The sequence below is a fragment of the Fusarium falciforme genome, chromosome 14 (genome assembly GCF_026873545.1).
Source record: "Fusarium falciforme chromosome 14, complete sequence".
NCBI lineage: Eukaryota > Fungi > Ascomycota > Sordariomycetes > Hypocreales > Nectriaceae > Fusarium > Fusarium falciforme.
This window is the reverse complement of record NC_070557.1, coordinates 1100432-1162792: the sequence shown is the minus strand read 5'-3', so window position 1 is coordinate 1162792 and position 62361 is coordinate 1100432. Positions and strand designations below refer to the sequence as shown.

At 42.0% G+C, this 62361-nt stretch overlaps 8 protein-coding genes and 1 pseudogene across 9 annotated transcripts, besides 1 other annotated feature; 5 read left to right on the top strand and 4 right to left on the bottom strand.

Moving 5' to 3' along the window:
• Positions 1–2067: 2067 nt before the first annotated feature.
• NCS54_01513700 (Hypothetical protein) lies at positions 2068–6579 on the bottom strand (the record flags this gene model as incomplete). Its single annotated transcript, XM_053160242.1, has 1 exon — positions 2068–6579. The coding sequence occupies one exon, from the start codon at positions 6577–6579 to the stop codon at positions 2068–2070; it is 4512 nt and encodes a 1503-aa protein (XP_053016217.1).
• A 7496-nt stretch (positions 6580–14075) lies between these two features.
• NCS54_01513600 (AB hydrolase-1 domain-containing protein) lies at positions 14076–14906 on the bottom strand (the record flags this gene model as incomplete). Its single annotated transcript, XM_053160241.1, has 1 exon — positions 14076–14906. The coding sequence occupies one exon, from the start codon at positions 14904–14906 to the stop codon at positions 14076–14078; it is 831 nt and encodes a 276-aa protein (XP_053016216.1).
• An 8611-nt stretch (positions 14907–23517) lies between these two features.
• Positions 23518–24480, bottom strand: NCS54_01513500 (Hypothetical protein; the record flags this gene model as incomplete). The annotated part of the gene is made up of 1 exon (XM_053160240.1): positions 23518–24480. The coding sequence occupies one exon, from the start codon at positions 24478–24480 to the stop codon at positions 23518–23520; it is 963 nt and encodes a 320-aa protein (XP_053016215.1).
• Positions 24481–25233: 753 nt separating this feature from the next.
• Positions 25234–29417, top strand: NCS54_01513400 (Hypothetical protein; the record flags this gene model as incomplete). Its single annotated transcript, XM_053160239.1, has 3 exons — positions 25234–26015; positions 26067–28884; positions 28968–29417. The coding sequence occupies 3 exons, from the start codon at positions 25234–25236 to the stop codon at positions 29415–29417; spliced, it is 4050 nt and encodes a 1349-aa protein (XP_053016214.1).
• Positions 29418–29591: 174 nt separating this feature from the next.
• On the bottom strand, positions 29592–30221 carry NCS54_01513300 (LysM domain-containing protein; the record flags this gene model as incomplete). Its single annotated transcript, XM_053160238.1, has 3 exons — positions 29592–29784; positions 29832–29949; positions 30005–30221. The coding sequence occupies 3 exons, from the start codon at positions 30219–30221 to the stop codon at positions 29592–29594; spliced, it is 528 nt and encodes a 175-aa protein (XP_053016213.1).
• A 2666-nt stretch (positions 30222–32887) lies between these two features.
• NCS54_01513200 (EST1-DNA-bind domain-containing protein) lies at positions 32888–34361 on the top strand (the record flags this gene model as incomplete). The annotated part of the gene is made up of 2 exons (XM_053160237.1): positions 32888–34128; positions 34178–34361. The coding sequence occupies exons 1-2, from the start codon at positions 33182–33184 to the stop codon at positions 34359–34361; spliced, it is 1131 nt and encodes a 376-aa protein (XP_053016212.1). The 5' UTR covers positions 32888–33181.
• Positions 34362–36683: 2322 nt separating this feature from the next.
• On the top strand, positions 36684–37772 carry NCS54_01513100 (Zn(2)-C6 fungal-type domain-containing protein; the record flags this gene model as incomplete). Its single annotated transcript, XM_053160236.1, has 2 exons — positions 36684–37538; positions 37602–37772. The coding sequence occupies 2 exons, from the start codon at positions 36684–36686 to the stop codon at positions 37770–37772; spliced, it is 1026 nt and encodes a 341-aa protein (XP_053016211.1).
• A 420-nt stretch (positions 37773–38192) lies between these two features.
• On the top strand, positions 38193–39380 carry NCS54_01513000 (annotated as a pseudogene). Its single transcript has 4 exons — positions 38193–38303; positions 38374–38658; positions 38741–39067; positions 39117–39380.
• Positions 38193–39380: a sequence feature.
• Positions 39381–45908: 6528 nt separating this feature from the next.
• Positions 45909–49295, top strand: NCS54_01512900 (Hypothetical protein; the record flags this gene model as incomplete). Its single annotated transcript, XM_053160235.1, has 2 exons — positions 45909–46932; positions 46987–49295. The coding sequence occupies 2 exons, from the start codon at positions 45909–45911 to the stop codon at positions 49293–49295; spliced, it is 3333 nt and encodes a 1110-aa protein (XP_053016210.1).
• Between the last annotated feature and the right edge of the window lie 13066 nt (positions 49296–62361).

Below are 62361 nucleotides of genomic sequence, written 5' to 3'. Positions count from 1 at the left end.
ACCCTAACCCTAACCCTAACCCTAACCCTAACCCTAACCCTAACCCTAACCCTAACCCTAACCCTAACCCTAACCCTAACCCTAACCCTAACCCTAACCCTAACCCTAACCCTAACCCTAACCCTAACCCTAACCCTAGCGACGCCGCCAGCGCTTGACCCCGTCAGCGTTTACCTCCAGCCCTGCTCAGCGTTTAACCCCGTCAGCGTTTAGCCCCGTCAGCGCTTACCTCCCGCACTGTTTAGCCCCTGACCCCAGTAGCGCTTGCTCTTGTCTTTCTTTCTTACTTACTTAACTAACCACTTACACTAGCGGTTCGCCTCCGCCTGCCTTACACCAACCCTTACGTCAGTGGTTAGCCCCTTCCTTCCCTCTCCCACAGCACTTTTGTCTTCACTCCTTATTTTGTCTTCACTCCTTAACTCCTCTCTTACCCCAGATCTTACCTTACTTCTCTCCCCGCCCACTGGCGGTTACTTTTACCTTCCTAACCCTCGCCTCACACCCTCTGTCCTTTTCTCTCCTTACCTACTTAACTAGAACTTACTAGCACTTAGCTTTACCTCTCTAACTCTTCTCTCCTGGACAGTAGCGGTTACCTTCACCTTCCCAACTCTCCTCTCCTAGACAGCAGCGGTTAGTTTTTACTTTCCAACTCTTCCCCCCCGGACAGCAGCGGTTAGTCTTGCTTCTTTAACTCCTTTACCTCGTACCTTCTCACACCCTCTCTTTGTTTCTTTTCCTACTTGTGCTAGACGTCAGGGCCTTTACAACACTAACCTCCTTACCCGTTCTAACCCTAACTCTCCTTTTCCCCCTAACCCTAGCCCGACATTGGGGTAGGGTTAGGGTTAGGGTTAGACTTAGGGTTAAGGCTAGGGCCAAGCTTGGGGTAACGGCTAAGCAGTCCTTGTCTCTCTTTGGTCTAACCCTCTGAAACACCCGCTAGGCTCTTACCTTCCCCGATTAAATGAAAATTTAACGTTTTGCTTTAGGGTTAGGGTTAGGGTTAGGGCTAAATACCCCCTCTAGTCTCTTTCAGCCAATACTTCCTAGGGGCTACCCTAGGGTTAGGCCTAAGTTGGGGGTTTTTTTTTTTTTTTTCTTTCTTAACTAACCCCTTAAAGCCAACTTTTCTAATTACTTCCTAGCTTAAAGCAAAACTAAGGGTTAGGGTTATATACTTTTCCTTAATTTCTCTCATTTTTAACCCTAGGGTTAGGGTTATATACTCTTCCTTATTTTTCTTTTCTTTTTATTCTCCGGCTAGGCCTATATACTTCCCCTTTTTTTTCTTACCTTAAGGTTAGGGTTATATATATATATATCTTCTATTATCCTAGGGTTATCCTAAGAAGATTTCTTTTTTATTATTAAGACTTTTTATCTTTTTTTTCCTTTCTTTTATTTAAATATCTAATACTATTTTACTAATAATAACTAACCTCTTTTTATATTACCCTCCCTTTATCTTATTCTCCCCTCGGTAGTTGCCATTATGGCTGCCTGCTGTGCCGCGTTGACCTGGTCACCTTGCCGTCGTCTTCGTGATACCCTCATGTGCCAGCCCCATCTCGACCTTAGTAACTTTGAGAGCGAAAAGGCGCTTCAGCTTAGTGGTCAGAGCGATCCCTCTGACTAAGGGACAGACCCGGGTTCGAGTCTCGGAAGCGTCTAGCCAGCCTCAAAGAGCTTTTTTTGCTGATTAGAATGATATTATTTTTGCCTACCCTGGACTACTATATCTTTCTCTTTTTCGTCTTTCTTCTACTTCTTTTATTTTTACCTCCTCTTATATTATTTATACCATCTCCTATAAGCATTCTAATTATATAGTTAAAGCCAGCTATTATCACCAAGTCCTATTCGTATGTATAGTTACCGTTAAGTATTATGTGGGTAGTATACCTACTGTGGGAGCCCCCCTTCTCTCTCTCTCTCTCTCTCTCATATACTCCTTTGTTTTTTTATTTTTATTTTCCCTTCCTATTATTGCCTATCACATCACATTATATATCATTATATATAACTAGTCAAACGTATTACACTATGCGTAAAACATAGTAATTAACTAAGCTCTTGAGTTTGTCTCCACTTGAGCACTAGATCAAAGACGGCCATAGCATTGGTCATCTCTCGCCCGCATACCAACTTGCTATGCTTACGGCCCAGCCAGTCAGCATAGTCATCCCGACCTTTGAAGTCTCGACCGGCAGCCTCCTGGACTTGCGACCATATATCTGCCTCCGTCACGGCGGCCAACGCCATAGGGACTACAGCATGCTTCCACCGACATGATGCTCCTTTGGTCTCGTAACCGTCCCGACAGAGCTCCTGCGATACGTGACAGTAGAAGCAGCTCAAGAAACGTGCCTGTGGATCCTTCTTGTAGTTGACCAGACCCTGAAAGATCATGCAGCTGGAGAAGGACAGATCCTTCTCTGCTGTGGCACCACAGGTACCCCACTGGTGCCCGGCCTCCTTGACGCCATCGAACATCCAGCAGATGCGGCAGCCCATCTTGCCAAGCTCCTCTATCTCCTCCAAGGCGGCCTCGAAACGTTCTAGAGCGAGGGCATCGCGCCTGCCGCGGGCATGTGATGCTATGATACCCTGCGAGGATAGCTCACTCTTCCACAACAGCTCATCGCGGCGGCAATTATCGCATCGGACGGCATCGAGATCTCCACAGTCCCGTAGGTCACCGTCCAAGCATTGGCCAAGGAGGCGGCGACGGCAACCTTGTGTCCGGATCAGACTGCGTACCTCGCGCGTGCTCAAGTCTAGGTAGCTGTCGCGGATATGGTCCTCAACCGGCCAGTCCTTCTCCTCGACGACTATCTCTGCGGTGACGGGCTCCCCAGCTCGCCCGCCCCGCCCCGCCTCCTGGGCGTAGTCGATGATGCTGAATGGGGCCTCGAGATGGATGACATGGACGATGCCTGCAACATCAAGGCCCGTGCCTAGAGCCGCGGTAGCCACGATGTAGGGTGTTTCGCCGTTGACCCATGCCTGGAAGCCCTGCTCGCGCTGGGCAAGGAACTGCGCATCGCTATCATCGCGCTGAGCGTGATAGTAATGGCAACCAAGCTGCCGGGCAAGCGCTCTACACTTCGCGTGGCTGGTGCAGTATATGACCCCCTTCTCCCCCGGTGCTAGACGTGGGAGCCGGGCGTCCACCAGCCTCTTCACCTCCATGACGCCCCGTCCGTTACGGACGCGAAGGACGGAGTACCGCACGTTCAGCCGATGGCTCGAAGCCCGTATGTAGAGCGGAGCCTGGAGCTGCATGGCTTCTTCGAAGTCGCGTTGACGGAGCGGCGGCAGGGTCCCAGTGAGGAATACGAAGGGACACCCCAAGCTCCGCAGGAGAACGAGGCACCGGAGCTTCGCGCGGTAGGTTTCGGCGGCAGTGAATGACAGATGGCACTCGTCAATGACCACTCGGTCCAGCCTTCCCCTGACACTCAGATCAGCGGCCCACTGCAGGAAGTCATCGGTGACAGCCGCCTCGGCCGAGACCAGCGTAACCCTGGGCCAAGATTCACGCGCCTCGGGCCAGGACTTGCAGTCTAGGCCGGCATCGACGCAGCGTGTGACTAGCTGCCTCTTCAACTCGGCGAACGGAGCCACCACGATGGTCACGCCTGCACCTGCCAGCATAGCCGGGACCATGAAGACCAAGCTCTTCCCGCCGCCCGTTGGCAGCACGGCAACCAGCGGGCTCTGCTTCGCCGCGGCCAACCTGACGGCCTCTTCTTGCTGGGGTGACCGAAACTGGGCAGCGTCATCACGCAGGACAGCCCGGAGTGCCCGCAGGATCATGTCGTCCTTCTTCTTGTCCCCCACTGCTGCTGTCATACCTGCCCTTAGCTTCTCGAGCGAGGCGATCTTGGCCCGCTTCCGGGGAGGGTGGCACTTCTTCTCCTCGCCGCCAGACTCGGCCGCACCCTTGCGCTTCGAGGACGAAGTTGACGGCGGCGGCTCCAAGGCCGATTGCTGCTGCGCGTCGCAGCCGAGGAACTTGTGCCAACGACGGCTCACCTGCCCGAATATGTCCAGAGACTCGGCCGTCAAGCGCTTCAGCACATCGATCGTGACACCGTAGTTGGCGGCTGTCTGGCCGGTGTGACAGGCAGCCAGATCGTCCGGCGCCTCGTACTGCTCCGACTCGTCATCGTCGTCGCCGTCCTCAAAGTCTGCCCGAGCGGCCCCCCGGTCGCGAGCGTGCTTCTTGCTGATGGCGATGGCGATGTGGCGCCAGTCTTGGAGCGTGATCCTGCGGCCGATATAGTGGGAGGTCCACTTCCCCATGGCCCCAGACATACGACTGCTCTCCCATGGCCCCGTCTCGTTATGCCAGATGAAGTCGCTCGGCGGTGCCATCTTGCCATATAGCTCCCATCTGTCCGCCTCCCAGCGATCCGTCAGCGGTCGGATGTAGACCATGTACATCACGAGCAGCTGCCCGATCCTCTCCGGCAGGAAGCGGGGGATCACCTTCGGCGAGTCGAAGTGGGCCAGAGACTTGTGGTACTGGGTGACGAGCACAACATCGCCGTCGATGACAAAGACGTTGCGGTCCCTGTTGATGCCGTTGACCAGGCGCAGGCCCGTGATCTCTTCCCCTCGGCTGGGCTGGCCGCCGGTGATGTGGGAGAGGAGCAGCAGAAACTCCTCGAACTTCTTCACCAGCTTCAGGTACTTCCTGATGCCCGCCCACTTCCACTCGCCCGCTCGATCTAGGAACTCTGTCTTCCGCGAGCCCATGACGAGGTCCTCGAGCATCTCGACCTCCTTGCCAGCGAGGTCGTTGGTATGGATGAAGGACCGGCCTCGTCTTGTATGGGTGAGGTCATCCTCAATGCCGGCCAGAGGAAGGATGAAACGCTCGTCGTCGCCCTCCTTGAACATCAACTGACCCCACAGCAGGTCCTCGGCGTCTTTCGTCATCCTAGCCACCATGTGACGAATCTTCTCCATCAGGATCGGCTTGCCCATGAAGTACATCATCTCGCCGTCCTTGCTCCAGGACACCATCAGCCGGCTACCAGTCTCCTGCGCGATCTTCCTTCCGTATAACAGCAAGCTGAGCGTATAGCCCATGGGAGAGTATGTCGCCTTGCAAAGCCAGGCGTCTCGAACCTGGGCGAACCGTTGCGCGAGGTCCGTCATCCCGGCCCGCTCCCGGGTGGGTATAGCCCACTCTCCCAGCAGCGCCCGCCCCGTGAAGACGAGTCCCGCAAGCACGTAGGTGAATAGGTGGGCAGGTCGGAGCTGCCCCGTCTCGCCGTCGATTCCCAGCACCCCGACGAAGTGCCACAGCGGGCTCGCAAAAGGGTCCCCGTCGAGCCGCTGCATCCAGAAGTCCGCCAGAATCTGCAATATCTCTTCCTGCAGCCCCTCGCCCGACTGTTCCTCGTCCTGCAGATGCGCCCAGAGCAGCTCGAGGCTGGCCCTCTGTGCAGGCGTGAAGCGAAAGCCGTGTTCGGCAAACAGCGCATCCTCCTCCAGCGACAGCACGTTGAGGCAATAGCATAAGAACCGCTTCACATATACCAGGTAGCGATCCATGCTGGTCTTCTCCTGCAGCGGCCCAAACGGTCGGCTGTGGGCATCGTGAGGGTGGGGGCTGGCCAGGAGCAGGCGGGTCATCAGGGGCATGCTCTTTAACCCGCCGATGCAGCGGTCGAAGAATAGACGATCTAGAGCCGTGGCCATCCGTCGCAGCTCGTCGTCGTCACAGCCGGGCATCCTGCTGCAGGCTTGGATATCCACCAGATTCCTCCCGGCGAAGTGGGCTGACCAGCCGGTCCTCTTCAGCCAGTTCGTCGTCTCGTGCCTCAGGATCCCCTCCTCCATGACCTTCTGCATCTTCTCCTGCTCCTCCTGCTGCAGTGACCACCCTTGGGTGATGTCGGCGATCATCGTCTGATCTTCCGGGTGCGTCTGCTGCCTGTCTGCCATCGTCGCTCTTCTCCCCCTGCCGACCGGCGTCGGAGGATCTCCTGCTGCCGAGACAGCATCATCGTTACCGCTGGTCGAGATTCTTACGCAGAAGTAGTAAATCGCCCTCTTTGGACCTGTAAAGAAGGTTTGCAGATAGACGCCGGTCCAGAGGCCCGCCTGCGCCTTGGCTCCCTTTATGTTGTGCTCGCCGTTGAGGTGAACCCGCAGGCACTTCCAGCTCGGCGTGAGGTGCCTGCAACCCGGCCAGGTGCAAGCGAAGCCCCGGTGAACGACGAGACCCTTGACGGCCCGGGTCGGGTTTGACGCACCGTGCTGGACGAGCTGCTCCAATGCCGGCCCTTGCAGCTGTAGACCCTTATGGCGGTGGATGATATCGCTGCGGGCCCGATGGTCGATGTCTGGGTGACGGTCCCTCAAGTGACCCTCGAGGCTGCAGACCGCATAGCCGTGAAAGGCGCAGATCAACGACCGGTATTCGCCATTATATATAAGCCACCCTTCTCCCGGTTTGGTGGCTTCTGCATGAACACAGCTGGCGGACTCTCCTGTATCTTCTTGCCGCTCCGGTTCGTTGCCGCCGGGCGAGTCTGTGGGACGCCCTCGGGCCATGGCTGCGATCTGGACTATGTCGAGCCCTTCCCTACCTCCCTCTGGTTCCTCCTCTTAGGATACTGTACGTGCAGTCCTTGTTTCCCTTCTTTCTTTCTTTTCTTGATAGTCTCTCCCTCGAATGATTGCCGCTTGCTGGGAAACTGCTCGGTCGTCCTTAGTTGCGCTCATTTTATAGACTCATGTCCATATGAAAAGGATATCCCTCGTTCACCCGGTCGGTCGCGAGAAGGCTGGCCTTGGGAGACGCGTTCTGTTGTATTTCCCTCCTTTGCTTGCTTTTTCCTTAACCCTGAAGTTGCCCTTCCCTTTATCCTGATTGGCTGCAGCATGAAATGGTAGTTTGGGACTGGTAGTTTGGCCCCCCTGCCCGCGTCTGGGACCCACCCCCGCGTGTATCCCTGCATGCCCATTCGTCCGTGCCCCTGACCCCGAAATGGTAGTTTGGCCCAAACTACCACTGGCCTCCCGGTTAGGTTCAGGGGGCTTTTTTTTTATTATTTTTTTTATTTTTATTATTTTAATACTCTCCTTTTATATACCTTACTCTTATTTTAATTTATAACCTTTACTCTTATCCCCTTACTCTCTATAGTATATTTTACTTAATTTATTTTTTTTTAAATTTATTTTTATTTTTTTATATATAATAATTAGTAATAATACTAAGTATTTCTAATATAATAATTCTATCTCTTTACTTATTAATTAACCTTACTTTCTTTCTTTTCTTTATTATATCTTTATTATTAATTTCTTTTTTTTTTTTTTTCTTATTAACCTTATTTACTATTTTTATAATTTTCTTTTTTTTCCTTTATATATATATATATTACTTATTATTATTTTTATTTTTATTTCTTAACCCTATTCCTATACTTACTATTAACCCTAACCTTATATTACTCTATACCTATTAATAATTAAAAAGCCTTATATTTACTTTAAACCCTTACCCTTACCCTTATTCCTACCCCTAACCCTCTATTTACTATTATTCTTAACCCTATATTTATTCTTACCCTTAATCTTATACTTAACCCTAACCCTAACCCTCGTGCTACTATACCCCTGCTGGGAGCTAATTCCATAGGTTTAGGGGGCATTTTATTTTTATTACCTTTCTTACTATTAATCCTAACCCTCTCTTCTTACTCTTAACCTTAACCTTTAACTATTAACCTTAACCTTCTTTTCTTACTCTTAACCTTAACCCTTAACTATTAACCCTAACCCTAACCCTTATACTACTATACCTTTACCGGGAGCTAATTCTACGGGTTTAAGGGGTATTTTATTCCTTTTATCCTTTTATTATATTATATATATTAACCCTAATTCTCTTTTTCTTTTTTCTCTTATATATCTATTACCCTAACCCTAAACTTATTTACCTCCCTTATATCTCCCCTAACCTCTCTATATCCTATCTATTATCTACTAAAACTACCTACCTATTATAATATTCTCTTATACTAATAGCATAATATAAATCCAGTATAATCCTTACCTTCTTAAATCACGCCTAATTCATATTATGCTATTTCTCTATCTACCTCGCCGTCTCTATACCTACTTAAAACTAATATTTATTACCCTTATATACCTCCTAAATGATTTCCTCCTATAATATATATATATTAGTTCCCTTTATCCCATAAAACTATTACTCTACCCTTAACTAGTAATAAAAACCCTCTAAGCTACTCATAGTAACCCCAAGCTACCTCTTTATAATATCCCTAACTTATTAACTCCACAAACATATTAGTACTACTAGTAATAGCTTATCCTTATATCCACAGCTGCCCTCCTCTTCTCATATTTCCTTATACTAATCTAATAAAAATTTATATATAAAGTAGCATAATAGCTCCTTAAACCAGATCCTCCTCCGCATAGCATTATACTCCTCGCCCGCCACTCTATCATATTAATTACTATCTCGCCTATACTACTATTTATCTAATATAATCCCTAGCTTTAATGCCTTATAATAACACTAGATATAATATACTAGATACTCGCCCGCGACTTTATCTAGCTATTAAAATAGCATCCTAATCCACATGCCCTCCTCAGTACTAAATACCTTCTAAACCTCTCGCCCCTTACCCCTATCATCCTTATAACTACTCTCTACATCCTCTTTTGCCTTACCCTTACTCTAACTTTTACCCCCGCTATTATTAATTAGTCTTAATGCTTTATATTAATTATAAAGCTCTACCCCGATTATATCCTTACACTTTTTACCTACAACCCTATCTATAAATACTATAATAATAGCCCTTTAATATCCTAGAGTTAATATAAATACCTCTATCTATCCCTAATTAATATTATCCATAAAGCTACGATATTAATCCTCCCGCTATAGCTATCTATTATATATAATAATCAACTTAACTACTTCCCCTGCCCACTGCCTTCCTTAACCTATCTACTATATAAAGTCTACTAAGCTATATAGCTATTCTATATGGACTATTATAATAATCCCTTTAATATTAATCCCTATCCCTAAACTAGTTATTGCTATAATCTACTAGCTTATCTAACCCTCGATCTATGCTATCTACGCCTCATAGCGGTCCTTTTTATCTATACTGCTATAATAAAACCCATAGCTAATCTCCTTAGCTATAGCTTTATATTACCCCTTTAACCAGCAATATATTACCCCCTTCTAACTACTAGTTATCTATTTATTAAGCTCTTATATAATATTAATAGTATACTTTTTAATAGCCCCGCGCCTAGGCTTAACTTAATTAACCTAATACTAATAATTCAACTTCATCGTCTAATCCTATATTATTACTATAGATTAAGCTAGTATCTCCCTACGGAACTACTCCTTAAGTATAACTAAAAGCATTATAATTAGCAATACTATCAGGCAGCTATACCGGTATAAGCTCTATAGCTTACCTAGCTTAGCGCAATACCCAATATCTATAATAACTATATAATACTTATTAATAAATATTTACTATAATAAGCCTATATATAATAACCCATCTATATATCCTAAAAATTTAGCACTAAAAATAATATCTATACTAACAATTACTAGCCATACTACCCGCGGTATGCCCTCTCGCCTAGTATATAATAACAACCTAAACCAGATATAATTAATACCTATAGCTATTACTCGCGTAACTAAGTTATTTATAAGCGCTATAAATAGCACTACTATAATACTTGTCCTTGCCTCCCGTATCACTGCTAATAATATAAATAATATACTCTTTCTAGCCCCTATCAGTAATATATTAATCGCTATCTAACCTATCTTTAATGATATAATCAATCATATACTCTTAGCTTACTTATTAAACCGCTAAGTCACCTCTGGTCCTAGTAGTATCTATAACCCATCGGCTATATCTTCCTCTATATCTCGTCCCGCTTTATTAGTCTTTGCCTACTTATACCTAGTTATCTAAGCCGAGCTATTAATACCTTATTACCCCTCTGCTTAATACTTACCTTTATGCTTACCTTTACGCTTTAGCCCCTTATCTTTTATACTCCCCCCCTCTAAAAACTAATACTATAGCTTACTAATCTCCTTAAATATTATAATTATTTCTAGCTATAGCTTCCCGGGGAAGCCAATATATACGGCATAATACTACCTCGCGATCTATATCCTATGCATTAACTATAAATCCTAAATAATATTCTAGCTTCCTCTATAATTAACTAGCTCGCCTATCATCAGATTAATATTAATATTATTATCCTCATCCTTATCCTCTATTTAGCTCTTAAGCTACTTCGCGACTAGCCCTTAGATTTATTATCCTATCTTAATCGCAATCAGCCAGTATTATCCTACCCTAATTCTCGCCCCCATGCCTACCTATATTACTCGCGCTAGCTATCTACTAAGCTAGTTAGTATCCTATACCTACGAGCTACTATCTCTCTATATAAATTCTAGCTACTCTCTACGCGGCTTAGTTAACTTATACTTCTGCTATAGTACCTATTTAGCTAGTATTAACTATATTATATATCTAATTATTATGCGCCTAATTAGCTCGGGGATAAACCATATTACCTTACGAGCATTATCATGGATCGCCTTTATCTTATCTTAGTTTATAATAATCATAACCTGCCTATCTATTACGAAGATATTCTATATAAACTGCCACGAGTTATAATGCTATAGCATTATTACCTCTAGACCCCGACCTAGGAGTCTGCCCTATATATGCATAAATACTATAAGCACCTTATAAAGTAATTATAAGTCTTAAAGCTACTTCTTAACTCTATATTGCTTTTAATAGTTTTATACTAAGTCCTAAATTAATAGTTCTATTAGCCTTATCGCCTTAGCCAGCCTAGGTTCTAGCTAATTATTCTTTAGGTTAATCACAAACAACTAGCCTACCCCTAGCCATACTATACTATTAATAATCCTACCTATATTAATCTTTTAGCTAACCTTCTCCTATATCCCTCTAAATAGTTAACCTAGTAACTTCTATGCTTTAATAACCTAACCACGGAGTATATAAGTAAAATCATCGACTATAATCCACTCGCCATTATAGAATAATGCCTCTCTGTTCTCGGCCTATCATATTAATAACTGCCCGCCTATTTTCTTATGCTAGCTTTTCCTATATGCTATTTACCTAATAATCATACTAATAATAATATAAGTGCCAATATATATCTATATAGTATATTAATCCCAAAATATAAGCATTACCTCTGCCCTAAGCTTATCTTAATCGCAGGGCTAGTTCTTAAATATCGCCTCTAAAAAAAATAGCTAAGCCTACCATAGCATAGCTACTAGTATGCCGGTATATAAGTACGGCTCTATGTAACTAAGCGGGCATAATTAGATGCCTAGTATTATATAAAAGCATAGCAGCGGGTTTATATATATATTACCTCTAATATAAGCTTTAATCAAAGCAACAATAAATAAATAAATAGCCCTATTAAGCGCTCTATACTACTAAGCGGTTATGCCTTTATTATTTATTACCTTATTATCATCATCGTTATTATTATTATTACTCTTATCCTCCCTATTTCTACTACTATAAAAGCCGCTATTATAACTACTAAGAAATCTATTGCCCTTAAGCTCATCTATTATATTATATAGTAAGCTCTATTAGTCATCTATAAAATAAATAGCTTACTGCTTAAATGCCTCTTTATATCTAATATAATATACTTACTAATAAAAGCTTAAATACTAATAACTAATAGACTAATACTTACTTATTAATACCTCTTTGCCTTTTTATCTAAATAGCATTTTACTTAGACTTATTGCTATTATACTAATAAGCTATTAAAGTATCTCTATTAGTATACTATTAAGTCGCTAGTAGCAGCAATCAACCTCGCGATCAAAGCTTTACCCGAGCCGCTATAATAATTATCATTCCTAGACCACTTACTTATCTTTTAGCCAGACTCGCCTAGCTATTATTGCCTTTGCCTTTATCTACTTAGCTACTTTAGAAATATTAAGTAAATCCTAGGAGTTAAAGTGCCTTACCTAGCCTAGTCTCTTCACCTATGCTAAATCCCAGTCTATATCCTCTTCTAAGTCGCCCTTTTAGAGCTATATAATATTTTTTGCTTTTAGCTTAGCCTAGCTATTAGCAATGATCTTTTCTATAGCGCTATCTCTTATTATGCCAGTACTATCTAATGTATTATTAATATTATTATAATCTTAAATAATCCAATACTATATATACTTTCTATATATCTAAGTTTATAATTAAACTTTAGTCTATTAATTCTCTATGGCCTTATGTCCTATCTCTCTTTAGTAACGGGTAATATTATCCCGTGCTATTATAAGATACCTATATGCGGCGCAGCTATAACTATATAATATATTAAGTAGTTTAATTACTGCGCTATTATTAGCTAGGAGTTAACTAAGTTTTAGATTAGCTAAATTTATAGTATTATAATAGTCCTTAATATCCTTTAGCGTCTATCCTATTATTTAATACTCGTGCTAGAAATGCGACTCGATACTAGCACTAGGCCGAACTGCTGCTCTATAATCATAGCAGATAAGCATCCGGTGCTCCTCATTAAGTTACGCAATATCATCCATAGTCTACTATATTAGCTTTAGCTAATAATCGAAGCTTTTAAATAGAATAAGTTAAAAATGCCGTCCTAGAGTCCTTCTTAACTATAAACCCCTTTCCTCTATAACCCTAACCCCAACTAGCTACTAGCTAACCCTAACCCTAGTATTAGGAAATTTTAGACCAATCAGCGACTCGATCTAACTCTAAGCGATATTACTCCAAAGCATAGACGGCAAAATACGATTTATATAGGCGATTTTACTTAAATCGCCGGAGAATAAATTGTCAGGGCCGACTTTGCAGTTACCCTAGGAAATAGCCGCTATTACTATAATATTCAAATCATAGCTATTTCAAAGGATTCTGCCAAGGAAGACCCTTATAGCACCTTGAGAGAGGCTGCTAAGGAAAAACGCAGAAAATATAGGTCTCTCGGGGCCTTCTTTCAGCCTCTTATCATCTCAGCAGGCGGCCTTATGGACCTAGAGACAGCTAAGACCTATTAGAAGCTCTAGGACCTTATTGGCCCCTTTGCGGCTCACCAGCTAGACTCCTCTATAAGCCTTGCCCTTATGAGGACTAGGGCGACCTCAGCGGCTTCTATAGCCCGAGATACCCCTAGTAACCTAGCTAGGTCAATCTGGAATACTTCTAGGGCTTCTTAAGGCTATTTTTGCCTTTATTTCTTATCTCTTATCTCTTATCTCTTATCTCTTATCTCTTATTTCTTATCTCTTATCTCTTACCTCTTATCTCTTATTTTTCCCTTTTCTAATTATATTCCTCTCTCTTAGCTATATCTCTTCTTCCTAGCTATACCTTTCTTTCTTAGCTATACCTCTTTACCCTTATACCTCTTTTATCTCTCTTTTAAGAAAATCTCCCCTCTTATCTTATATACTATATCTTAGATAGAAGAAAACCCTAGAGCAAAATAGCTTAGATAGTAAATACTAACCCCAACCATAACCCTAAGGGTCGAGAAACTATGTCATCTATGGCGCTTGGACACAGGGCCCCTAGCTTATATTAAATAAGGACCTAGTCGCAAAGCTTCTTTTCTTGCTATAGCGTAAGTTTTTGCTGGCCTTTGTGAACCTCTTTTCGTGATATATTATATTGAAGCTGGTCCTTAAAGGTTAAACGCGGGATCCTAAGGGCACCGGTAGCCTTATTAGCAGAGGCGCCGTCTACGTATATCTACAATATATCATATATATTCTATTCGGTCTATTTAGGTATAATAAATATAATGCAGAAATTGGCTTGGTGATAGCTTTAATATTGCACGAGAAAACGCGGTCTCAATATGTGGCGTGATAGTGGTGGAAGGTGGAAAAAAGTGGCCGGTTGGGGTGGGTCTGGAGTTATGACCCTATTCAGAATTACGGCTTAGATAATATCCGACATGAAACCATTTAGGATCACAGCGATTCTCTCTGGTGCCTCTAGTAGAGCTAAATGACCAACTTCTTCCACGACGACCGATTTTGCGTCAGAAATATTCGCAACAACCTCCGCCTTCACCCGTGAAACTGATTCGATAGCATCTTTTTCCCCGGCAATGACGAGCGTAGGTACTTCGATGCCCTCCGCAAGCGACACAATATCGTCTCTCATCGCGTAGCGCGGCCACGCAGCTTTGGCATATTTGTTGCCCTTGAGCATGGTCTTCACCGCGCTTTGTACTAGTTCGTCGGACAAAGTCTTCGAAGTGAGAACATTGCGCGTGACAAACTCCGCGTTCTCTGCATTATTATAGGCGTTGATCTGCTGGTCGCGCATCTCGTCAGGAAGCACTAAAGGCGTGGGAGGTGCAGGGCAGACGAGAATTAGGCCAGCGAGCCCATCATGGACCTTTCGGCCGGCGACTGCCTGGGCTATTTTGGCGCCCATGGAATGACCGACAAGGATGTATCTCGGCAGATTCAAGTGTTGTAAGACACCTTCAACATCTTCCGCGAGTTGGATAGTTGAGTATGCCGTCTCATCTTCGGGACCGGTCGAATTGCCCCATCCACGGAAATCGATGCGGACGGTTGGGAAGGTCTCTGCAATCAGGGAATTTACAGGCGACCAAGTTGCTGACGAACCCCCCCAGAAGTGGAGGAATATGACAGTGGCTGAGGGTGTAGCTTTCTCAGGCCTAGGAAAGGACCATATGACATGTAGCTTGACATCGGCCTGAAGCTCGATGATTTCTGTGGTGGATGTAAAAGCCATGACATTGACCGTAGGTGCAAAAAATATTATGTGTTGACTTATGCGTTATCGTTAATCACCTAGGCTGGCAGTGAGCCCATCTTATATATTTCCAAGTAACGGAGAGATAATGCCCGTGTTTTGTCATCAAGACACGATACATCCGGTCCCGCTCGGATATATCGTCGGCAAGCTTTGGTATAAACCCACTCGAAAAAATTCGGAACACTTTTGACGGTAGGATCACACCATTCCTGGCGCTAAGATATCACCCGGCAACACCGATTAAGCTGTCTGCGTTCCAGCTCACGTTCCCGGACCAATCTCAGGTGGTCGGTCTTGAACCCGCCGGCCCCTAATCGGTCAAAGTCGTTTCCGTCGCGCTCAGCGATCCCGTATTCCCGGCCTGGGCCGCGCACTTATGTCTACAGGAACACGTAGTGTAAAAGAGCATCGATATCTTTGTGGCCTCGTGTCTCGCCAAAATAGGGACAATAAACGCGCATCGATGGGTAGAAAAAGTGCCGTTTCATTGACTGAAGGCTGATAGTGTGGAAATCGCACCGGGCGCAAGCGAAACCACCAGGGGTTCGTAGACACTTGTGCTTGGCAGATCTGTCTTCTCGGGGAAGAATATCATCCGGATTTCGCAGACCAGGTATGGACTTGAGAAGCTTTGTCAAACTCATTCTCGCATCTTCTGGCACGTGGTGTTTATCGCGAAGATGGGTCGTAACGCGTGAACCAGCGATAGACAGGGCGGCAGATGAGGGTATGCGCGTCGTACTTGGTGGTGTCACGGCCTGACAAAGCACTCGTCACGTGACCAATGGAGGACCCACTGTTACCTACCAATCAAGACGCGATCACCCCTGGGAGCCAAATGATCACCTATGATCACTTACACGATCACTCTGATCAACATCTTGGGAACAAGTGATCAGGGCAAAAACCCCAAATATATAGAACACATTCATCGCACTTTCTTATGTAGTAGCTACCTCAGCTATCAATACAACTTGGTTACACTTAATACCTTTGAGCACATTACCAGACGTGACACCCCCATTGTTCAAGCACAGCGCGACTAGTCTTATCTGCCAACATAAACCCAGCACGACCGGTTTATCCCTTGGGAATACACACGATCGTCACAGGTGGGACCTCAAAACCGACCATCCCCGTCAGTCGTTCCGCCTGATATACGCCCAGTCACATGCTAACTCCTTACCCCACTTTTCACACTAATAACCTACAAGTGTGTTCTTAAGTCGTTTACGCTTGTAATCGTGAGGCTCACGGTTGAGCAAGTGACTGATATTGTGATAGAACAGAAGAAAAAGATATAGGGACTTTTCTTTCACGTAACGTAAGGTCTATTGGGTCATAACATATTACATAGCATAAATTCGTCCAAAGAGGGAAAAAAGTAGAATACCTCGCTTATTAGGGGCTTCAATTAGGGTAGTCAAGGTCAGGAAGCTCAAGGAAGCCGTTGGCGCCGGTTAGTCATATTACAAGGAGACGTCAATTAATCTGGGCAGTGTAATGTAGCAATTTGTAACTCGAGAGATTACTGGGAATTCTACTATAAGCTAAAATAGGTGGGGGATTAGGTACCTTTGAGCCAATACATTTTAATTAGCTGTTCCCCCTGCCGTGACCTGGAGGCCCTCGACAATTGAAGGGATAGCACACGCTCATTTATACTTTATTATATAGTATCTACACCAGCTATTAACATAACTTAGTTACACTTAATACCCTTAAGCATATTACTAGACGTAACTTATACCTATTACTCAGACTCCGCCTAGCACTCTCTGCTAACACAAACCCAGCACGACCAGTTTATCGGTTGGGAATCACACGATCCTCGCCGTAGAGTAGAGGAGCTATCATTGCCTTTTATTATCTTTTATCTTTTATCTCTTATCCCTTATCTCTTATCTCTTATATCTCTTATATCTCTTTTCTAGCTATATCTCTTTTCTAGCTATATCTCTTTTCTAGCTATATCTCTTTTCTAGCTATATCTCTTTCTCTTAGTTATATCCTATTTTTCTTAGCTATATTCTCTTACTCTTATATCTCTCTTATCTCTCTTTCTTAGGAAAATCTCCTCTCTTTACCTTATAAGCTATATCTTTAGCTAGAAGAAACCTCCCGGGCAGACTAGCCTAGATAGTAAATACTAACCCCAACCATAACCCAGAAGGATGCTCGAACCTATTATCCGTGTCAGCGCTAGAGAAGAAGGGTGCAAAAGTTCTTTTCCGAAATGGGAAGGCAGTGGTCACAAATAAAGGAAAAGTCGTCCTCACTGCAATAAGGATCTTAGGCGTCTATGTGGTCGACGAAGCTAAGGAAGAACACTTTTAAACCGCTTTAGCCTCCTTTTTAATAGAAGACCCTCGACTACATCTTTAGCACGAACAGCTCGTATACTTAGGAGAGAGAAATATTAAGAGACTAATGGGGATATCTACTAGAATTTGACTAGATTAGTCTATATTAAATCTATATAAAGCTTATATATAAGGCAAACTTAATAAATGCCCTTACATTCGACCGATTAAAAAAGAAACTTACCCCCTAGAGTATATTTATACGGATATTACTAGGCCCTTCCTAGAAGTAAAAGTAGATAAGAGCTAATACTAAGCCTACTTTATTAATAACTCTACTTATATATCCTAGGTATATCTAATTAAAGAAAAGTTAGAGTTTAAAGAATATTTCTAGTATCTATTAAAGCAGTTTAAAAAACTAGAAAGATAATACTACTTCTTATATCTTAATTAAGGAGGAGAAAATTAAAGCTATATCTTAATTATATTCTATTAGGATAGAGGAATTTATCTCTCCTATATAGCGATAAAGTAATATAAATAAAATAAATTAATAGAGGTTTTTAATTAAATTATCCTAGAAAAACTTATGCCTATACTACTTAAATTTAGGCTTACTTTAAAATAATAGCTATACCTCCTTAAGGCAATAAATTATATCTAAAATCTCTGCCCTATAGTAAGTATTTCCACTGCCCTATACTAAGCCTAATATAGAGATATTCTTGATCTTAGTTACCTATAAGTCCTTAGCTTATAAGAATAGGCTCTATTTCTATCCTTTAAATGAAAGAAGATATAATCTAGGAGCCTTTTATATTAGCTTCTCGGCTACTAAGGTAGTATAAATTATATTCTCCTTAATAAAAGGGGGTAAGTTTTTATATCTAATAATATTATTTTCTCTAAAAATATTAAAAGTATTAAACTAATACTTAATAACCTCATATATTAAATAAGTGACCAAAGGCTATCATAATAACAACGGGTAGATAGAAAAGAGAACATAAATATAAAAAATCCTATTATTTTAGAACTATTACCCCTTCTAATTATATTAAGAGAGGCAAATAAAGCTAAGGAGGTTAGCCATAGAGAGATAATCTTAGATAAGTCCTTAATAGGAAATCTAAGATAAAATCTAGACTAAGAGTTAACTAGATTAAGTATTTATATTACTATAAATAAGTATAAAATATTACTAGAAGTAATAAAATAATACGCAGTCTTAGCTACCTAAAAGATTAACCAAAGGATAACTATTATCGAGATATATATTAGCTAGCATAAACTTTGCCTTCCTTATAATAATTATAAAATAACTATACTTAATTACTCGCGATATTAATTAATTAGAACTAAGAACCTTTAAGGAAGCTATTTAAGGTCTTTATAGAAGACTCTAGTAGGGAAAACTAAAGGATAAATATAGATCTCTACTTAAGAATAGCGTCTAGACCCTAATTATGCTTTTACTAAGATAAAAGGCCCTTTAAGGTAAATAAGTATTTAAGCTTAAACGAGGGGAAAATAAAGAGATTTTATAGTATAAGGCCCGCTTTATTATAAGAGGATTTAAATAAAAAGAAGAAATTAACTTTAATAAAACCTTTACCTCTATTATTAAGCTAATAAGCTATAAGGTAATCTTTGCTATTATAATAGCACTTGACTTAGAATTAGAATAAATAAATATTAAGATAGCCTTCCTCTATGGCCTTATAACTAAGGAGATATATATAGAATAACCTAAAGGATTTAATAATAAAAGTAAGAAAGTCTATAAGCTCTTAAGAGTATTATATAGACTAAAATAAGCTCTAAGAGTATAATATAAGACCCTCTTAACTTTCCTTAAGATACTTAGGTTTAAGCCTTTACTTTTAGATATAGGGATCTTTATAAAAGGTTATATATTTATTATGGTATATATAGATAATTTATTTATCGCTAGACCCTCTAAGGATAAGATTATAGCGGCTAAATAAGCTCTATGTAATAAGTTTAAGATAATAGACTTAGGCCTATATAAATATTACCTAGGTATATCTTTAAGAAGAAATAAGGCGAGCTAATTAATTTCTTTATTATAGATAATATACTTAGAGAAAATACTTTAAGACTTTAAAATAGACTAATATGCCCCTAATATTATATTAATTACTATAAGTAAGTTTAGAGAACTAGACCCTAATTATAAGGTAATTAATAAACTTAAGGAGTAGTATATAAAGGCAATTAGATCCCTAATATATCTTATGCTTAGGATAAGACCTGATATTGCCTTTATTATCTCTTTATATAGTTAATACCTAGGAAACCTAACTAATAAATATTAGATAGCTATTAAATATATCTTTTAATATCTCAAGGGTTTAAAAAATCTAAAACTAGTATATTAAGGAAAGCTATAACCTCTTCTTAGTTATATTAACTTAGATTAGGCGGGAGATCTAGAGACTTAAAAGTTAATATCTAGATATATATTTAACCTTAGTATAGGCGTTATTAGCTAAAGCTTAAAGAGATAAAGGATTATTACCCTATTCTTATATAAAGTAGAATATATAGGTTAAATAGGAGTAATAAAAGAAGTAATTTAATTAAGAAGTCTTCTCTAAGAATTATTAAAAGAATATAAGGAGGTCTTAGAACTAAAGATAATTATAATCTTTAGAGATAACTAAGGAGCAATTATAATATCAAAGAATCCCTAGTTTTATATAAGAACTAAGTATATTAATATTTAATATTATTACTATAGGGAGAAAGTTAATAATAAAATTATTAACTTCTAGTATATTCTAATAGGCAAGTAGGTCATTAATAGGCTAATAAAGGCTTTACTAAAGGACTACTTCTTATTATTTCGGGAAGTATTAGGTCTTAAAGAATAATAATTATAAGAATATATAAAGATGGGCATAGGTAGTAGACCTTCTATGGATAGAAGAAGACCTATAGTCCTAAGATTGCATGGCATAGTGAGAAGGTGTAAAGATGAGCTGAAGTGGGAGACCTACCATGGATAGACAGGAGACCCATAGATCCAAGATTGCACTTGAGCGTGAGGCACGTGTAAAGATGGACTGAAGTGGGAGACCTACCATGGAAAGGAGACCCATAGACTCAAGGTTACACCGGATTTAAAAAGAACCTGCAGAGACGGGCATAGATAGGAGATCTTCTGTGGACAGAAAGAAGACCCACGGGTTCAAGATTGCGCTGGATTGAGAAGAAAGGTGCAAAAATGAGCTTAGAGGGAGATCTGCGGACAGAAGAAGACCTATGGTCCCAAGATTGTAAGACCGTGCAAAGATAGGCTTCAGTGGGAGATCTTCTATGGACAAAAAGAAGACCTATGGGTTTAAGATTATGCTAGACTAAGAAGAAAGGTGCAAAGATGAATTTAGGAGGGAGATCTTCTGCGGACAGAAGAAGACCTATTGTCCCAAGATTGTATGAGGCTATTAAGAATTTTTGAGTGCCTAGGTCGAGATAGCTCTTTCCCTGTAGTTTTCACCCACGAAGGTATTTTTAGGGTTTTAACGAGGCTCGATAGGCATATACATTAAGTCTAATAGTAGCTCGAGTGGGAGTATTAAGACCGTATGACTAAGATAATCTGATCTACTAGTGGCTAGGATGTAGATACTATATGAGGAGCTGTGCTCCTCTTAGATACATGTAACTTAGACCTTTCAACAACATAATACCTTCTACTCCCGCAGTGTTGCTTTATCAGTCATACTATCGGCCGTCTTAGGCGTGGTCCTTTTCCTAGGTCGATTGTTACTCGGCACCCCCTCGCTGCTCTCCTCCTCCTGCCATTCCATATCACATTCTTATTGCTCTAATTGCATTGCCCTCGTCGTTCTCGCTCTTTTACGCAGGGGACGATGATATCCCCCGCCCGGAACGTCCAATTCGCGTCCCATGACGATAATAACGTCTAAAGCGGGGTTCGCAGCACCAGACATCCGCCAAAGGCTTAGGTCTCCGCCAAGTGGCTACAAGGTATTCCAAAAGATATAAAGATGATTAAAAATGAGATTTCGAGGGAGTAGTAATAGAAGAAGCAGTACTTTGAAGGAGGAGTAGTAATAGTAGAAGCAGTAGTAGAGGGATGTCTCTAGACGCGACGCGTGCACGGACGACCCAGCAAGTGTAATTGATCGAATTACCAGCACGACTGCGTACAGTAGGAGGATGTTATCCAGGCCATACTGGATGTCATAGATAATGGCCTCTCCTAGAACCAGGCTGCCTAGAAGAATGGCGTGCCTTAAAGCACTCTCTCTGACTGATTAAGAGGCCTACCGTTAAGATCCGAGGTCACCCAGCCTGCTCAGCTTTTATCTAAGTCGGAGGAGTCTAGATTAATTACCTGGGTGCTTTGATAAGAGGCCTTAGGCTATGCTCCTTCCCATAGTCAAGTTCGCGCCACTGTTGCTGCCCTCTTGAGGCAGTAAGGACGGGAAAGGCCTATTAGTATATACTAGCTAGCTAGGTTTATTAAATATTATAATAATATAAAGATAAAGGTAAAGAAATGCTAGGAAGCTTTAAGGTTTAATTTTTTTACCTTAATAGCTATTAATTAGTACTTTAATATTTAGGAGAGCGAATATAGCTAGATTAAGCCAGAGAATATAGTTAATATTAATAAAGGCGGTATTATAGCTAGATTTAGTGAGTATTAATTATTTTTACTATAAAACTCTCTAATTTACTAAAAAAAATAGGCTTAGATTTCTTAGTTATTAATAGTAGTGATCCTAAGAGGAAGGCCTTCCTTAAGGGCTTATAGTCCCGCACTTAGACTATCTTTATTGAAACCGCCACCGTAGATAGCTATCTTTTAAAGCCGGGGATTATCTTTAAAGGTAAAGAGCTTTAGCAATAGTGGTTTATTAATGAGCTCTAGGGGGTTACCGACTAGTATTATATTATGTCTGATAATAGCTAGATAGATAATTATATCGTAGTCTAGTGGCTTAAGGAGGTCTATTCGCCTTAAACGTAACCGGCGGATAAGTCTAATATAAGGCTTATTATATTAGATAGCCATAGAAGCTATATATTTGCGAGTATCTACCTATTTTAGATCGGAAATGCCGCTAATAGCGCTAACTGAAAATCCAGGATGAGTAGATGGCTATATGCTTTTTGAATAATGTATATTGCTATTACCTGCCTGCATACTGCTCTTATGTATTGTAGCCGCTAGATAATGGCGTCTTTAATGTATCTAAGGCTGCCTATTAAAAGGAATTGCAGAAACTGACCTGCCTGATTGATTTTGCGCTAGTAGATAAGGTTAACTTTATTAAGGCCTATGCTAGAGCTAGGGAAGTAGGTATAACGAAGAAAAATATACTCTTAGGCTGGAGGGTGACTAGAAATTGGCTAATTTCACGATGGAAAGCGCTTATATATCCTGAGATTTAGCCGGATAAGAAGGAAATAATGCCTATATTAGATAGCTATAGAGACAGGTAAGTCGACTCTAATAATACGTTAAAGACTAGCTGCTATATTAGAGATCTAGGGAAGAATAAGAGTCTATTAATAAGAAGGCGCTATTTTATAATATTAAGAGGGTTTGAAGCTTAAGAGTTAAAGATTGCCTCTTTAAGTATTAGAATAGCTAGTCTAGAGGAGGAAGTTAGCTGGTTAAGTAGAGGCAAAAAGAGGAAGGCGATGCTAAATCTTAATAAAAGATTTATAATATTTATAGAGGCTCTAGTGGCTAGTAAGATTATTTCTAAGGCAAACGAAGCAATTAAAGGGGCAGATGCTATTGAGGATGTAATCGAGGTGGGAGGGATAGAAGAAGATGAGAGGTTAAATTTAGAGGAGGAAGAATTAGGTGTGGTATGTATGCATATAGGGCATGAAGTTAAAATACCGCGAAAATATTAAAACTTACTTAATTCTAAAACGAAATTTGAATATTATTTTATGCTTTTTATTTTTGGTGAATTTTCTATATATGGTTGAAAAATTGCATTTTGTACGGGGAAATATTTTTTTTGCTTACCGGTAGAGGGGTCTTACCGGGGGAGTGGTAGCGCATGGTACAGCGGGCCAGGGCAGGCAGAAACACACACCTCGGGCGACTTCTAGGCTGCCTACAGCTCTCAGAGTAGCCTTCAAAGTCATTAATTCAGCAACACAAAGCGGTAGCGATAAGAATAGCCATGCCATTATGATGGTGCACCACTACTTGGTCTTATGGCACGTAGGGAGAGACGAAACATTGCCGTAAATTACCGTCATCATACGAAATGCCTCGAGGGTTCCCCGTCCTCGTTAACTTCCATGCCCAAGATGGAAGGATCGTCGCCCTCCTCCATCGTCCAGGACCGCTCCAAGTATTCGGCAACGTCTAGAAGCTCGTCTTCCGAGTCGCTTTCCGTGCCGTCCGAATCATCATCTTCGCGGCCACCACCAAACGTGGCTCTGTCCGACGGCTGGGCAAGCGAGCTCGCCGCGAATACCTTTCTTTTGTCCCTCTCCGTCTTCCGCCGGTTAAGGATTCTTGAGATCCAGCTGCGTTTTAATATCTCGCGGTACTCGACGGCGTAGATGTACTCGCCCTGAAGCGTGTACCTGCTCAGCGCCGCCCACGACGTATTCCATGATGCCGAGGCGCCGATCCGCGGAAGGACGCCAGGAGGTACCGCCACACCGGCCGCTGTCAGGACCTGCTCGGTCGGGACAGTGACATCGACTTCGAAGCCTGGCTTTTGGCCGGAAGTTTGCTCCACGATGGCGTTCAGACACGACTTGTAACCGGTGATCATGAAATACGGGTCGTCATCTTTCTCCAATCGGAACTGTTTGACCTCGTCGTCCTCTACGATGACCTTGAAAATGTCGCCCTGTTGCGGGAGTCGAACTGTCCGAATCTGCTGGGACTCCAATTGGAAGGTCGTGCCAGGGTAACCGTTTTCCCAGGCCACTTTCAAGACACCCTCGAGGACTGCTTTGGTTGAGACCGACTTCATTTGATCTAGTATATGTTGAGCTGACCCCATGACGACTTGGAGTGGCTGGTGGGGTGTGTCGGCCTCGGGAAACTTGACCGACAGGACCTTGGAAACGTCGTTCGGCTTCCAGCATGCTACTGGATCATCCATCTGGGCGCAAAAGGCCCCAAGCATGCGGGGACCCATCTCGGCTGGAAAGATGCGCGATTCGGAGAGGAGGAGGAAAGTTGGCTTTCTTTTGAGCGCCATTTCGGGCGGGATGTCATGGGTTTGATAGTTATGAGGCAATGCTGTGTCTAGACGTGAGACTGGACTGGAACTTGAGCGTCCTTGGTGAGGTAAAGAGGAGAATTGAAACCTTGGTCTGGTTCATAAGTAGGTAAGTTAGTATTTAATGACAAGGCAAAGCAAAGCAGGTATTGCCTTTAAGACAGAGGGTTGCTGTCGACCTGGCTTTCCAGTGGCAGGCAATCGGTGGCTACCGGATCATGCGATAATTGTATGGTAATTCAAGGCCGTCTCCAGGGTGGCGGCGTTGACGGACCTGTGGATGATCTGACTGTCTCACTTGGGCGTGGATGGCGCCGTCGAGAAACTCCCACGATCAGGCGATTGCAGCCACCCAAGGTTTTTATAACGTGCGATCAAGCTGATGATCTGGCGTAGGTGAGTTGATGTGGCGCCTGCGGTCGAGGGAGTCCTCCAATCCGGTGTTGAACTAAGGTGTTTCCTGTACTACCACCCGACTAGTCCCATCACGCCAGTGCGGCGCAGGAGGCCAGCGGCCTGTGGAAGACGGGAGTTGTCGGGCGGCAACTTTAGCAGATCAGATCACCAATACACCACTTGATCACCATCTACGAACGCTTCGGTGGGGAGACACGAGGAGCAGCTTAAAGCCCATGAATGCTCCTAAAATCCCACTGCGGTGGGCTTCCGCTAAGATAGCAGCGAAGCGAGAGGTTTGGCAAGCACACACATCGAGATCCCGTCGTTATCGCTATGGCAAGCATCACCCTACGTCTTCGAGAAGTCGGCGGGTCGACGGCGCCCGGAGACGTACTACGCGTTAAGGTTTCAGACCCCAATGCTGGCCGAGAGAACGCAGCTTTCTCTATCCAGGAGTACGACGCCGAGTTGCAGCCAGAGCCGAGTCTCGGATTCGAGAGCGACCTCCGGAGACACATCGAGAGCTATGCCAAACTGGAGCCGTTTGAAGAGAGCCGAGCGCGTCGCGTCCGGCAGGCCATTGACCGATACAGCGAGTCGCTCTTCAGGCAGCTCAAGTTACCGACCGTCATCGACAGTCTTCTCGACGGGCTCAAGACACACGAGGAAGGTTCGCCCAAGTTGACGATCGAGCTTCATGTCCTCGAGGGCGGTGAAGACGATATGACGCTCATTCACTGGGAGAGCCTAGAATGCCGACGTTTCACCCATAATCGCCCGGAGGTGTCTATCCAGGTCTCTCGGGTCCTTTTATCCGCGGACTCGAGCCTGACACTCGCAAAGCCGACGTCATTTCTCAAGGGAGGGACCGGCATCTTGAATATATTGGTCATTGTTGCCCGAGCTTTTAACAAGTCAGGCGAGAGGGACATCGACTACCGGGAGGTTACGGTCCCCCTAACTAACGTTGCGGAACAATTTCCTGGCGATTCGATCCGCGTGCACGTGGTTAGCCAAGGCACTTGGGCGGCTGTCCAAAAGGCACTCGACGACAAACCCGTCGGTCACTATCAGATAGTTCATTTCGACGTCCACGGGACGATTCGCCATTCCAAGTAAGCCCCAAGATCGTGTCTACCGCTGCAGCGAGCTCACTGCCCGTCCAGAGGCCAACTGATGTTTGAACGATCCCCGCGAAAAGTCGATGCTGACACGGTTGCCAATGTCCTCGTCCGCCGAGGAGTCCACGGGGCGATCCTCAACGCTTGTCGGTCGGCAGAGAAGCCAGGCCGGACGTCATCAAGCTTGGCGATGGCCTTGGTCAGGTGCGGGCTGGACTTCGTCATTGGCATGGCCTACGAAGCACACAGAAACGCCGTCTTTTGGTTTGTCCATGGCCTCTACAGCGCCTTACTCATCAACCAGACGACAGTCAGGGAAGCGGTCGCGCGAGGGAGGCAGCAAATGGAGCAACACCCTTCGCGGAAGGGCCGGTTCAATCTTGAGGTCAACGTGCAGGACTGGCTGAACCCGGTTCTGTACAGTCGGAACGGCGAACCCTGGCGCCTCATCGAGCCAACGACTCCGAACCGGGAGACGACGGCCGTCGCTCCTCCCGTGCCCGACTGGCCCCACGAGTTTGAGGGCAGGGATGAAGATATCCACAAGATCGAGATATCTCTTTGCTCTTCAAAGATCGCCAAGGTGGAGGGATTTCGAGGGGCAGGCAAAGCCACGCTCATGAGACACCTGGCGGAGTGGTGGAGGCGGTCCAACTTTGCCGAAGATATCTTCCTAGTCGACTTCGGTTTCACCGAGGCTTTCACACACCAATCGGCGAGGATCTATCCTCGGGACATTTTCCATCGAATCAGCGTCCTTCTTGCCAACCAAGACACCACCCCGCGCAGCCGACCCAGAATATACGACATAAGACCGATCCCACCGCATTCTCCACTGGCACCCAAGCTGCAGGCAACGGGCGATCCCGCGAGCACCGATCGAGACCTCGCAAAACTCCTCGCCGATGGCATCCACAGCTCTAAAGATGACGTGGGCGCCGAGTCCGCGGGCCGGGAAGTGGAGGCGGGCCCGGTAGTCTCGCATCTCAAGTCTGTCTTCAGACAGAAGAAATGTGTCATCTTGATCAACAACCTGCATAATGTCACCTCTCTTGTGCACGGTGGCAGATTCAACTTCCGATTCTGGACCGAGGAGATGAAGCGCTGGCTCCACGATCTTGAGTGGCAAGGACGGGAGTCGAGAGGCATGATGCTGTTCTCGTCCCTGTTGGTCGAGGAGTGGATTGACAGGCTCGGCGGCGGCATTATCAGTCTCGGGGGCCTCGATCTCTACCACGCCACTCGGTACGCCGCGCGTGTGATCAATCTCGCGCCATACACGACGGACGCCAACAACTGCATGTATCTGGAGAAGATCCTCGAGTACTACAAATGCCAGCCGCTCGCGATCAATGTTGTTCTTCCTCAACTAGCCGCATCTGGCCTTTTGCCTCCGGAATATTTCGACAAGACGCTCTGCTCCGACGTCGAGTTATCCCTCCAACAGGAGGGGGAGCAGGGGGCTCTGGTGGTGGACTTCATAGCCGGCCTCCAGGCCATGGAGACCTGGCTTCCGGGCTTGGGCTCAGTGCAAGGTTATTGCCCACAGGCGTACCTCATGAGGCTGCTCGAAGGGAATGGGCCCTTCAAAGCAGAGGAAGATCCGGCGAGAGTCTTGGCCCATTGCTTGGAGACGCTTCAAGATTTCGCCATCGTCCGATATTCGCCAGGCACAGGAGGAACATCGACCGTCGTAAACCCGAACAAGACGTCTTCCACGGCGGGACTCGAGCTCCATCCTTTGCTATCGGCTTTTATCAGGACCGCATCTCGGCACATCGGCAGCAAGAAGCGCCATGGAGACGATGGCCTCGACTTCGTCTTCGCCTATCTCGTTCATTATCTGGCGGAACGCAGTTACAGTTGGAAGCTAAATGGCACGCCAGGCGACAAAACGGACATGGCAGCCGTGGAGGACATCCAGCAGAACTGGTTCAGCATCCTTTCGTCCCTGCAGTACTGCGTCTCCCGCCCCTACGGCTGGAACAAAGGTCTCGAGCATGCATTCGACATCCTCATGACGCGGACGATCAGCTATGTGGTAAACTACGCAACCAAGGAACAAGCTAGCCTCGCACGCATCTCGCGCCACGCCGTCGACAGGGTTGCTAGGGCTTTCGCGGGCCATGATTCCTCAGCCACGACGCCCTGGTGGCGCCACGTACGGTTCGTCGAGGAGGCGCACCAAGGCGGCGTGAAAGGCAAGTTGGGCAAGATACTCCACGTGCACAAGTGGATGCCGTTCCCACCGTGGCTGATGGAGAGGATGGTGGTCCACTACGTCTTCCTCCGGATCGAAGCGTGGTACAAATTCAATCCCGTGGTATGGCAGTACAACGAGGCGCTCTTGGGTCTGCTCGCGAGACACGAGCAGCAGCTCGAGAACCACGGCGGCAAGAACGGCGCCCCGGCCCTCGACGCCCGGTACGCGGCTCTAAAGCAAGAGGCTCTTATTGCCGCTGCCGAGATCGCGAATCAAACAAGCCAACATCACGCCGAGGGGCTTCTAGCGCTCACGCGGGTTGATCTGTCGTCACCTGATCTCCCTGATGACGCGCGGCAGAATCTGGCCGTCCGGTTCCGAGATATCAACGCCGAGCTTATGGGCTTTGTGATGGATGCCGAGAAGTACGAGGGTGATGCCGAGACGATGAAGATCGTCCATGAGGCCGAACACACTGGCGAGTTGCCAGGTCATCGTGCGGCTCGAGCTATCGTGGTGAGAAAGGCATATGAGAGGGCTATTAAGTCAAAGTCTGAGGAAGACGTGAAGCGGGCGAAGACTTTCATCTACGAGGATATGGCGGCGATCATGGACCTGACGAATCCGTACTTTCTAGTCCTCCACAGGTTCATGTTTGACGTGAGTATTTGCCCCCACCCAGTCACTTCTGGTAGCGATATCGGGATACAAGAAGCTCTGCTGACCGTTTTGTGCTGAGCCAGTTGTTTATGCTTGAAGAGAGTTGGGAAAGCGCGCTACGGCAGCTCCGTCGCATCGAAGCGTTCGTAAAGAAAAGTAATCCAAGAAGACAGCAAAGCATCATCAATGGCGAAGGAGGACGAAACTCCTATCTCATGGATTTGCACCGCGACTTTGCAAGATGCTACGAGAAGCTGGAAAAGCCGGGCGAGGCCTGTAAACATCGCGATACAGCCAACGCGCTCTGGGAGGAGCGGGAGCGAAACTGGACGAGACAGGATATGGAAAACGAGGGCCAGTTGAATCTCACGGCTGCGATTCAGTACGCTTTGCAGACGTATGGGACGGACGGCGGGCTCGAGGCTCCACCCTGGTGGATGAACCAGGTATGGGTAAGGGAGCCGGTAGAAGATGAGGACGATCGGGTGGCGCAGGAGGGAGAGAGTGGGCACCTCAAGTCGAGCGAGGATTAACCTTAGGTTTTCTTCTAATATCCCTTCAACAGTGATATGTTGAGATCCATTGTTTAACGGATCAATGGCTATTCCGATCCATTGGTGGCGAGGATGTGGATGTCTTCTTGTCAATAGTTTCAGGTGGTTAACATCAATCTTTCTTCTTCTTTAATACAACACAATATGCTCATTTCAACAACCTTTGCCGCAAAAGTCAGGCCCCGAGCCGCATTTCCCTTGAAGATTGCAGCAGTTTCCCCACTCTCCACAGACACGGAGCGTATACCGATTCTTGACCAGGCCACAAATGCCGTCAGTTGAGACGACGGCGCGGAGAAAGCAGGTGCCGGCACCTCTGTAGCAGAGACTTGGGGTGCAGTCTCGTCTTCGGACGCGGTCAGCGATGTGCCTCAAGACAGGAGGGAAACGTACTCTCGGTCGCCGCATGTCCAAGTTTCGGAGTTGCAGCATTCTTTATCAGTGCCAAGGCAAGTTGCATTGTTGTATAGAGGGCCACACTTTCCGCCATGCGCCCTCAATGGTTCAATGACTGGATTCCTTTCAGCATCACCCACGAGCTAAGAGTGGGGAAGATCTCGACTTACATCCTCTGTGACAATATTGCGTGTAGGGCCTGACTTTCTTGCAATCTGACTCCAGGATCGGATTTAGTTCGTAAAAGGTACCAAGGGTTATACCATAGCGGTCGGCCAGTTTTTGGCACGTCGATTCACCAACGTGCTCATATGTTTCGCCCCAGTCCCGGCAGTTGATATCTCCCGCCGCGAGCTGCCTCTTGCGCGGCACACTGGGTGTGGCCATAGGCCGTTTGTGGCGAAAAGTACTTCCAGTCGTACTGGGCTCCCAAGTAAATAGTTTACATCCTCCGGTACCGGTACTCGTTGTTTCCGCTGCGAACGAAGAGGTAGAGAGAACAACGGCGAGTATGAGTGAAAGCAGCATAGACGGACATTGCCTCAACTTCATTTTTGCGGTTTATCAATCCTAGATTCTCGCTTGGCTGAAGGTTAAAGCAATAAAGCGTAAAGTTGAAGGGGAAAAAAGAACACCAAGAAAGGAGGGTTTACAGCAGACAAGAAATGTGAGCAACAAGCCTTGAAGTAGGGCCCTCGTATAGGTGCAAGATCCTTAAGATTGTGGGCCAGGCAACAACCAATAAAAAGACCATTGTTAGAATAAACGGGTCGGTTTTATTGCTTCGGATCGACGCCAAAGGAACAAAATCCTTGCGAAGGATCTACGCATGGGCCAGCTGAACAAGGGACGTAATTAAACCAGGATAAAAAGCCTGTTGAAATATCAGCAAGGACCAAACGTCCACGTTCGAAATGTGTTTCAGGCTCAGAAACCACGAGACTCAGATTCAATGAGGTGCTGCTAAACAGAGAAGTGTCAAGATTGGGACAGCAATGAGGTCCTGCGGATGATCTGCTAGACATATGATACTGATTTGGTATGTTGGGACTAAATAAGAAGGGAAGAAGGTACAAAGAGGGCGATCGACGTTACTTTCACAGACGATTGTTCATTTGGAGGGCACAGTTTGAGTACTGTAGTCACAATGAAGGCTGGTGTGTCATTGAATTGAGATACAACATGAATCTATGTGGAAGGGCGTGAAACCATAATGCAAAAGAGAGCGGCCAAGTGAAAAGACGTTGAACATGTACCATTGTCCTGAACCAGGAATACTTCAGTATCCAGTGCGGATGCGATCCGCGACATGTCTTGCCTCCAGAGTCTTACTGTTGAAGACATGCCATTGTTGCGCCTTGCTCTCGTTGGGCAAGAGAGTCCAAACCCAAACAAGCAACGGCACAAATATCTGAGATGGCAGGAAGAACCTGAAGGAAGAGAACTGCTGAGTCGACCGCGAAGACTGCAGGTATCATGACTACCGCGACAGCATACAGAGCCGTCGGCAGGTATCGTTCCCTCCAGAGTGTGGTTTGGAAAAGTGCAGAGATGCAGATCCAATGTATCAACATGGCCACACACAAGATCAGTAGAAGGGTCTCGCAGGTGAAGGCCGCGCGTAGAAATGAGGGTAGTATCGTCGGCGCCTGGAGAGATGTGGAATCGCATGCCTGTCAACCGAGGAAGAGGTCAGCATAATGCCATTCATCACGGGACAAGAGACGTGCCGGAAACTCTGTCCAGAAAGTTCCACCATTGGCAGAGGTTCTAGGGAAGAGCCTAGGTAGGAGGCTAGTAGTTATGGTCGAGCCCAAAGCCAAGGTCGTGAGGATATTGGTTTGGAGTAGAGGAGGTTGATGATGGCGACTGACTCCAATCGCCCACTGAACCGTTCGTTTTTGATCCGAGCCGGCCACGATTGGCTTTTGATCCCTAGTTGACCATGAACAAGGTGAGACATGTTGGGCTTTGGCCTGCTCCACTATCGACATAGAGCTCGACCCGTTGGAAGAAGGAAGTTGGGATCGCGGTAAGGAGGCTGTGATCTTGAGCATCAAAGATTGTGCGGCTTTTTCTCCAAGTTATTAGAAAGTAAGCAGCGGAGTGTGATGGTGGAGGATCAGATTGTTGCAAGAGAACACGGAAGGGGGGCGACAGAAGGAGATGGCAACTCAGAGCAGAGCCGCATCCGCCGGAGCCTGATTACTGAAGAGGCACACCAGGCTCTGAGAGGGGTAAACAGAGCTGCGCCAATAGTGTACGCACACGCGGCAAGGCAGCCAAGCCACCGCCGAGTGAATAGTTCGCCCAGTAGGTTGTCTGGTTGTTTCGGTGGTTCGCCTCCTTTACGAGGCCCCTCAGTATTTGAAAGGTTGCACACCTGCCGTGACGTGACCTAAGGCAGCGCCAAGTTTCCCCCCAATGCACAGTCTCACATCTGGTTTTGTAAATGTACATACAAGCTTGTTTCGTCCGGATCATATTAGCTCTTCATCCTCTTCCTCACCACCACACCACCACTACCTTTTCCTCCTCCTCCTCAGCCCTCACTCCTCCTTCTGTAGCATAACCTGCGACTTCACCCTCATTTCTTTTGAAGCCCCCCTCGCCAACTGTTTTTGACCTCTCGTCACTTTCAATTTTGCTGCCATTGCTCCCAGCCTTTTCTCGTATTGCTACGGTCCTGCAGCACTTCCTTCAAGCGTTTTCGCATTCGCCAAATCGCCGTGGCTCTCTTCACCCCTGGCTGAGGCCGAGTATAGGTTTGCAATTCGCATGAAGCAATGCCTGTTCCCGTTCAACGCTTACCTCTCGATTCTGGTCCTTCTCTTCCGAAGCCAGGAAGAGCGCATGTCATGGGCTCCGATCGCCACATGCTTATAAGATCGTTTCCCTACTGAGACCCAGAGGCATCCTCTTACGGTCATAGGACACTGCTTGCGTGGAAGGCTACTGGAATAGCCCTTCTAACGATCCACCGAGAGTTCGTTCAGATGTGAGCTATGTGAAGTGTTTCTTGGTGCTGCTACTGACGAATTTGGCCGACCCAGGTTCTTGATGCAGCTGATGTTCAGAGCTCTGATGATTTGGGGTCTTCTCGTGTTCGGGCTTCAGCCATCAGTGACGGATGTCGCTCTTCTCCTCCCAGTCGCCATCACCATGTCGGTCATTTCGAATCATGGCCAATTCCCACCTGCACCACCACTTCTTCCATTACGGATAAATGGGTAGACCACCTCCGAAAACGCGACTCAAGGCGTTGCTCCGAAACCGAGGACCGATTCGCTTGCGTTTTGCACTCGAAGCGAAAACTCAATGCTCAGCCTCTGCCTGAGGATGTCGCTATGCGAGCATCGAGAAAGAGAGCTGGCGAAGCGTTGATGCCCTCCTCCGACACGTTCAAGCTCACCAAACACGAAACGCCCAGCACGAACCGATCCCGACCAAGGACGGTCCAACAAGACAATGTTGGGGAGACACCAATACTCTCCCATTCGTCCACACATCCACCAACCCGCGAGGATGAGTCTGCGTCTTCATTAAGTTTGATGCACCAGCCAGACACCAGACCCATTTCCCAAGACCAATTAGTCGCGGAAGTAAAGGGTATATACGCTGGCCTTGTTATGGTTGAAACAAAATGTATAGAGGTCGACAATGCACAATCCTCCAACGCCGAGTCTAATCCCAAGCTCAATAACGACCAGTGGCAAGTTCTGATCGCTCTGCACAGGACACTGTTGCATGAGCATCATGACTTCTTTCTCGCCAGCCAACATCCGTCCGCAAGCCCTGCACTTCGACGACTGGCATCCAAATACGCCATGCCTGCCCGCGTGTGGCGCCACGGCATCCATTCCTTCCTTAAACTTCTGAGACATAGGCTTCCTGCGTCTTTAGAGCATATGCTTACGTTTTTGTATCTGGCATATAGTATTGTAGCACTCTTGTATGAGATTGTTCCTGCTTTCGAAGATACATGGATTGAGTGCTTGGGAGACTTGGGTCGATACAGAATGGCGATCGAGGATGACTGTATTCGGGACCGCGAGACCTGGACTGGCGTGAGCCGCCATTGGTATAGCAAGGCCTCTGACAAGTCTCCTACCACCGGGCGGCTCTACCACCATCTTGCTATTCTTGCCAGGCCCAATGCCTTGCAGCAGCTTTTCTATTATACGAAGTCACTTTGTGTGAGGGAGAGTATCATGACTCTATCTGACCCTGCCATGAGCGGCTTTGTGAAAGTTGGATGGATGCTCTTCTCCGCTAGGCGAGGGCGGGGGGACGCGTGAGTTGGCCTCGTGTTTTATGGGAATCTCTGCTGACCCAAACCCCAGGCGCCACTTTCACCTTGCGTTTTCGGTGTTATTATTCCCGACTCGCACCGATCCCGATATGCCTCGCGCGGTGATGTCCGAACTTCTGTATTTGCTACATGAACGCCTCACTTTAAATCGCTTCGAGCCGTACACCATTGAGTCCTTCTCCCGAGATCCAAATCCCTCCCGACCCTTTCCATAAGACTGGATCCCTGAGGGTCTGGCGCTCACATTAGGAGAGCGAGAGCTCAAACTGTGGCTCAGGCATCGCAACGAAGGGCCCAGAGTCGGCGAGAGACGAATACACGAGCCTTATATGATACATCGCACACAGAACCCCAGCCGCTTTTTCACTAGGGCCGATAGCGTTGAGAGGAGGACTCCCGGAGGGCTCCCCCTGCCAATGTCCTTGGTTCATCTCCATGAGATGGACCGCTTGGCTTCCAGAATCTTGACACTTTTTCGCATCATGTGATTGGCTTCTGTCAGCAATTTCTACTTGCTGCTCATCTGGCCCCCGCTCGGGTGGCCTACCCGCTTCATCACTCCTCAAGTTTGGGTTGTGATTTAGTTTACGACCGAGGGACTCGAATTGTCGCGTCCATGGGGAACACGGACTGTTTCTAGAGAGTTACCCTGATGCCTGTCACGGGCCGCGAGACACGTTCACCTATACTTGCCCGACTGCGAGGGAACCCCCCCAGCAGATTTTTAGAGCCACAAACGGGCAGATTTTCATATAGATCTACGGACAGATCGGATGCGGAATTTGGTTTTCTTGTTTTCTTCTTAGTATTGTGATTTCTAGTTAGGTTTCCTCGGATGCGTGCGCCGCGAGCGCTCGCGTGAAAATAAGACAAAGTTCCACTGTAAAACAAAGCTTCTTAATCCGAATGGTACCACGTCACCAATAAATATTTCCTATTATACCTGTGTATCCAACTCGCTCGCCCCGTAGCTTTCCCCTTTCGCTGGTAAAAGAGGGCCATTTTCTCGATTTTCACGCCATTGTCTGCCTCGACTTGCTGGAGGATATGATTTGAGTCTCGTTCAAGAGGACTATCCCTTCAATTGTGCGAAGCCTCCCAAGTGGTCATTGGCAAGGATCTAACCCAATAAGAACTAGCTCTCTGGCCTATACCTGTATCAGCACTGATTTTCAACGACACCTTGAGTCGACTGCGCGTAAGATTATAACAGATAAAACGTTATCGCGGCGAAAAAACTAGGTTCCTGCTAGCGCAGTAACACTGGGCCAAGTTACATTAGGGAGGCTTCGCACAATTGAAGGGATATTCGTCATCTTTGATAGATGCTGAGGAATCCTTTTGTAGTTCTGACCATAGTGAGCATAGAACTGCCGACCATATAAGCAACAGGTATCATGCCCACCGCGACGGCATATCTTGCAAGTTGTTATCGACCTTGAGTTATCCCTTCAGTTGGCAAGGACCTCCAACCGGGTCACTTCGGGGGTTCGAGCCAGTTATATTTATGTATCTGAGGGATACTTCAATTATCACCAAACCTTGCCTCGGGAGTAAGTACTCATAGCATAGTGTTCTAACAAGTGAGATCATTTTTACCTCATACTCCAGTTATCCCAATAACACTGGGGCGAAGTACGGACTGGGGGTCCTTGCCAACTGAAGGGATAGCCAATCGGGATTTAGCGGTCAAGATATGGCCTGAGCCTCGGAGAAATAGGCTGGGGGAGGATATTTGTCAGCTCCCGCTAACCCAAATTTCCCATAATCCTCGGTGAAATTAGAAAACCAACTTCAACATCTTTCGTTCCAACCGTCGATCAACATCGAGACTCAAGGGCAATCAAAATGCCGAGGGCTGCTTGTGACTCATGCAGGAAACGGAAAATCAAGGTATGGTAATCCACATTACCGCGTAGAACAGCCTCTGCTGAGACTCAATGCAGTGTGACCAGTCTTCACCGATATGCTCGCCGTGTCGCTTGTCCGGTCTCCTATGCACATACTGCGCACCGCGTCGGAAACGAGGTCCCAAGCCTAGAAGCCGACTGACCGAGCTCACATCCGACGAGGGACCTGGGCTTCCCACTCCTAGCGAATGTGTGCCGCAAGCCATCTCGGACTTTTCCGGCTCCAGTCTTGGAATTCCCCCGGAGACACACCTTGAGCCAGGGGTCATTGCCAATCCAAGCCCACTCACCATCTGTTATGATAATCTTGCTTCGCACTTTGCAAGGGAAGGAGTCACAGCAGAGCAGTCTGTTGGCTGTTGCATTGGCCTCTACATGCAATTTGTCTTCCCCCTGATGCCAATCATCTGCGAATCTACTTTCCGCTCTCGAGCGTCGTTGGACCTCCCTGCTTTCGCCAACGAAGCACTATCACCCCTTTCGACGCTGACGTCCGAGATGATTGCCGGCATCCGGAATTACTCTCTGACCGCGTCTCTCTGCGCCATGATCGCGCACCTTAGACCATGTGCGGTGTACCCCGAGGATGACACTATAGGGTCCTTGTTTTTAGCTTCGTCTCAGGCAATGCTTCATCCCTATGCTGGGTATGACATCTCATATCCAACATCGGCTTCGCTTGTGATCCGTATCTTTCAAGCATCCTGCTATCAAATGATGGGCAACTCTGCACTGGCATGGCATACCATGGACAAGGCCATTCGCTTAGCTGAACAGATGCGCCTCTACGACGAGAACTCGTATGATGGTCTGGACCCCATCGAGGCCAAGCTGCGTCGCAACGCGTTTTGGTTTTTGTTCTCAGCCAGTCGGTCAGCCTCTGTCATGAATGGGAGAAAACAAGCTCTGGCCGAGTTTCATATGCTGGGCTACCTCAGCACTGTGTTCTGTCCAGACGACAGCCCACCACTTCTCGATCAAAGTCGACCCGAGAACAAGGATCAGTTTGAAGAGAATCTCGTGACTGGTTTTAAAAGGAGCCATGATGTGTGGAAGCTTGGGTTCAGTCTTCTCTACGACTTGGATCTATTCCTAGCTACGAGTTCTCGGACTACCGGACACGCAAAGCTAAATGACGCCCAGAAGAAAAGTCTGACCGAATCATACTTGAGATTTTCAAGTGTTCTCGACGACTTGCCAGGTTACCTTCAGTCGCCAACGATGATTTGTGATGCTGATAGTGAGTGCGAGAAGCACCAGAGACGGGCTTTCTGGATTCAGCGAGCCAACATTACGCTCTCGTATCATTATCTCTGCATGTTGATTCTTGATCGCTTTCTACCCGCAAAGCTCCTAGGTGTGGTTGGATTGAATGATGATCAAATATCGATAGACTCGAGAAAAGTTGAGATCGCTCACGAACTATTGGTTTTGGTCTCAAGCGTCCCTCTCGACGCGCTTAGAGCGAATGGAGAGCCATTTGTAGGCCACTCTGTCTCTTACAAAGTTCTCAAAGTATCGTGTGTGTTTGCTGATGTTCTACAGGCCGAGAAGCTTCGCTACGTTTGTGCAGCCCTTCTTGAAATAACGCAGAAGAATGACTCGGCTCATCTCTTAATGCGGGCTAAGAAACATCTCGATGCGTTACTGGACTATCTATCGAAACTTGAGTCGCGGGTATCTGCTACGTTAACAGCAATATCAGCGCCTTTGTGATAGGAATTGAGACTATGTCGACCACACTTACCCTTACACATCCTCAAACGTTAACGCCTCACGGTGTCCCTTAGACTCGTGCCTTCGGTCTTAGACTCGTGCCCTCGGTTGTGTTGTGAAACATGGAGTAATCAAGCCAAGCATGATCTAGCGGAGTATCTGCTCAAAAGGGAGATATCTCGGCTTAATAGTCCGGCGACTCCAGACCGAGTTTTGGGGTCATGCATGAATCGTTGGATTTCGCCGAGACTTGCACTAGTTTGTCCGTGGCCCGGAACTTGCGGATTTCCTGTCACCGAATGTCCTTAGACTAGGGAGACTTGTTAGATGTCCAGAGACATATAAGATGACTTGAGATGGACGCTTTTCCGTTCATTCCTCCATCGCTTTACACACCAAACAACTTCACTCAACAAAGCCCGAACAAGTCAACCAAGTATGGCAGCTAAAATTCGAGTCGCTATTGCAGGCGCGTCCGGTGTGACCGGCTCTTCTCTCGTGAACGGGCTTCTGGAAGTTCCTGGCAAATTTGTATGTTCGTTATTTTACACTGCTTCTCCTTTCTTTAATACGGCTCATCGGATTAATGACAACAACGTAGGAGTTAACCGCTCTGGCGCGGCCAGCATCCGCTGGCAAACCCGAATACACCAAGTATGCGGAGCGCGGTGTCATTATCAAGCCGGTCGAACTTAAGGCGTCATCGGATCCCTTAGTTCAGGCGCTTGTCGGAATGGACGTTGTCATCGCCTGCATGACCTTGCTACAGCTTGAGGAAGAGATGGCACTCATTGCAGCAGCATATGCAGCTGGAGTAGGCCGCTACGTGCCCAGCTGGTTTGGCCCCTGCTGTCCACCCCGAGGTGTCATGATGGCTAGGGAGATGGTAAGAGATCTGATCAAAACCTTTAATCCATGTCGAGGAGGTGTTCGAGTTCAAATTAGCTAATCAGACTTCCAAACTACAGAAAGAAGACATTCTGGACCATATCAAACGATTGTACCTCCCGTATACCGCCATTGACGCTGGCTGGTGGTACCAGCTGTCCTTGCCAGCCCTGCCTTCTGGGAAATTCGCCATCAAGGCAGAATATTCCACCACCAAGATTATTGGCGATGGGAATACCCCCTGGGCGTTTACGGATAACCGCGACATCGGGAAATATGTTGCAAGAATCATTGCTGACCCGAGGACGCTGAATAAAACGGTTTTCCTGCACAGCGAAGTCCATACCCAGAACGAAGTGTGGGAAACTCTTGAGAGGGTCAGCGGAGAGTCTGTTCCACGAGAATATGTATGTGGCCTTCCCATATTCGCGAGAGCCTCGAACTGACATTTTATAGGTGTCCAAGGAGGACCTGCTCAAGACCATCACGGAGGGTCAAGCGGAGGTCGCCAAGGGCAATATGGATGGAACGGTCATGCTGAGTCTAGGTATGTCGCAGTACAAATACCTTCTGGGCATTCGAGGAGATAATACTCCTGAACATGCGAAATACTTGGGATATATCGACGCGAAGGAGCTTTATCCTGACGTCATTGCTTCGCCTTTCCAGAAGCATGTCGAAGATGTTTTCTACGGTAGAGTCAAGGCTGTTTATTCTTGATCCAGTGCTAGCTTGTTAGCTAGCATGCTCCGATGAGCGGCTAGGATCGATGAAGTGGGAGAATATAAGGCTGGGTAGGATATGAACTTAACACAGCTGCATCGGTGTGGCCCAGTAGTGGAATAATTAGCATAAAGGAGAAGTGATTGCATTTTTACCTCTTCTGCCTAATTCACTTTGGTTTTAGGAATATATAAAGACAGCAAGGTTGGACAAGTATCAACAATGCGGAGTAGGTGAGGCGGACTGGAAAATCATCTCGGAAGGGGGGCGCCACTGACAGAGTGTTGTTGTCCCAACGTGAAACGCTCAACTCATCAGTCACCATCTGCCCAGGTGTCACCATACCACAAAACTCTTGCTGGTCTTGGCCGCAAAAATCACCTCTATGGTCGAGGTACCCTCCACAGAAATGGCTATGGCTTCAGAAGCCAGTCCAAGCATCGTCAAAACCACAGCGACTGCACCCATTATCTTCAAACAGAGAGGACGACGACCAAAGGAGAACTTGAAATAGCGGCCGGCAAGCTCAGAAATATCACCAACTTCTAAAAGCTCGGATGATTCCTCTTCTTCCAGCGGAGAGGACAATCCTTCAGAGGTCCCCCGAGTCAAGCGCGCGAGGAAGGGTTTAGTCTCCGACTCAGCTGCAAATGCCAAGGCCAGGAGCGAAAGTCACGGCCCTACGGCCTTCCGAGCAAATCGTGACATACCACTATCAAATACAAACGATGCAACGAAGCGAAAGGACTGGTATGATCAGCCCACGACAAAGGGGCCAACTCGTGCCGCCTCCAACGTGCGCATCATCACCACCACAGACTTCGCGCGCGACGTGTGCAAAGACTACAAAAAGACTGACTGGTGTGGCTTTGGCGACTCTTGCGTATTCCTTCATGATCGAAGCGACATGAAACAAGGCTGGCAGCTGGATAGGGAATGGGAGATAGGCACGAAAAAGGAGAAAGACGCTGGCGGCACCGTTGGGGCCGGCGCCACCAAGGATCAACTCCGTCAAGATAGCGCCCGTGAGGATGACGAAACAGTTCTGAACAGCATTCCGGTTCTCTGCAATATCTGCGAAGGGCCTTACAAGCAACCTGTGGTTACCCAATGTGGCCACTACTTTTGCGAGGCGTGTGCCCTCCAGTGGGAGTCCACGGTTTAGAACTGCGGACCGGGTCGTTATCTCTCTCAGCTATCCATTCATCTGCAAATTGCTGTAACCACTGCTTAAATGGCTTGTTAATAGATACGTCGAGAGGCTAAAGAAGACTCGTATAGCCGGGAGGGATCATAGCCGGGAGAATCTTTGACTAGCCTAGTAGCATCGTGACGTTATCAGTCTTATGAAAGCTAGCCACATCTAAAACAAGCATAAATTCCCTATATAGCCTTTTGCAGGGGATAACCTCCTCGTTTAGCCACTTCAGGAACAGCTTCTCATTATTATAGGCTATTGGGTTGAATTCAACTGTGACTCCTAGATGATAAAGATGCCCCTCTCTCTGTAGAATCTTTCCCTTTAGTGGCTCAGCTCCTTCGAAGATAAGCTTTGGCTTTAACCGGCCAAATCCATCAGCGGAGATTAGGAGAATAAGGGTGCCTTTCCTCTTGCTCCAACCACTTTTGCCGGTCTTGCCCGACACTGTCTTCTCGCCCGATAACGCATATGTTGACCCATCAAGATATTCAAATGGTATTAGAGTCTCATCGACGTTGAGGATGCAATTATTATAAAAGCGGCGTTGTGGGGAGTCAAGGATATCAGAGATCTTCTCATACGGCCGGTAGGGGAACTTAGGAGGCTCTTCCGGCGGTAGCGACGTTCTTCTTTGCGTGTTCCGGCGTAGGAAACGTAAGAAGCTATTGACAATAGCACGATATTCCTCAGGGGTCTTCTGAGCTTGGTTGGTGATACGGCGTTTAACGATGCGGTGCCTTTTCTTGAAGTTCAGGAACCATCCATTAGAGAAACCGAAAAGCTGCTCGTGTTCTGGATAGAGCTCTCCAAAGAGGGATTTGGCCGTTATACGGAACCAAGAGACCATAATGATTTTCTTCTCTGATCTTTATTGAACGAAGCGCCTAAATAACTCATCTTCAAGCTCCGGCCACTGCGGCCTCCAAGCAGTCTCCTTGGGAACAACGCCGAGGATCTTATCCCGCTGCTGCCACCACTTTTGGACCGTATTTTCGCTGACTAAGAACCACTTTGCCGCCTCAGAAATGTAAGGTTGACGATATCCATCGGCAAATTAAACGCGTTGAGAGCCCCAGGTGTTTGGATTTGGATCGTAGATGCGGTGGTTGAGGAGAAAAAGCAACACTCGCACCTTCTTATCACGAGAGTGCGTTTCTTCTTTGCGCTTGAGGGGCGAAAACGGCTTCGATTTCCGCTGAGAAGGCGGCTTGGGCTTTGGACCTCGCTTGGGCTTTGGTGTCGCCTGTATATTCGGATCTTTTGGGCTCAACACCATCCTTGCAACCTGAAGATATGTTAGACCGTTTCAATCGTCAAAAAACAGTGGAAATTGACACCCCGGATGAGGCATTATTCTGATATCGGCATCCCGATGAGCCTCATCAGCTTTAACCCTTGAGGGTATAGCGGGCGGGGTTGGCGGGCCTGTTCCACTTTGCCAAGCCCGTCAATTTCTCGAGTTTCTACGGTAGTCGGAAATAGATAACGGAGTTCTTCCCAAACGGCTAAGACCGTGAGGAATAACGGTATTATCGGTCAATTGGTAGTATGAGTCGGGTCTAAATATAAGACGTAGCGCAAAAGAGATTAAAATCAATTTGCCTCCAATTCAGGGGTTAAAAAAAAAGTATCATGTGATACAGAACGTGATACCATTTACACCGTGTCAGACAAGTGGTTCCGCAGGGATCATTGGTGGCACCCGTCAATTGATGAGAATGTCGCATATCAAGCCCTGGCCCCACTAGTGCAGCTGCCCGCAGGGCAGCTGCTACTGCCTAAACAGGCAACACTTTCATTTGTGTATAAAGAGCTGCACGACTCAACGCGTCTTGCCATTGAGTTCTTGCTCCTTAGATAATTCTCATCAATTGACTAGTGCCATCAATGATCCCTGTGGAGCCAATTGTCTGACACCAATCATATTTCTGCTCTACATAGAGCCCACCTACCGATTGGGTAACCCCAGGGTCGCTTCGGCTACGCAGACGACACAGCTATCCTGTCTATAGGCGATGCAGTAGACGAAACCACCGCTATGGCATCCAGTTCCTTTGACGAGATAGAGCGCTGGGGCGCGGCAAACGGCGTGTCTTTCGACCCGAAGAAGACGGAAGTCAGGGACGCTCTTCGAGGATCACCCCAGATCAATGCTCAGAAAACTTCTGGAAAAAATCAGTCTTCTGCCGATCATATTGTATAAAAGCCTCTGGGTAGACGCCGGTAAGCGCAATTCTCCAGCATCAACCGAAAAAACCATCAAAGCCATTGAGCCATCTATTCCTTCTCAACGTGTCTGTTTCCACCATCAGCATCGGCAGACTTCAACCTAGCAACGAGGTCTCTCCCGAGTCCTTCGCGAGAAACGATCAAGCCCTCTCCGGGCCTCTACGCAACTAGTTCCTTGCTGCAACCCTACTCCTTTGGCATGACCTTGTCGTGATCACGGTTTTGGAAGCTTGACGCGACGCCTGAGACACCCGAGAGCCATCGAGTCTCCCAAGGGCCGCTGACCGATCATTCGAGGCCTAGAATTCGTCGCCGAAAGAGAGACGCCCTATTATTGAGTAAGCATCGTCCTTCGCCTCTCGAGTACTGTCAACCTAGGACTGATACATGAATGCAGACATTGAAAATAAAAGATCAGTGTAGATTATATTGCTCCCCCCATATCTAAGGAGCGACGAAGGTTGGTCTCTTATACTCGTGTCCAATCTGTTGTTCTCATAGGCAGCAGGCTGCTGCCTGATGCAAGTTGAGGTCATTCGCGTTCATCGTGATCCTTGCCTAATTTTGGCTTCATTCCAACAACCTGATCTTGACAAGTTTCCTCCAATAGTAAGTGAAGGTCTCTGGAGCTTGACAAGTACCCCGCCGCCAGCCTATCGCGACTGACTTCCTTCTACTGACTATTGCCTCCATGACTACCGCGATAAGACCTACCATGAGCTCTGTAAAAGATATAATTCAAAAAGGAGTCCCTGCGGCGGTGGGAACCGTGTTACCCAGGCACATGGTCTCGCAACTAGAGAAAATGCCGTGGCAGGCAAGCGTAACCGGAACGGCGCCGAGGCCAAAGCTGATGGTGGTGAGGGCTGTGTGGCCTGCTCCGTGACAGGTGGCCCAGGCTGCAGTGCACAAAGCGGTACAGCCCCCTGCTGCGCCGATAACACCCCAGAGCCCAGCACTAGCCAGTGGCAGCGAGGAACCGAGGAGCACCAAAAGTTTCATAGTACCTAGCTGTACAGATCCACTATCAGCTTGCTGTCTGTATCTAAGCCTGACAAAAAAAAAAAAAGGGGGGGGCAACACACATGTGCGGGGCTAGATAGGTTGATTCAGGGATGTGCCGCTGGGTATATAGAACGATGCCAGGCCTCGGCTTCACCCGAGTGTTTCGATGTGCGAAGGCGCTTTGAGGATTGAAGACTTATGTTTAATTTCCTGCATGATAGTCTCTCGGGGGGGGACGCATCCGCCACTTTTATATCTCCTACTGGCAGCTGCCTCATGCTACGATGCTCGCCTCAAAGTGCCAAAGCCAACTCGGCATTACGGTCGGGCGTAGCACTGCCTCCTCTAGCTCTGCTTCAGCGGTCCATACAGATGGTTATACACCAACATGTGCTTCCTCATGGCTTGCATATCTGTCCAATAAAAGTCTGTCACAATGATATCGCACTCCAGCCACGCCGTTTCTAGTGTAGCCAGGCCACAGGCAGCGACTAATACGTCATGTCCCCTCGCCCACATAGCCACCAACTTGTCACCTGTACAGTTGGGAGCACGAACATCCTCCTCCTCTACTCCGTCCTGGACAGGGATCTAGACCAATTACGGTTAATCTATTATTCTGCTCACTAAAGAGAGAATAAGACATTAACCAGACATTAACCTGATATCATATAATTTACCAGAGCCTCAGATAGTACCTTAGCAGTGGGACGAGTACGCTCTGTCAGTCCCCGCGCAAGCAAGGAGATAACCAAGCGCTTCGAAGAATTACAAGTTGATTGGCCGATCGTGGGGAGGCAACTTCAAGCATGGAGCCACCTTCTCCGCATCGACAAGACACCAAGGATCGACATCTCATTTAATTACGTAGAGTGTGACATGACGGCCCGCACCGCTGGACGGGGAGCAACTGCCACTCAGCTTGCAGAGAGGAACGCTCGGCTCGATGCGGAGCAAGTAGTGTGTGGTAGAACAGATGCTTGGAGGGATGTTTACACCTTCTTGAGATATCCAGGGCCTCCGTGCGATCGTAGGCCTTATTGCTGGCAAGGTGGCAATCGACAACGGTACTGTTCGTCCTAAGCGTCATCTTATTGGCTGAGCCCTCCCAAACACAAGCGAAATCCGACACCCTAAACCGATCATTGATCCGGTTAGGGAGAGGCATTTATCGGATTGCTGGTTTAGGCTGTGCTACGCTGAGAAAGCAAAGCAAAGCTTAATTTCCCCCGTGCGGGGGAAACAAAGCTAATCACTTCTCGGCTATCCGTAGTCGGGTCTGTGAAGGGGGGCACAGCCTCAACGCCTTCTGTCGGCACCCACAGGCACCGGTTGGAAGCCTTAAAGACGGTGCCCAGACGACGTGCCCGAGAGTGAGATCCCGACTCGTTCGGACTCGTCACAGCAGCACGTTCGTATCATCGCCCAACCTCGTTAGAAGCTGGCGGGTCCAGAGGATCCAGTTAAGGAGTACTTGGGCCGGCAATCGCCGTAGGCAGGGCTAGAGAGCTTCAAGGTTCCTGTGCAGATATCGTAAAAATTCATTGTCAAGGAAGAAGGCTTCATCCGAATTCTCAACCAGCTGGCCCAGCGAGACGCTGGTGATGGTGTTTTTCTTCGCCGGAGGCGTTGACACCCTGTCCTTGACCTTGAATGTGGAATGATCAGTCACGTGATCTTCGAGTTCTGGTCCACGCGTTTTTATGGACTAGAACTAATATAGTTAGACAACTTTCTGCTTGTTGAGGTCAGGCAGTGCCTGAGCTGCCGCATGACGTCCATTCCGACTACTTGAGCCTCAACCCCGCACAAGGTAGAGGCTTATTAAACTTGTTCGGCTCCATAACACGCGGAGTTACAGCCCTTGCAAGATCTCAGTTTGCCCAGGACCAGTTCTTAGCGACACCGGTTGGTTTGGGCCGCTAAAACCCATCGAATATAAGCTTTTCCTTTTCCAAACTGTCCATTCATACGGCTACTGTTATCAGCCTCATCTCATATTGTATCCGACTCAACGTTATTACGACGGCAGGCAATACAGAAACTCATCCATATCTTCATCGACAACCGCAAAATCCTTCTCTCCCAGAATGACCACACGTATTGCGGAGCCCCAGCCACCACGTCCAACCACGCGTCGTGGCTTTGAGATAGCCATAGTATGCGCCCTTCCCCTCGAGGCCGACGCTGTCGATGCTCTCTTTGACATCCACTGGGACGATGATGGCGGTCCGCCTTTCGACAAAGCGCCAGGTGACCCCAACGCCTACTCCACTGGCGCGATCGGCCGCCATAACGTTGTCCTTGCGCATATGCCGGGAATGGGGACCGCCAACGCCGCGGCAGTGGCCGCCAACTGTCGGGCGAGTTTCCCAAACATCAAGCTTGCCCTCGTGGTAGGCGTTTGTGGCGTTGTTCCATTCGGCCCTAATGGCGAGGAGATCGTGCTTGGCGACGTCATCGTCAGTGATGGCGTCATCCAGTATGATCTTGGACGACGACTGCCAAATCGTTTTGTGCGCAAAGACACGCTGCTGGACTCGTTGGGGAGGCCAAATGCCGAGATAAGAGGGGTATTGGCGAAACTGAAAGGACTCCGGAACCGCAAGCTGCTCGGCAGTATGATGGCCAGCTACCTCGATATCCTCCGGCTCGAACCACTGCTAGGCGCCGAGTACCCGGGCACGGCGAAGGACAGTCTCTTTGAGGCAACTTTTCGACATATGGGGGACAAGCAGTCGTGCGAGCAACTCGGCTGCAACGGCAAGTTGGTGCCGCGCCGACGTCTCGAAACCACACAGGGCAACCCTGAACCTACTGTTCAGTTCGGTCTCATCGCGTCCGGTAACTCAGTTATGAAGTGTGGCGAAGAGCGCGACAATATCGCTGCCGCAGAAGGCGTAGTCGCCTTCGAAATGGAGGGCGCTGGCGTTTGGGATAGCTTTCCGTGCGTGGTGATAAAGGGCGCATGCGACTACGCCGACAGCCACAAGAGCAAGGTGTGGCAGCGCTACGCTGCGGCTACGGCAGCAGCCTGCATGAAGGCATTTTTAACCTACTGGGTGCCCTCCTTTCCTGCGGGTGCGGCAGCGGAAGAATCTGGTAGAATAGGGCGTGAGTAGAAGGAGAGCATGCTCAAGAAGAATTCTGCAGCTAACATTCTGGAAGGCCATAGCGTCCACTACATTCCTTTTACTAAAAACAAACACTTTGTAGGACGTACAAATACAATCGAGCACCTGAAAGGCATGCTCCTTACAGAGGCCGGCGACCAGCAAGTCGCGCTCGTCGGGTTGGGTGGTATAGGCAAGACTCAAGTGGCCCTGCACTTGGCGCATTGGGTGAAGGACAATAAACCAGAATATTCCGTTTTGTGGATGCCCGCTTTCAGCATGGCCGGCTTCGAGCAGGCGTGTACCGAGCTTGTCAAAAAGCTTGGTATCCGTTGGAATGAAAAGCAAGATGCGAAAGTCTTAGTGCAACAGCATCTCAGCTCGGAAGCTGCCGGAAGCTGGCTTCTCATTGTTGACAACGCTGATGAAATGCTTGTCCTCGAGGGGTCGCGACATCAGCCAGGCGGGATTCTTAACTTTCTTCCGCAAAGTGACGCTGGGCGGATCCTCTTTACAACGAGGTCTCAGGAAGTGGCCGTTACTGCTGCGGGAAGTGCGGTGATTAGGCTACCGGAGATGAGCCAGGAGGAGGCCACGAATTTTCTTGAGAAGTCTTTGATCCACAAGGAGCAGCTACAAAACGAAGGGTTTGTGGCCGAGCTTCTGGAAAAGCTTACCAATCTTCCTTTAGCAATTGCGCAGGCGGCGGCCTATATAAACATGAACCAGGTGTCCATTGCGGAATATCTCCGACTATTCGGAAATACCGACCAGGACATGATCGAGCTGTTGAGCAGCAGATTTCGTGATAGAACGCATTATTACAGCTCTCAGGGTGCTGTAGCCACCACGTGGATCATATCATTCAACCAGATCCGCAAAGCAGCCACAACTGCGGCAAGTCTGCTCTCATTTATGGCCTGTGTCGAGCCAAAAGCTATTCCTCGGTCGCTTCTCCCTCGGCTGGAGACGGAACAACAAATGACGCAAGCCATCGGTACTCTACTTGGATATGGGTTCTTGAACCAACGAGAGGACGAGCAGATATTCGACATGCATAGCTTAGTACACTTGGCGACGCGGATATGGGCTGAAGATCAAGAGATTCCGGGTCGAACGCAGCATAATGCGCTAGCGCATCTACAAACAGTATTTCCGTCTGACGAATGGGAGAATCGCGAGCTGTGGCGGCAATATCTTCCACACGCTCTCAGAATTCTCGGAACGAGGCGGGGAGCTGATGAAGAGGGTTGTCAGTTAGGGTTCTGGGTGGGTCGATGTTTGCTTGCAGATGGACGGACGCAAGAGGCAGTTAGGTTACTAGAGTACGTGGCGGCGATACGGGAGAAGACGTTAGCGGAGGACCACCCTTCACGACTTGTGTCACAGCAAGACCTCGCAGCAGCATACTATATCAATGGACAGGTGAAAGAGGCAATTGGAATGCTCGAGTATGTGGTGGGGATTTGGGAAACGACAGTAGCGGACGACTACCCTGATCGACTAGCATCACAGAACAACCTCGCAGAAGCATACCAAGCCAACGGTCAGGTGAAAGAGGCAATTGGACTGCTGCAACATGTGGTGAGGATACGGGAAAAGACTGTAGCGGAGGATCACACTCATCGACTGGCGTCAGAGCATACCCTCGCGAGAGCCTACAAAGCCAACAGACAGGTGAAAGAGGCAATTGGACTGCTGCAACATGTGGTGAGGATACGGGAAAAGACTGTAGCGGAGGACAACCCTTCCCGACTGGCATCACAGCACGAGCTCTCAGGAGCATACCTAGCCAATGGGCAGGTAAAAGAGGCAATTGAACTACTGGAGCATGTGGTGACAATACGGGGGAAGACATTGGCAGAGGACCACCCTGATCGACTGACGTCACTACAAGCGCTTGCGGTAGCATACCGAGCTAATGGAAAGGTGAACGAAGCAATTAGACAACTGGAGTATGTGGTGCAGATATGGGGAAAGATATTGGCCGAGGACCACCCTTTTAGACTGGCGTCAGAGCACGAACTCGCGGTTACATACCAAGCTAACAGACAGGTGAAAGAGGCAATTGGACTGCTGCAACATGTGGTGGCGATACGGCAGAAGATATTAGCGGAGGACCACCCCGATCGTCTGGCGTCGGAGTACGAGCTCGCAGCATCATACCAAGCCAACAGGCAGGGCAAGGAGGCAGTTGAGCTGCTGGAGCATGTGGTAGCAGTACGGGAGAAGACATTGGCGGAGGACCGCCCTGATCGACTAGTATCACAGCAAGCGCTCACAGCAGCATACCAAACGCTCTCAGAAGCATACCAAGCGCTCACAGCAGAATACCAAGCGCTCATAGCACAATACGCAAGCTAATGGATAGATGCAGGACGCAATTAGACTGCTGCAGCATGTGGTGGGAATATGCGAGAAGATATGAAAACCACCCTATTCTTCTAAGTTATTTTTTAGGGGAACATCATTTGCGGGATGATCGGATTATAGCTGGGTTGGGTGATGAAGGTTGGCGCGTGGCTTCAAATCATGATGCGTGATTTTCGTACATTTGTTAATTAATGACTCTTCGTTTCCACCTCGACACTCGCATTAACCACGTCAGCTTAAACGATATGAACTCATCACGGCCACAGACAGCGGAGGGGAGAGGGCCGGCCCGTCAACATTATCTGGGCCATTGAGGAGCGTCAGACAATTAGCTCCACAGAGATCAGAGAATAACATCAGTAAATTAGTGAGAATTATGTCGCGTATCACCACTAGGTTTGTGCGACTGGATATGAAACGCGGCCTGTACTTTGGGGTTGTATATCTGGTTTCACATCCAACTTGTCGCATTAAGGATTCCAATCCTAACGATATGAGCTTAAATAGCTCTGCCCGAACACATGGCTGTTCAATTTCTTTTGTTCTTTAGATAATTCTCATCAATTGACTGGTGCCATCAATGATCCCTGTGGAGCCAATTGTCTGACAAGCCTGGACGGCAGCCTCCGGCCAATCATAGCCTTGTGGCGCCAATAGTTCGCTCACATGTCGTCTTGCGGGGGCAAACAGCCTGGCATCTGATGATTGATGATCTGACCTTTGCTTTTTAGTCAGCGCTAGCCTTGCGAAGGAGGTGTGGCAGTATAGGGCTAATCGAATCTGGCACTCCTAGATTTTTCTAATATCTAGCCATTTATTCGAGATTGCCATGCCAGTCTATATTTTCTTGCTTGCGGTAATTATAGAGATAGTTTTATATTTACTTAAGAAATTCTTTTATTAGAAAATAGTTTAACTTAATTATATTATAGGGCTAGCTATTAGCCTCTATCTAAATTAAATTATCTAAAATATCTAATTATATAATAAAATCTACCTATAGTTTATCTTCTAACTAGATATTAAGATTAGTAATCCTTCCTAAATCATTTTATATTAGACTTTATAGTCTCTTGTTTTCTTATCGCTTACTTAATCTATTTATAGGTTTATAAGTAGGTTTAGAGCTGTTAAAGACTTTTATAGGAAAGGTCATTTATATAAATAATTCTAAGAAATTCAGCTTATAAGATATAAGTCTAATAATATACTACCCTATAGTAAATTGTTAGCGCTTTCTGATAGTGAGCTTACCTAAGCAATAGCTGCTTAGATAAGCAATATATCACGGAGTTACATAAACTTCCCTTCTGGGCTATAACAATCATATGTTTCCCAAGGGATAAACCAATCATGCTAGGTTTATATTAGCAGAGAGTACTAGGCATAGTCTAAGCAATAAAGGGTATAAGTTATATCTAGTAATATACTTAAGGTATTAAGTATAACTAAGTTATATTAATAGCTAAGGTAATTACTATATAAAAAGTATAATAAATATATTCTATATACTTATAGTTAATCTTTAGACTAATATTCTTTAGATTCAGTCTAGGATAAGACTAATATTTTTAATATTTAGTCCTAGGACTAATATTTTTAATATTTAGTCCTAGGACTAATATAAGTAATATTTAGTCCTTTTAGCCCTTACATAGTTAGAGTATTTCTATTATATGTGACGATCATATATATTCCCAAGGGATAAACTGGTCATACTAGGTTTATATTAGTAGGTAGACTAGTTGCGCTATGCTTAAATAATAAGGGTTATTACATCTAATAATATACTCAAAGGTATTAAGTATAACTAAGTTATATTAATAGCTAGGGTAACTACTATATAAGAGAGTATAATAAATATTATTCTTATATACTTTATATAATAAGGCAGATCATAATAGATTATAGCCTATAGGGCCTAAGCTATTATAATCCTACTCGATAGATTAAAGGGGATCATAGCCTATAAGGCCTAATCTATCCTAATCCTTTATAATTAGTAAAATAAAATAGGTCCTCCTTATCATATAGCCTAAGGGTCTCTTAGGCCATAATATAATATCTCCCCTTCATTAATCTTATCCTCAAGGCTATATCTACGACCCTAGTTATTTCGCGTGTATATACTAATCTTCGACCTATAAAAATCTTTTATTAATATATCTAGTTATCCTACCCTTTCTAAAAAGCAGTTAGCTACTATTAAATTAGGCGATATTATTAAGCGGTTTAGATTTAAAATTATACCCTACTTATTTTATTATTCTTATAGCCTTTATTATATAGCCCTACCCGAGAAATTAAATCGCTATAAAGAATATACTTATCATAGCCTTTTATATAATATATTAGCAAATATCTCTAGTACCTATTTATATATTCCTATTTGCGGGGTTTTTTATTATTAATGGTTTCCTAGTAAATTATATCTATTAAGAGTCTAATTATCTAGATTCTAAGGAAAAGTATATTAAAGAGAACTTTTTATATTTATAGCGGGAGGCATAGGAGGCTTAAGTAAAAATAAATAAGGTTTTAGCTTATTTAACCTGACTTCGTCGCTAAAAGCGCTAATTATATACTAAGGGTATCGAGATAGCTATTTATAGACTTTATTCCTTAAATGAGCTAGAGGCAACTAAGAAGGCAAAGTTAAAGACTATAATTACTATGTAGTCTATAAGTATTATAGATATTATTAATTAGAGTACTATTAGTCTTAAGTTTATTTCCCTTTCTAATATTATTAATAAAAGTCCTTTAAAAGGCATTATATATTAGTAAGGTATTCTAAGGGTTCCTATATATTTTTAGAGTTAAGGTAGTCTTTTTATTTAATAAAATATATTATTTTACTATTAATTTTATTTATATTAAGAATAACTTTTATAATATATTCTTTTAATTTATTAATTTCTATTTTTAATTTATTACTAATTTTAACTTAAATAATATCTTATATTAATTTAAGTAAGGAAATATAAAAGATTAGATAGAGCTTAACTTTTAATAATAAGTCTAATTTATAGTTATATTTTAAAATTTTTTACTTAATTTTATATAATCTAATATATTTATAATTAAATCTTTTATTTTATTATTTTATTTTAATGTTTTTTATAATAAGGTAGACTATATCTCCCTCTAAGAAGATTAATCCCTTAATTCTTTTCCTATTAGTATAATTTATTATCCTATTCCTAATAAACTTAAGTTTTATTCGTATTTCTTTATATAAATTCTTAAGTTAATCGCTAATAAGGATTATTTTTAAATTAATAATAATATCTTATATCTAATAATATATATTTAGTATAAATCTAAAATTAGTATAAGCTAATATAATTTTTATATTATTATTTATAGCTATATTATAGGCTAGCTATATAGCTAGTAACTTCTTAACTTAATTAGTTTATTTATAATTAATATAATATTAAAAGTATTATTTTAATATCTAATTTATATATTTAGTCTATTTATTTATCTCCTTATAATATACTATAAAGAGTTTATAATTAATTCCTAAGTATCTTATAAGGCTTTGCTAGAATTTCAAAGTAAATAATAATCCTCAGTTTATAATAATTTTAAGTAATATATTATATATTTTAGTGATATAAAAGTAAAAAAAATAAATAAATTTTTCTATTATTATTAATTCTCTATAGGGTATAAAATAAGAAAATTTTATAAATCTATTTATAATAATAAGAATATTATTATAGAAATTTCTAATAGTTAGTTTTTTTAATAAGGGTAGCTTAGTAATAAAATCTATAATAATTAAGTCCTATAGTTATTATATAACTAGGAGTAATTATAGTTTTCTATAAGGTTTATAATATTATGCCTTAGTTTTTATATAGAGGTTATATTATTTAATAACTATTAAGATAATTTTCTTTATATTAAAGAAAATAAATATTATCTTAACTTATTCTAGGGTTTTATTAATTCCTTAATATTTATATAATAAGTAATTATATATTTTATATATAAGTTTATAATATAATTTATCTAAGACTTATTATTTATTAATTTTATTATTATCTAGGAGTTATTTATTATACTACTAGATCTATTTTAGGAGTAGGTTACCCTATTTTATTATATAGGTAGCTATATTAATTTAATAAGGTATCCCTATAACTCTATCTTATTTATAGATTAGTAGGTTTTATATTAATAACCGGGTTTTCTTATAGTATTTTTTATACTAGTATATCTTTCTTTCTATCTTACTTCTAAGGTTATAATTATTATAATACTATTATATAGCTTAGGTTATTTCTTCTAGGTTACTATAATATATAACTTAGTAATAATAATAATTAAAAATAATTTAAAATACTTTATTAGGGATAGAGATCTTTTCTTTATAAGTCTAGACTCTATTACTCTATTATTAATATCCTTATATATATTTAATAAAATCTATAACTAGTTATTTATATCTTTTAATAAGTATAAGGTACTCTAATAAGAGTATTAGCTTCTATATTTACCTAATAAACTTCTATTTAAGGTATCTTTTTACTATAAAATATAGGAGTTATTCCTTAGCCTTAATCTTTCTTATATCTAGGTCAGGTCATTAGCTAATAATATTAGCCCTACTATTCTCTATTCCTTTAATATAAATAATAATATAATTAAATTCTAAGAGGTATTTAGTATATTATAGTTATTATCTGCTAAGTTCTTAGGTTTTCGCGAAGTAAGTAATATTTTTATAATCTATATATACCTTAATTTAATGCTTACTTCTAAGGAGGTAATATTAAACTTCCTTAAAAGTATTAATAATTATAAGAAATTCTTTATTATAAATAAGGTAATTAAGTTTTACTCTATATAGCTTATAGGAATAAAATATAATTAGATATAGGAGTTTTTTATTATCTTATTATTTAATCTAGGCGCCTAGGGTAAAGTCTAAGGTATTTATTTTAAGTTTAATCTATTAAGATAGGTTAAATATCTTAAGCACTAGTTCGCTTAGGATAAATTCCTTAATTATATAAAAGGCTTTTTATGCCTTATTCCTAAATATAAATATTTTATCTTTCTTTATGAGATTAATTAATAATACTATAATTTTCCTAAATTATTTAAGAAATCTATAGTAATGATTAATAAAACTAAGAAAGGCTTATACTTCCTTAATATTAGTTAGTTCTTTTTAGTCTTAGACTACTAAGACCTTCTTAGGGTTTATATATATCTTATTATAAGAAATAATATATCTAAGAAATTCTACTTCTAAGGCATAAAACTTATTTTTCTTAGGTTTTATTAATAACTTAGTATCTTATAATATCTATAATACCTTATAGATATATTTTATATATTTTTCTTTTATTTTAAAGAAAATAAGAATATTATCTAAGTAATATATAATAAATATATCTAAATATTCTTATAGTATATTATTAATTATTTATTAAAATATAATAGGTATATTTATAAGTCTAAAAGGCATAATAAGGTACTTAAATAGTTTATACTTAGTATAAAAAGTGGTTTTTTATTTATATCTTTTTTTAATCTAAATAAAATTATAGGCTCTTTTAAGATTAAGTATTATAAAATACTTTATTTTAAAAAGTTAATCTTTTAACTTACTAATAAGAGGTAATAATATATAATCTTTAATTATAATAGCATTAAGTATTTTAAAATTAATATAAAGTTAGAGTTTTTTATTCTTCTTTAAGATAAATATAATAAGGTATCTAATAAATAACTTACTTTCCCTAATATATCCTTTTTATAATATATCTTTAATATATTTCTTTAATACTAATAATTATACTTTATTAAGTAAATAGAGTTTACTAAAGCTAGATTACTTCCTATTAATAAACTTAATTTTAAGGTTATAATATATATATTTTAATAGACTTATTTTAAGTTCTTTTATAAAGAATTTCTTATAGATATAATATTATAATAAAATATTCTTAAGGCATTTTTTTTTTAATATCTTTTTAATATACTTAAGGTCTTTTTCTAGCTTATAGAATTATTATATAATATATATAATTATTCGCTAATTCTATTATTTCTATCTATTATAATATTTATATTATATTCCTTTAGGTAGAGAGGTATCTTATATTTATCTCTACCTAATTTCTCTAGTATCTTTAATAGAAATTTAAGATCTTATATTATCTTCTAAGTTATTATTTATTATAGAGGGTACCTTATTATTAAAAGAGAGCACTTAGCTAATCTTCTAGTTAAAATATAGATTAAATTAGCATAACTATAAGTACCTAAGTACTAGGTTATAGCCTTCTATAGGTATAATATTAAATAAGATTCCTTAATTCTTTCTTTTAATAAAAACTTTAAGGTAATTAATCTTACTATTAATAACTCTATTATTATAGTTAAATATTTTCCCTTTAAGGTTAATTATTATATAGGGCTTTGCCTTATACCTCTATAATAGCTTAAGCTTATTCGCTACCCTTAGGTTAAATAGATTCTACTTAGCTCTACTATCCACTAAAGTATATAGCTATTCTCCCTTAACTTATACTAGTATTTTAAAATATCTTAGGTTATTACCTCCTTTTATAGTATATAGGGCCCTTCGTGGCATTATTAGTTATTCTTCTGCCTATAGCCCTTTTATAAGTAGGTTTCTTAGTTTTTAATAATACATAGCTAGTATAATTATACTCATAGTTATCGTGGTCATATACTTCATAGTTATATATATCGTCCTAGTAGTATAGCTAGTCTTAGTATTATTATTCCTACTCCTATCCTAGGTTCCCTTTATTATCTAACTAGGTTATAGGTTCTTATTCCTCTAATGCTTCTTCTTAGCTAACTTACTTCTATTAGTCTTTAACCTTATAAATAGTCTACTTACATTTCTAGATAGCTCGGTATAGGTTTTCATAGTACCACATATATATAACTCTAATAGCATTATATTAATAGAATATCTAATAGCCTTCCGTTTTATACTATATATAGGGTTAGTTATTAGATTAAGCTAATAAGGCAATAAAAAAATAATCTTACTCTTACTTCTCTTCCCTATATTTCTTATACTAATAATATTAATATAATATCTAAGAGATACTAGGATATTCCCTATATATAGGGTATATCCTTATATCGTCCTATAGGTTAAATAGTACTTCTTAGTATTATGGGTTCTTAGCTAATTCCTTATAATAGGCTTAGATATAGATTTCTTATTTATATATTATATCTATATATTCTTATATAATCTAGATATACCTTTCTTATAGGTTATTCTAGTATTAGTTATTATTTCTATTATATAATTATAGGTAATTCTTTTCTTCCTATAATTCTTTATTACTTTTCTAGTGCTTCTATTATTAAGAGTATTTCTTATATAATTCTTTTTATAGTTTTTTAGCTTTATACTTAAATTTAGTTTAATTAATACTACTACTACTTATCTTAGCGATCTAATTATTATATAATAGCCTATTATATTAGTCTACTTATTAATATTTATAGATCTTATTATACTCTTATAATACCTTAACTTAGTATTAGGGGCATAAAGTATAGTTATATTATATAAGGTTATCTTATTTATAGTCCCTTTAGTAGGCTATAAAGGGCATTAAGAACTACTTATCCTTATTATATCCTATAATCTACTTTTTATAATTAAAACCTTCTGCTATAGCTTCTTTAAAATCCGCTTACTTATCTAGTATTAAGGGCACTTATTACTTTTATTCTATTAATATTATTTCTTTTTATTTAAGTTTCTTAGTAACCTTAATAGTAACCCTTCTATTATTTATTATATCTAGTATAAGGTTTACTTACTTTATTAGTTCTAGGAGTAGTTATTATTATATATTCTAGGTTTCCTTTAGTTATTTCTTAGTTTATCTTACCTAGCTATAGGCTACTCTAATATCTAGTTTTTATTTATACTTATTATTATTTATTCTTATTAATATATTATATTCGCTTTAGGATATTATAATAAGTTTAATTATTTAAATCGCAGTTTAGGGTTCCTTATCTTCCTATTAGACCTATTAGGCTATATTTATATATTTCTTACCTTCTAGGAGGGTTTAGCGCTAATTTAGCTAATAATATCCCTCCTTAATATTATATTACTTTTTATAATATACCTTCTTAATATAATTTATTTTACTATAATAATAATATTTAAGACTATAGTAATCTTACTTACTCTTTTATATAGCTCTAAGTATTATAAGGCTAGCTTTAATATTATAAGAGGTATTATTATTTCTTTTCTTACCTTAGTTAATATTAAACCATAGGTTATTAGCTTTATTACTACTAAACTTAGGGTTTTAAAATTTCTTCTAAGAGAACTATTAATTATTAATCTTAATAGCCTAGCTAATATAATTAATTAGGTTATTAAGTTATTCTTCCTTATAGAGCTTTACTTATATTTCCTTTTTTAATCTATTAAAGAAAAAGGATATTAGGGGTTCCTAATTCTAATTAAGCTTTAAGGTAAGCTAAAAGTATTTTATCCTATACTCCGAGGCAGATTAGGTCTATTAGAGCGCCTTAATCTCTCTTTTAGCTAATACCTTTTTATTAATAATTCTAAAGGCTTATTAAAGTATTGCCTTAAAGGCCTTATAGTCTAAGTAAAAATAGTAGATATAAGGTAAATACTAGCTAGCTAGGGCTATAAGGTATTCCCTTATAATAGGTTTAAATTATATAGCAATATAATTCTTAAGTCTACCTATAGTATATTAGACCTTATTAGTAGGCAAAATAAATTATATTAAGTAATATATTATAAATGCCCTTAGCTAAGTAAGAAATATTAATAGCTTATAAGTAATTCTATTAAAAGGTTCTAAGGGGTTTAGCTTTAAGATTTCTCCTATATCCTTTCTATTTATAGTAATAACTACTATATTAATAATATTCTAGATATTATCTAGATACTCTATATTCTAGATATACTAATTCTCGCCTATTCTCTTAATAAATTCATAAAGTCTATCTATCTCTATACTTATAGCAATAATCTAGGCTTATAGTTATTTATTTTCCATATTGTTAAAGCTATCTATATTATCTATTTCTTTGTCTAGGTTAATTAGAATAGGTATAAGTAAGTAATTAATAAGTAAAACCTACTAGTAGTTATTCGCGGGAGTTACTTAGGTAGCTATTATATTTAATATTATTTAAAGTAATATAAATAATCTACTAAATAAAAGCTATTAATATATAATAATCATATATATTCCCAAGGGATAAACCGGTTATATTAGGTTTATATTAATAAATAGATTAATCGCGCTATACTTAAATAATAGGAGTTATTATATCTAGTAATATACTTAAAGGTATTAAATATAACTAAGTTATATTAATAGCTAAGGTAGCTATTATATAAGAGAGTATAATAAATATTATTCTTATATACTTTATATAATAAGGCGGATTATAATAGATTATAGCCTATAAGGCCTAAGCTATTATAATCCTACTCGACGGATTAGAGGGGATTATAGCCTATAGGGCCTAATCCGTCCTGATCCTTTATGATTAGTAAAATAAGGTAAGTCCTCCTTATCACGTGGCCTGGGGGTCTCTTAGGCTATAATATTATACTTCCCCGCTTAGCCTATATTATAGCTATAATATAAGGTTCCTTCTCTATTAGTTTTATCCTTAAGACTAATTTTAGCAACTAAGTATTATTAATAAGTAACTCTAATTTATAAAAATCTCTTTTTTATTAATATAATATTAAGCTAAGTTTCTAAGTATATTTCTTTATAAAAACTTTCTAAAGTATAAAGTCTTTTTACTTATATTAAGGCTTTTAGTTTTAAAATTATATCTTATACTTATTATATCTACTAAGGTTTATCTTATAAAGTAGTTTTTAATTATTTTAATTATTATTTTAATTATATTAATATAAAGGTTATATATAATAGGGCTAATATAATTTCTTTTTATAAGTATATATTAGTGCCTTTTTATAGTTATTAGTTAATTTTCTATAATTATAAAAAATATCTAAGAATATAAATATCTAGAAGATAAGAAGGCTAAGGTAAAAGCTACCTTAGAAGAGGTAATAATTAAGCTTACCTATATCTAAAAATAAAAGAGGTTACTTAAGGCGCATAGTAATAAGGCTTTTAAGCGTAGTCTATATACCCTAGAGGAGTTAAGCGAGCTCTACGAGGAGTTATTTATTATAATAAAAGTATATTCTTTTAGGGCTATTAATTTAATTAATTAAAATACTATTAGTCTTAATAAGCCTATACTTATTATTATTAATAGAAATTCTTTAAAAGGTATTATATATTAATAAGGTATTCTAAGGATTCTTAAATATTTTCTAAGTCTAAGTAATTCTTTTATTTAATAAAATATATAATTTTATTATTAATTTTATTTATATTAAGAATAATTTCTATAATATATTCTTTTAATTTATTAACTTTTATTTTTAATTTATTATTAATTTTAACTTAAATAATATTTTTTATTAATTTAAGTAATAAAATATAAAAGATTAAATAAAGCTTAACCTTAAGTAATAAGTTTAATTTATAATTATATCTTAATATTTTTTATTTAATTTTATAAGGTCTAATATATTTATAATTAAGTTTTTTATTTTATTATTTTATTTTAATATTTTTTATTATAAGGTAAATTATATCTCCCTTTATAAAAATTAATCCCTTAATTTTTTTTTTATTAATATATTTTATTATTTTATTTTTAATAAATTTAAGTTTTATTTATATTTCTTTATATAGGTTTTTTAGTTAATTACTAATAAGGATTACTTTAAGATTAATAATAATATCTTATATTTATTAATATATATCTAATATAAATCTAAAATTAATATAAGCTAATATAATCTTTATGCTTTTATTTATAGCTATATTATAGGCTAGCTATATAGCTAATAGCTTTTTAACTTAGTTAGTTTATTTATAGTTAATATAGTATTAAAGGTATTATTTTAGTATTTAGTTTATATATTTTATTTATTTATTTATCTCTTTATAGTATATAATAAAGAGTTTATAATTAATTCCTAAGTATTCTATAAGGCTTTATTAAAATTTTAAGGCAAATAATAGTCCTTAGTTTATAATAATTTTAAGTAATATATTATATATTTTAGTGATATAAAAGTAAAAAAAGTAAGTAAATTCTTTAGCTATTATTAATTCTCTATAGGGTATAAAATAAGAAACTTTCATAAGTCTATTTATAATAATAAGAATATTATTATAAAAGTTTCTAGTAACTAATTCTTCTAATAAGAGTAATTTAGTAATAAAATCTATAATAATAAAGTCCTATAGTTATTATATAACTAAGAATAGCTATAGTTTTCTATAAGGTTTATAGTATTATGCCTTAGTTTTTATATAAAGGTAATATTAATTAATAGTTTATAAAATAATCTTTTTTATTTTAGGAAAAATAAATATTATTTTAACTTATTTAAGGGTTTTATTAATTCCTTAGTATCTATATAGCTAATAGCTATAGATTTCATATATAAGGTTATATTATAGTTTATTTAGTACTTATAGCTTATTTATTTTTTTATTATCTAAGAGTTATTTATTATATTCTAGGATTTATTATAAAAATAAGTTACCTTATTTTATTATATAGGCTGCTCTATTAACTTAATAAGGTATCCTTATAATTCTATCTTATTTATAGATTTTAGGTTTTTTATAGTTTTTATATTTTAGGTAGTATTAGATTTTACCTTAGATTTATTCCTTAAATAGGTAATCGTTATAGATCCAGCTTATAGCTTTAAATATTAGTTAATAATTACTATTATATAAAAACTAATTATAGTAGTAATTAAAGATTTATTTAAAAACTTTATTAGGTATAGTAATTTTTCTTTTAAATATAAGAAGCCTATCCTTTTAATAGTTATATCCTTATATATAGTTAATAAAGTTAATAATTTATTCTTTATAATTCTTAATAAGCTTAAAGTGCTCTAGTAGGGGTATTAGTCTATTATCTTGCTTAGTACTAGTAGCTTTTTTATAGTATTTTTTATATTAATATATTTTTTTTTCTATTTTATTTTTAAGATTATAATTATTATAATATTATTATATAGCTTTAATTATCTTTTCTAGGTTACTATAATATATAACTTAGTAATAGTAATAATTAAAGATAGTTTAAAGTACTTTATTAGGGATAAAGATTTTTCCTTTATATATCTAAACTCTATTACTCTATTATTAGTATCCTTATATATACTTAATAAAATCTATAATTAATTATTTATATTTTCTAATAAGTATAAGATATTCTAGTAAGGGTATTAGCTTTTATATTTGCCTAATAGACTTCTATTTAAGGTATCCTTCTAGGATAAAGTATAAAAGTTATTTTTTAGCTTTAATCTTTTTAGTATTTAGGTTAGGGCATTAGCTAATAGTATTAACTTAGCTATTTTTTATTCCTTTAATATAGATAATAATATAATTAAATTCTAAGAGGTATTTAGCATATTATAATTATTATCCGCTAAGTTCTTATATCTTTATAAAATAAGTAATATTCTTATAGTTTATATATACCTTAATCTAATATTTACTCCTAAGGAAATAATATTAAAATTCCTTAAAGATATTAATAATTATAAGGAATTCTTTATTATAAATAAGGTAATTAAGTTCTATTCTATATAACTTATAAAAATAAAATATAATTAGGTATAAAAGTCCTTTATTATCCTATTATCTAATTTAAGCTCTTAGCGCGAAGTCTAAGGTATTTATTTTAAGTTCTATTAATTAAGATAAGTTAAATATCTTAAGTATTAATTTACTTAGGATAAGTTCCTTAATTATATAAAAGGCTTTTTATACCTTATTCCTAAATATAAATATTTTATTTTTTTTTATAAGATCTATTAGTAATACTATGATTTTTTTAAATTATTTAAGGAATCTATAGTAATAATTAATAAAACTAAGGAAGGCTTATATTTCCTTAATAT